We start from the raw sequence: 72,089 nt of genomic DNA on the forward strand, positions 1-72,089 counted from the left end.
TCATAAAAGAAAGAGGAGAACATAACTGGAATTGAGTTCAGGAGAACTTTTTGTTGCTACATTTTGTTTATTCTGATTGCTCAGAGGGCAAAGGTCTGACAACAGCTCTTTGATTAGGTTTTACACTTGGTAAATATTTTCAATATGTCCATTTCTGTTTCAAAACCCAGAAAACTTGCACATCATTTTTTTTTCACTCTAGTATGCAGAATTGGTGACTTGATTTGTACTTGCTTCAGGGGAGAGCTTATTTATAGGTATTTATTTGTAAGTGATTTCATCCATTAATTCTGACTTGTAGGAATATGGTTTTGAAAAGATTTCTTTTCAGTGTCATGTCCACTGACTTCCATTTCAGGGTTCCCTCTGGTGAGTCGAGTTTTCAAATGTCATGTGTTCTTTTCTTGCCCAAGTATCTAAATATACTCACAAGCTTTTAAATAGTGAATGAAAATAATAAAGTAATAAAAATCAAGTGCTTTGACATGTGACCTTATTGGATTTGTTCAGAGCCGTGTGGGAGACTTTAAGTGTTTAAAATGCTGCATTTGTGATACTTCTATGGGGCAAGAAAGTAGCTGTATCTAATTTAGTTAAATGTACTGAGAAGGCTTGAATGTAGCCGTGTTCCAGATGGGTAAGATTAAATCAGACCTTTACAGTTGAAATAATATGGTAAATACACTCCTTATTTTGCTGACTTGCAGAGCCACCTGTATCTATTAAAATACCAGGGCCCTCCTGAAGTCAGAGAGAAGGTTGCTGCTGGGTGGAACTGTGTCTCCTTGGTTTGCTCTGTCTCTCCCTGCAGCTGGAACAAAATAAAATGACTATGATAAATACCTATTAGTTATGGCTTTTTGATGCAGATGAGACTTGGAAGACACCTGGCCCATCTCTTACTGAAATGTTTGGGAGTGAGCCTGGTGCTATATTTGGAGCATAACTGTAACTGGACAGATTATTTTCTGACTCACCCTAAGCCATTTAAACAGCAAGGCTCTCATCCTGCTGGGTGAACGTGGGGTGAATTTGGCTGCTGCTGAGGAAAGTCTGTGGATTTGCTGTGCAGGAAAAGAGTGCCATTAATGCGTAATGCCATTAAGCAGTTGCTGTACTTGTGACTGTTTCAGCAGTTGTAATTTAATGAAGGAGGGGTCTGCTTATTTGCACATGTGATTTGTGTGTATAATTTGATACAGAGATCTGAATTAGTTTGCCTGCAGCTGAGTGAAGATCCTTTGGATGAAAGATGACCTGCTAATGTGCTGCTAAGTTTATTAATATCCAGCAGAGCAGCTATTATCCGTTTTATCAACAGATTACAGTGCTTGGTTAATGGCTCCTTTTTTACCTTCTCATGACTTGTCATATTGCTTCCAACTGAGTATCAATGTTTCAAAGCTACAATACCTGCAGAAAGCACTGCAAGTATATAAAATTAATCTTTCATGGTGCAACTAATTTTCTTTGACTGCAAAACACCAGTGCCTTCTTGGTGGGAGGCATTAATGTCTATCTGCATTTGTTTTTTAAGGAACTCTAGACTTTTACTGAAAACTTGATTGAGCATCACTCTGACATGTAGAACTTGATGTATTGCATGACCTAAGTGCTGTACTTGTCACCCAGCAATCTAGATACATAGAGCATACAGATCAAAACCAAGCACAGAGTTTTGGTGTGGAGTTTTCCTGCTGGAAAAAAAAAAGAATTTTTTTTCTTGATGTAGCTTCTGAATTCTGAATAATTGAATAGGAATGATTGAGCATATAAATTACCCATGTATTAATGATTTTGCAACTAATTTCAAAGCTTATTGAAGCTTGTCTAGTGATTAATTCAATGATCTGCATTATTCTAAGGTGATTGGTATTTCAAATATGTTATTTGAAATTTGACAACTTTTAGCAGAAAAGAGCTGTATATGTTGCTTATACTCTGCTTCTGTTCCTTGAGTAAAGGTATCTGAATTAATGATTTAATGAGTGAAGAGGAAAGGATATTGCTCACCATGGTTAATTACTACCATATGTCCTGTGCTTGCTTTGCTACCATTAATCTTCCTAAATCTTGGGAAATTTTTTGTTGGTTGATGTGTCTCAGGATTAGCTGGGAGAGCACATCCACTTGTGGTGTAGCGGCCAAACTGCGCCTACTGTGAGATCCCTTCCCAAGCAGGTTTCCTGCTGTCAGGATAACTGCTCTCCGTCTGCTCTTCCTTACTGCAGAAGAGTTTGTGCATTCGTTGCCATATCATATTCTTCTTGCTTTCTCTGGCATGATATGAAAAGGTATCTGTGTGGAAATAATACTGCTCCAAAACATAATGCACAATCAGAGCTGCTGCAATAGACTGCTGCAGTTCTGTAAAATGGGCCCTGGCATGAAATGTCCTGAGGACACTCCAAGAGCACTCTGAGCACTGTACTGGCTGCTAATGGCAGCAGTTTGTACTGTCATCCATGATGGATGCTGGTTAGTAGGTCATCTCCCTTCCAGAGCTGTATCTGGTTTTGGCACTGCTTTACTGCAAATAGAGCTGTCGACTGGTTTTACAAAGGCTTAACACTTGACTAGTGGTGCACAAGCAATAGCAATGTCCCAGAAATGTTTTTAAAAATTTTACTGTTTTAGTTTCCATGAACTGACACAGATTCAGGGTATTTTAAGCTGCTGAAGTACCCAGACAGGACAGTTACTTCCTGCAGACAGAGTACTTGAACCTCAAAGGAAAACCACTGTGCTAAATAAGCTTCTCAGCCTCTAATGTGAATTTTTGAGAGTCTTAAAACTACTATTAACTGCTGTTCCAGTCTGGTTTTGTAGGCTGGATATGGATCACTTTTATTACAACACTTGTGGATCATAACTCAAGTGAGTTACTACTTTATTCTTCTGGATTTAAAACAGGCTAAGATGGTAAAGAGCAAACAGGCTTCAGGATGGGAGGAGGACATAAGACTACATGTTAGAAGTGGCACAGCTTGCACTTCATGAGATTAATTCTATTTCTGCTGTAAAATCACTTAACAGGGCACAGGAGATTTTTTTTCTTTGGGGATTTTTGAGCTCAAGGCTTTTCACTGGTTATCACTGAAAACACATATCAGCTAAGGCTGTTTGAAATTTCTGTACAAACTGAGAATTGAAGAAACTGTTTCTGTAACATTCCCAGTGGAAAGTGCTTTTCTGCTAGTGTGTTTACAGAGCTGAAGAGGATGGTAGATGTGCATGGGCAGCCATGGATGTGGTAGAACAATGTCAAATTAGGTTGCTGACTTTGAAAACTTCTGTATAGAAGTAGTGTTTTTATAATTATATAATCCACTTGTTTAGAAACTCTAGCTGGTTGCTGGGATCTCTGTGAGTGGTAGGTGCTAGAAAACATTGAATCTTCTCTAGAGTGCTCACAAAAATTGGACTGTTCCACATCTTTGGGAAAATACACACATGTAAATATATACATATGTATTCAAAGAAAATTGGAGATGAATGCAAATAGCAATCTGAGAGAATTCCACTGCCCCACCCCTACTCCCCATCTAGTTTAGCCTTAAGTTAATTCTGTTGATTTACTTTAGTAGGGAGAGGAAAAACAGCCAAGGGGGGAGGTTTCAAAACTTATGTACTCCCTCAAAAAACTATAAAGTTAAGGACTTTATTAAGTTTTGTCCTTAAAGTTAAGGACTTTATTTTGTCCAATACAGGCTTCTGTATTGTCAAGTAGACCCTACAGTGCAGGAAATATCTAAAGTAAAGCTACCCTGCTGCCTTTAGTGCTTTCATATGCTCCACAATATATCTGTGCAACTCTTCCCACTTGGAACCTTGCCTCATTTTGATGGACTGGCAAGTGAAAGAGGCAGCTGTTAATGTTTATTGTCATCCTTCATAGAACCATAGAATGATTTGGGTTGGAAAGAACCTTAAAGATAATCTAGTTCCAATCCCCCTGCCATGGGTAGGGACACCTTCCAATAGGCAAGAATGCTTGCTGGGAATAGGAGCACATCCAGGATGGTTGTTGTGTTCTAATGAAACCATAATGGCAGGGACACTGGCAAAAGGCTTGTTATGCTGTTATAACCTGAATATCTATATAAAATAATGAGAGACTGGTAATGTTTTAATGTAACTTTAGTCTAGCTAGACCTACTATTTTTTCTTTTCTGTAAGTTTTCTTATTTCTTGATTTTTATGAGTGAGGAGGAAAATTGAGTATCTTCTTCCTGAGACCAGTGGAGGTTAGGTAAGACCATGTTGCTTGTACTTAGAGATGAACTTTACAAAATTGTTTTCTTCTTTCAAGACTGTAGGGAAAAATACATTCCTCCTGTTCCTAATTTCCAGATGTGTGCAGAGTTGCATTTGGAATTAATTAAAAAATTGGAAGATGTTCTCTTGTGTAGCAATACTGAGGCAAGGTGCATGGAGATAAGTTCTTTGTCTGCTCAAGCCTAGCAAGCAAAGCCTGTGAATTTCTAGTGAAATCTTCCTACTCTGTGGCATAATTGCATTGTGACAACGCTAGCTTTTTAAACTATTTAATGAAATACTTCTGCATCACAGAAACTACCACTAATATTTCCCTCTTCTTTTCTGCTGTTCCCTCTTTCATTCCATTTATCTTTTATTTTTGAATAATCTTTGATATTTATTTTCTGCATTTTTCTGGGTGGTATTTAGCAGTCTTACTGCAGTGCCAATGATTAACTTTTTTTTACAGTATTCAAGATGTAATATCAATAGAAAGAGGTAGAAAAGCTTTTTAAAATTTGTATTTATATGTTTTTAAAATCCTTCACAAGTCATCGAAAAGCAAGCAGATGAACTATTTTTAATGCTATTTTGCATTACTGTATTTGCCTGCCTTCCATATTGGATTATAGAGGGAGTAAACTTCCACTTTCTGTAATCCTCAACTTTTGATTTACCCTCTTATTTTGTCACTTTACAGCTAGCTATGATATACTCTAGGCAGGCCTATTTTGAAGGAAGAAAGAATACTGGCAACATAAAAGGCTGGAGAGGCAGGGAAGCAGTTGAAGACTCCAGGCAAAAAGAAACACCTGGAGAACGTGATGGTGAAGAAGCAGAGATGAAAACAGAGAGGCTCATACCTCAGCCTGTAAGAAGACCTGTGTGTCATTCTGCTCTGAAGGTTTGCTACTCCTTATAGCACGGGGAACATTTTCAGGACAGTAGGAGCTGCAGGGCTGTGACCATGGCAGAGTAGCCTCTTTGATTTTAGTAGGGATAACTTTGGAAAGTTTGGAAAAGGCGGCAGTGGGTAGAAGCTGTGAAGCCAAACAGTGAGCTGCACTCTAGGGGTACATCAACTAGTGGAAGTGTAGTTTGTCGTGTATTATTTTGAGAATCCTTAAGACAACATTACCTTTTGTAGGGGATCAAATTACTGGGCTGCACTGGGCTCCCATTTTGTGGGAGGGGCAGGAAGATGTATTCAGTCATTGAGTATTTCAAACTAGAGAAGAAACAGAAATAATCACTAATAATCAAAATGGAGAAGTATGTTGTACTTCTTTTCCTGCACCCCCGGAGCCTTTTACATCCATAAGGCAGCATCTTTATGACACTGATTCCTGCCTCTTTACAGATCAGCAGGATGTTCTTCAGGCATGATGGTAGGGTACAGGCTTTACCTATGATTATCTGTCTGCAGTTACCTGCCTTTTAAAACTGTTCCAAACAAGAGATCATCACTTCACCTAACAAATGGACAGGGAATGTTTGTGAGCTGCTAAATTTGAATAAAAGCCTTTTGGAGCAAGTAGTTAGCATGGCTGGCACCAGAAGGCCACTGCAGGTCTTGGGTTTTTGTATTCTCTGGTGTATTGCTGCAAACTACAAGAAAAACAGAGATAAAAGGGAGGAGATGATTCCCCTAGAACATAATAGAACAGCAAAATGTTCTAATATGGCTGGCAGGTTTGCTTATCTAGTGCTATTTTAAGCTAATGAAAGCAGTATTTCATCCTTGGATCAAGGTTTATACATATTCTTACAGTTGTGAGGGTTGTCAAAGTAATTGATGTACTGCCAAAACTGCAGTGAGGATACAAATAGATTTTTGTGTGGGTTGGAGTAGATCTCATGGTAATTTAGTGGCAATTGGTGTGTGTAGGAAGACTATTTAGTCCCTTATTCTGAGATAAAAACAGTCCATTTGTAATGTAGATCTTGAGGAACAGGGATGTTGCCTTCCTGAAGAGGGCCAGTAATTAATCTAACTTTGTATTTTGCTTGGATCAGTGGCCAAAACAACAGAGGAAGATGCAACCCTTTTGAAATTTGAGCTGTTATGGATGTCCTAAACTAGCTTCTCTTTACATCTGTATATGAGCATTATGTTTTGTCCCTTTAAGATGAGCAAAGTTCTCGTCCCTGTGATCAGCTGCTGGTATGGTTGGTTTGTGGGAAAGGGAGGAAAGTATTCACAAAGCTTTCCCTGGATACCTAGCAAGGAAGCAATACAGCACACTGACCTTCAGAATCTAGCATTTCCTGTGTGCCAGCAAAAAGCTGTGTGATCTTTCTGGGTGGTGTGACTGTTCTCCTCCCTGCATGCTGTTGTGCTACAGTGCAACTGTTCAGTGTCTTGTCTTGTGATGTGTTCTGACCCAGACTACTCCAGATCAAGGGCTGGGCCAGAGTATATGGGACCTCTTCTCTGTGCTTCTCATCATAAGAAAAATTAGGCTTAAAGGTGAGGGACAATTGAACTCTTTCCTCCCCAACCTGTTCTGTTACAGAACAGTACAGATCCAATGTGGATCACTACTCTTAAGTTCAAAACATTTCTAGGTCCCTCATTTTAGATACCAGAAAGTGTCTTTGTGCACTTGACAGAGCAATTTTGTGTTAATTTATTCTGCCTAAGGGTGCTTCTAGTTAGGAGTTAGAGAAGAATACCAAAGGTATTGAATGTGACCATGTGTTTCACTGAATTGACAGATCCTTATATTTCTTCCTAGTATCAAAAAATGTAATGGTTCTGTTGATGCGATCCAGCTGAACCGTGTCTTTTGCTATCTTGAAATTAGAAACCAAGGTCTTAGATACATGCAAGATGTATGATTGCTTTCTAAAAATGTATGTTAAATTCTATATGAGTTTCTTTATTTTGAGAAGCTTTACTTTGTTTCTGAAGCTGTCCCTTTTGAACTAATGTCCCTTCCAAACAGAAGTGATGAGATCTTGTGATGTGTCAGAGAGAAGCAGGCTGAGAACTGGTCTAGTGTTTTGGTTTCTTTCTTTCCAATAAAGAATGACAGGGACACTACAGACAAGAGTGTGGGAGGACTTTGAGCCCAGTAAAATATAGGCAAGGACAGATATGGGTGTAAATGACCTGATAAAGATGAAAGAAGCAGCTTACTGTGTTCAGCGACTTTCCCTGAAGATGAGCTGCATATTTTTTGCTGTTCTTGTTGCTATACACTTTAAGACAGATGGAGTTTAAACTCTTTCTTTCTTTTTTAAATCAGCAAGGTAGAGGGAAATATATAGTGTTTTGTTTGGGGAAAGCCTACCAGTTTCTGCTACGAACCTCCAGTCATTACTTACTGGTGCTGCTGATACCATGCATGTACAGGTTGATGTTTATCAGCTCGATGGTACAGTGAGGACTTACTTGCTTGCTTTTATTTTGTCTGATTTGGTATGAATATGAGTTATAAGCTTTAAATGCAAGAAAAATAAAAATAAGAGTGATATTTTCCACTAACCATGCACTAATCTTATTACTTTCCTTTTTTTCTTTGTTTGTTTGCTTGTTGGGGGTGAGGGCAGGGGCTAGGGTTAGGAAGCACTACTATTTCAGTAGTTGAACTACATGATTTCAATTTCCTTTCATTTAGGTACCCTTTTGCAGTTGAAGTGAGAGCACACTAACAGCTGATTTAAGCCTGAAAACAGATTTCCTTTTTCTTATTGCTTTTTATGATCTTCACAGAAACTGTGATCTTTCAAGGGTTCTTTCATGGCTAGAGAACCACTGAAGCATCAAAATCGGTGTTGCGGGGGAAATCCATTGGTAACAGTTATAGGATTCGGCCGGTAGATGGCGCAGTCAGAAAAACTATCCTGCCGAGACCTCGGCTTGAACGGGGAGATTTTGGGGTTTGTGACTTCTAGCAAGGTCTTTGGCTCCCTACCTCCTCGGTGTGATTTAATATTTTCTTCTGTGAGAGTGGATGTTGCAGCCTGCTAATCTCAGCCGTGGAATTTAGAGCCAGCTCTAACTGCTATAATGCTCAAAATGATGAGTTTGGGAGTAAATATGCAGCTATTCTGCTCAATGGTTGAATAGATTAAATCCTGTCTACCCCATAGAGTGCAGACTTATACTGTGACAAATCTACTCTTTCATGCCTGGTCAAAATATTTTGGAGCTTTTTAAGGTGACCTACAGCTGGACCTTTTGAGACATCAGTGTGCTCCAACTCAGTTGTCTTTTAAACCGGAGGTCTTCATACTTTAAGGACTAAGAGTCTCTGGTTAATCTGAATTTTGTCTGAGAAATGCTATTTTCCTTGGGGTACTGTGAATAATTGCTCTGAAAACATTCTTCAGCATGGCTAAATTGATAAGTTGCAGATTTTTGATGCAGCTTTTAGGTGCTGTGCTTGGAAACATTTGGTGTGAAGGATCAGCTACTGCAATATGTTTCAAAAATATTAGGGGGCACTATGAAGAGCAAAATCTTGGTTAGTTTTCCAGAATCTGAGAGAATATGATGGTAAAGAGCATTATTAATCTGAAGTTGTTGGAAGGATTTGGTTTGAAGTTTTAAGATGACATTCATAAAGGCAGAATGTATACCTCTGAGTTGGTATAAAACTGAAAGTATAATTCTTTGCTGTGAATTGACTATTTATTCAAATGGTTATGCACTCAAATGAGTGTTTTTATGATTACACAATGTAAAATTCCACAGTATTTAAGAAATTTAAGGAACTATTTTATGATGACCTGCATCAGTCCTTTGCCCAGTGAAATGTGCTATTGGCCATGGAACAATCAAAGGAAAACAATTTCTCGGTTCTTGAGCACAATCTAAAAATTATAAAGATGGGATCAATAGCTGTCCAAGTAATGTGATTTTTGTTTGTTTGAATAACTTTGTGGGTAATGTTGACTACATGCTTTGGAACGACTGTTGACGAGGCAAGAGAAGACTGGAAGTAGAAGGGAATGGTAGAGCATAAAGTGAGATGAATTTTTTTTAAGTTTGGCTAAAAGAATGTGTTCAACTGTCTTGATGATTGCTTAAATTTCTCAATACTAAGGCAAATATTTTCAAAAGCAATTATAACAGTTGCATACATCAATTTTATGCAGCAGGGCAGCTGTATTACACTCATTGCTCTCTATAGATGCTCAATTACTATTTTGCCTGTTATAAAAAAGATCTATTCTTTCAAGATAATGCTAATTGAGCATCTGAAAATTAAGCCACTCAGTATCACTAGTAGAATCTGGTGAATTAGGCCAAGCTTGAGGAATAAGCCAATATTGATCATTTTGGCACAAAGTGGATAGGAATAAAGTTATTGTAAAACTACTGATCCAGGGTTTGCTTTTTTTTTTTTTGTTGTTTGTTTGGTTTTTTAGAAAATTTAACTGCTTTAGAAGACTCAACCCACTTTTTGACCCAGTCACACTGCCAGAGATTTGGTCAAACTATAAAGCTTTTAATGCTTCCTCTGCATGGAATTGTCTTGCACAGATCTCCCGTTAATGAGTGTTGTGTTTAAAGTCCAAGCAGTGCACCAAATTCTGCTGCTGTTTTGCATCTGTAACACAACCTTGCTTCCAGGATTCTTGGTCCTCTGCTGCCAGCAGAGAACACTATATACTCCCCAAGACTTTCCTAACTGTGGTTTGCAAGTTGCTAACTAAAAACTTGCACTGGTGTGCTGACACTGTGAATCATGGTATGCAATACCCAAAATTACAGAGGAATTGCCTGTTTCCCCATGCCTCTTCTCTTCTTCTTACACTTTGTGTTTCATTATAAATGCCATTTGCTTGGTGTTGTGAGGCTGGGGGTGAATCACAGATGCTCTGTTTGTCAGCGGGTTATGAACTTGATGTTCTTGGAGAACTTAGGGACTTTTTAAACACAGAGCGTGTTATTTCTTTTGTCATTATTCCAAAGATGGCAAGAAACTGTGTTTTTAATCTTCTGCCTTATCAGCTCTTCACAAGAAGTAGATGTGCTGTTAATATCACACAGCTCCTTTAATTAGGTAATTAGCACTGGAATGACAATGCTAAGAAAACAGGAATGGGAAAAATAATAGACTTTCCAGGCCTTAACTGTCTATCTGTTACTACAGTAATCTTTTAGCCTCTTTCCCTTATGAACTAATATCCTCAGTGGCACTGTCATGTCTATAACTTTATTTCCATCAATGAAGCTGCACAGCCTAATAGATCTGTCCCAGGTAAGCAGTTTTCACTCTGCAGAGCATAGATGCTTTGCCTACTCAATGGTCCATATCAGCTATTAAGTACTGACAATGGGCTTCCCTGAACAGTCTTTCAGCAAACAGCCTATTTCAGTGAGCTTCCCTGGTGCAACAGGAATGATGAAGGGTGGGGTGCTGGTTGGAGTTCTTGATAATTTAATATTCAGTATCAACGTAAACAATAGTTGTATCTTTATGTAAGTGTACTGGGTCAAAAATACCTCCTTACTCAACATGGCTTTTTAAAAAATTGGTGCACAAAATGCAAGCTGCTTTTAACAGTTCATCCTTCTGGTCACTGAACACATTTATTAATCATTCAGTACATTTTTGCTGTTTTGATAGCTGAGAAAACCTTTGATGCATTGTTTGAATGCATTGGTTTGGCTTGGGTTTTGTTTTTTTTAGCTTTTTTTCCTTTGTTTTCCAAAGGGAAAAATGGTAAAATATAGGATTTTCCTTTATGCAATGTATTCTTTGACTTTCTCCAGCCTGCTGTTACTAAGATGATTAATTGCTCATGCTGGAAGATAGGACTCTTTTCAGAGTCTTCTTTATCTGATAGAGGCTAAATTCATTGGGGGTGGGGAAAGGAAAATATATTGATTTTGGCTTACAAAATAGTTTGTTCATTTTAGTAAAGTTTGAAGGAACCCCAGCATTTCTGAGAGAGGAATGAGAGAGAAAGAAAGGCAGCTCCATGAAGTAAATCGTCCTTGTTGTTTAGGAGCTATTGGACTACTTGGCAATGGAAAGAGTTAATTCTATATGGGCACAGGAGACTTAATTATGCATTTACAGTAGTGCATTCATCTGCAAACTAAGCCTCTGGACTGCTTGCATGACACCCTGTGCAAAGTCATTCACTGTAGTGTGAGGTCATGTCTTCAGAATCATCATCCCCAGGGAAAACTATCTCAGTTTGTCTCACTGGAGAAGTGTACTTGGTGTCAGATTTCTGGGATGGAGGATGGACTGTCATCCTATGGACCCAGCTGGCTCCTTGGAGTCTCCTGAGAATGGGGTCACTCTGTGTGGATGTTTACTGCATACCTCAGGAGATGCTGGATGGTGGCAGAGCCTCAAGGAGGAGCTGGGGAGATGCTGCTCAGGATCCAGAGCTCTGGGTGGATTTTCTCAAATAGTACTTACCCTGGATGAAGGTCCCTGCTGATCCTGGTGAGAGGTACAGATAGCCTTGGGAAGGTGACAGCAGAAAAACATGTTTTCACTTGCCATGCTCTCTCCTGAACTCAGATGCTATCTTGTATAGCAAGGGCTATTTGCTGAGGGTTTCCTTTAGTCCAGGGTTGCATGGACAGCAAAATCTCTGTAAGAACATAATGACTTGTATGGCAATAGTCACAAGTAAGGGATCCAAAGTGATTTCTGGCCTGCTTTGTGGCCTAGAGACAAGAATCTCTATTGTAACCTCTGTTGTGCAAGGGTGGCCTGTGTGGATCCCCTGCTTTACGTCTCTGTATTTCACAGTGTGTGTGCCCTTCTGCAGGGAGTGTTGAGCAGATGGGCTGGCCTGGCATAGGCTGACTTTCAACAGCTGCTTCTTCTGTGGCACAAAATGAAGAGAGATCCATTCTCTTTAGCAGCTGTGAGAGTGCCCCTTTGGTGGTGCTGACAAAAGTTCGTCTGCAGCCCCATCTGTGTAGGAAGGTTTCCATTGGTTTGGTTCTTCTCCAAAGTCAGTCCCACTTTCTGTTTTTGCTGCAATGATATCTAAATGCCACTGAGGAGAGTTACAGTGTCCTAAGTGTGTATCTCTAAGCTCTTGTGACAATCCAAGCCTCTTGCTTTGTTGCATGTAGTTGTGTTAGGTCTGATCTAAATCCGAGTGGCTTGGCTGGCTGTAGAATTTTTGACTGGGATGGGTAAAATGAGGGAAAATCTTGAGAGAAGGGAAAATTCACTTCCTTTTGTCTCTTTCTGTCTCTTTCCCTATCAGCTTTATGAAATAAATATTGTAGCTTTCAGATCTGTGTATTTTCAAATGATATTGCCTTCTGTGATTGTTTTCTGTAAATGAAAAGTAAACCCAAGAATTTCAAGTCCTTCTAGCATAAGTAGATTTTGTGTTTTTTCTTGAACAAAGTTTTGTGCATAGACTTTGATATTTTAGCAGAACATTTAGTTTTCTATACCTAATTTGCTACTCCTGCTTGTCTTCCTTATCACCACCCCAAGCTGCTCCTCCCACTCCAGATAAAACTTAAGAGGGGGCTGGAGTGCCAGAAGTATCAGACTGATCTCTTAGTCACCTCAGAATTTTTTCAGTGGCTAAGTTAGAGAATAAAGGAGCAGCACTGGAAGAGAAAAAAATTGGGCTGTTTTGGAATGGAAAATACCTGTCACCTCTATCAGCTCTTCTTTTCAGCCTCCAGAAATGCAAGCGTTAATCCTGTCCCAGAATATCACCTGATAGTCTAACTCTGAAGCCCCCATTTCTGTTACAGCTTTGCTGTCTTCCTCTCAGTATCATTCATACTGCATAATTATATTCTGAATTATGTGAAATGATTACTTTCTGTAAGTGGGTTGAACTAGCCATTTGGTACATACTGCTCTAGATATAAATAATCCATCTTTAAAACAGGCTAGATGGTCTCTGGAAACTTTTGTAGCACTTTTTTTCCTGTAGTGGTCATGAGAAAACACTGTCAGGTTTTTGTTTACACAATGTAGTTCATAGGTTTTTCTTTTGAAGAAAAAGACAGCTTGTTTTTGATGTCAGTTTCTTATGCCCAAAACTTGCTGACTGCTGCGACCTTTGTCCACGTAAGATGAAAGACTTTTGCTGCCTGCTGTAAATGACTGATGGATGATGTGCCAAAGAAGAGTAAAAATCTAGCTTGAAAGTTACATGAGGATAATGTATATCTTTATCTAAAGAGGTGTCAAATATATAGTTTATCCAGGGGAGTTTTGGATGGGATATTGGTCAGGCATTGGAATAGTGGAATCACCTGGAAGCGTTTCAATAACATCTAGGTGTGCTACTTGGGGACATAGTTTAGTGGTGGGCTTGGTAGTGCTGAGTTAACAGTTAGACTCAATGAGCCTAAAGGTCTTTTCCAGCTGTCATGATTCTATGATTTTATGAATGTTTTACATAGTGTGTTTACAGCAACTTCTGAGTAAGAGGCTGTGTTTTGCCCCCTACAGTAAGGTAACTGGGCCATTTGTTATAGTTACAGAACAGATTTATCAGAACAACAGTTACATCTGGGGATGAACAAGAAGCAGGAATAGCACAAATAACATACTGTTATTGAAGCATATTGCAATGCTTCAATAATAATCTGGATAACAAAAAAGCTGAAATACTCCATCAGCTTTTTCACTTAGGTTGAGTAATTTGATCAGAGAAGTCAATGGCACCTTGTACACAAAAGAAAATCTAGGAGCATCACTGTCTGAAGAGCCCAGCTGGAAAGTGACATGATGGCACATTTCATCCTGCCAGTGATGTCTCCTTGTCATCAGAATTGTCATCATTACTGCTGTTCTTTCAGGTTGTTGTACTTGGCTATTCATCAGATTTTGTCCTGCGTGCTTAAAAAATGTATCCACCACGGCTTTGGGTGGTGGCTCGAAGAGCTGCTGCTCTTTAGTATTGGGAGCAGTAATGTGGTGACATAAACAGCAGTGAATCCTTCTAGGATGACAGAAGATCTGCAATTAGCCCATAAGCAGTTTTTTTAGCAGTTTTAATTTCAATATTTACATAAATACCTTTTTCTTTAACATGTACAAAACTGAGTTGGGTGTTTCATGCAAACTACCTAACTCAAAATTCCTTTTTGTATTTCTTATTTACATTTGGGCCAGAAAAATAGAGCCTGTGTTATGTCTCTATAATATCAAAAATTTAGAAGGAATGTAAAATATTGAGTTCCTATCTATTTTTCTTTTTCCCTTGTGTGTTTTTTTTTTTTTTTTTTTTTTTCTGGTTGTTGGTTTTTTATTGTTTTGTCTATTTGTTTAGGTTCTTTAGCCCCTAAAGTACCTGGATTTTCTCTTTCCCTCTCAGTGGATAATGTTAATTATTAAAAAAAGAAGTATATTTTTAATCTCAAGTGCCCTCTAGATATTGTTTAAGGACCTTTAAGTCGACTCTGGAAAGAAGTTATTTCATGATGGTGAAGATGCAAGTTTTGAGATCCTATGCTTCTTGTCTAGAACTGTTTGTGGAAGTGCACCCTTCTTATTTGCTGGATTGGAAGGATTCTGAATATGTAGTGTGGCTGCACTTGGATTCATTGCAGTGTTGTAAAAATGAGTTAGATGGTGCCTAGAGTGTATTTAGGAGTTTAACTATGTAAAATTTTAACCTACAGTGACAGTAGGAAAATAAGAAAAGTTCGGCTATTAGGTTTATACTGAGTACAGAACATGTTAAGTTTTAATGAGTTATCTGGAGTATAAAAGGGAACAAGCACAGAATCAAAGAAGTAAGATTTTATCATTGTTGGAGAAAATAAGAGCAATATTATGTTATTTTATCTTAAGGATGGCAGGATGTTGTTTTAATTTTATTGGAAGGTGAAACAATGGAGTCCATGTTGGAAAATGTAGTAATGTTTGAGTTTTTTGTAGTAAATGCTGATCTCAAAAATACTTCTGTTGGGAAAGATGAGTGTGTGTGAGCAAATGTGATCAAAGATATGTGATCTTATACTTGCAAAATAAAACCACGATGAAAGCCCTGGCCTTGGCTATTTTGTGCTTACAGCATGTCATTAAGCATATCTTTGACATTTTATTTAAGATTTTTATCTTCGTTGTTGTGCAAGACATGTAGCAATTTATAATTAGCTAGTATTCATTATTATTTGGAAAAGGTGGGGCAGAAGAGAAGCTATGGATTCAGAATTGATAAAACTTGTCTAACCAGCAATGCAGTTACAATGACTGTTTTGAGATGACCTCAGTTTTGCAGCAATGCTTGCTTTGCAGATTACTCTTCTCTGCCTCATATCAACAGGTCAGGAGAGAGGACATAGTCAAGATACAACTTCAAGAATAAGAGTAGAGACATCTTGTCTATTTTTCTGTGATATCTCTTTCAGTGTGGCTTTTGCTTCCCATTTAAGTAAAACCTATACCAAACTGCAAATTTGCAGAGTGTGCAGCAGAGTCTCTCTTGACAGGAAACTTGAAGGAAGTGATAAACTGGCAGATAAAAAAATGTTAGTTTTGGTTGCAATGTACTTGGTAATTACTTCAACAAGAAGATCCTGACTTTTGTTTCTCTCCTAATTCCTATCTCCTACCTGCTCATATGTATATGTCATCTGTCAGAATTCTGCCAATCAGCTGACATGGTTAGACATTTTTCTGTCTCTGCTTGAGAAACGTCTTTTTCCCTCTGGCCCATGAAAGCCTGAAAAGGAAATGTCTGTTGACAAAAAGACAAAACTTGGTAACTCATTAATAGGCCATATAGGAAGAAATGGATTCCTTTTTACAGCATTTAAAGTTGTGATTTGATTCAGAAATACAGACTTCCCCTTAAGCTATTTTCCTTAATTTGTGTTTTTCTTTACACCCCCCCTTCTCTAGAGTTTTGAGAAGATTCTTTACCTCAGCTCATTGCAAACATTACACATCCAGTGAACACAAAGAGCACTACTTGACCAATTGCAAATAAACAATACAGTCCACTTGGTCATGGATAAATATTTCACAGAAAGATCTGTGTGAATAAAGATATGAAAAGGCCATTGTTTAATTAGTTTCCAATGAGATATGAAAAGACATTAAGACCATTGCTATCGCTGAAGAGACTGAGCTGTCTCTCTTCAGTCATTGGTTAAAGTCTGGTTTTGTTTGTGCCTTGATATTTGTTTTAGTAATGCTCTGTCTCAGCGAATACATATTTGGTATCCTGCAGAAAGCAGCTTAAATTGTGTGCAGAGAGGTGCAGTCCAAGACTCCTGATGGAGCACTTAAGGATTCAAGAGATTTGCATTCTGAATAAGATGATCCTCATTTCTGTGTATAAACTGATATCCTGGTACACTTGGCTACTACACAGATTACCAGTGTTGGTTGGCGTAGGTTGTTTCTTCTTTTTTCTTTGCCTTGATGGGTCCAGTGGTAGAATAAAATATTTTGGTAGCTGAATGGATAACTATATTTAAACTAGCAAATACTTAGCAATAGTGTTTTAAAAAGCAAAACACCAGCATTAGTGTCTTGACAATACACCCCTTGACAATAATGGACAAAACGCCACAATTCAGAAGTAAAACTCTGCCATTTATTAGAAAAAAAATGTAGTTAAGCAAATATTGTACTGTTTGATGCAAGAATAGAAATATGGTAGCTTTTTACTAACCCAGTGTGTAAGTGGGAGTATAGTTGCCTCACAGTCTCGTCATGGTATTCCCCAGTTAAGTGCTCCCATCACAACCACACTGCTGCTTATTTCCTCCACTTTTGCCCTCCCCTTCCCCACTTTGTGATGGAGAGCAGATTTGGAGGCCCAAAGGCAAAGATCATTGGTTGAGATAAGAACAATTTACTGGAAACAGCAATGGGACAAGAAAATAAACAGTAACAGCAACAATATTAATGACAAAGGGTGCAAGAAAAGAAACAATTCACATGGAAAGTGAATTCACATGGACAGTTCCCGTGCCAGGGAAGGAACCACTTCTCCCTGGAAGAGAGTCTTTTTCCTGTGCCCTGGCAGTGGTATGAGGTGGTACAGAATAACCTCCAGGTCCTGGCCATGCCCCCTCCTGGATACTGGAAAAAATTAACCCCATCCTGGCTGGAACCACAACATCTGCCCATAGAAACTATGGTATAATTAAGTTGTTCAGAAAACTGTGCAAGTCTTGCACCAGATTTAAGAGCAGCTATTTTCTGCCTTTCTTTTTCTGTGTTGTCTTTGATGCAGAGACTGCAGAAGCTGCTTTGGACCCTTTCCAGAAAATTATTGAAATCAGTCTTCAGTAACTGTATTGGTTTTTACTGTGCACCAAGGTCACTGAGCTGCATGAACAGACAGCTGTGTTAAAAGCAGGATTTGAGGATTTTAGAAGGTGTCTTCTTACAGTTTGAATAAATAAGGTGTATAAAAGCATGCATACATACAGTATTTACTACTTTTGTCCTGATCTTCTGCCTCTCTTTCTCTCCAGCTGTGGTCCTGCTGGTCAGTTTTGATATCAGTAGCAGCTCTCCAACATTTATCATGTCAAACCTCTGAAAAAAAGAGAGGTATTGGCTGCCCCACAGCTGCTGGCACTGATAATTAGAAATACAAGTACATGTCTTTTGAGCAGGCTGGTGTTTTGTACTTCTATACAAAGGAGGTGGTAATTTTTGATGAAGTTGCTTGGTATTTTCCTGGTGAAGTATTGTTCTCAGCAGAAACAAAATCTGTATGTCAAAAATTGACTTTTTTTCTGTCTAAAGCTTCAAGACAGTCATGTTTGAACTAAATTTTTTCAGTTTTTGTGTGAAGTAGAATTTTAAAAGGACATGCAGGTGCCAAGGCTGCTTTTACTATACCCACTGCAGTATTCCATCCACCATAGTGTGAGGCCTGGATTCAAGCCTATCCCCTACCTATGTTAGACTAGTCACCAGAACCTGAGTGTTAAGACACTAAGACATGATTTGCGTTGGGGTAGATCTCTTATTTCTTCTCTTGAAGCATGTTGTTTCATGTTCACACTGATATAGACATTCAGTAATTCAGCCTAGGTGGATGTGGGAAGGGAGAGGTAGAATTAATTTTGTCATGCCTGTCTTTGCTTTCTGTTTTAGGAGTGGATCTTGAATGTCTAGAACAATAGTGTCAGGATACTTTTATAAATCCCAGGTAGCTGTAGGAAAGGCACTTTTTGCAGAGTTCTTTAGACTCATTGAGATATGCTTTTAATTTACTTACATTCGAATATGTAATGGAGAAGGACAATATTTTAAAGAGCTTGTAACTAGGATGAGCTTTTTTAAAAAATGAAGTATCATAATAAATGCCTGGAGGAGGACTTGGGAACTTGCAGCCTATGGAGAATGTATGACCTACACTTTATTTGTTATGACAGAAAGTTAAATGTTTATTTTTTCACTTGGCTTTTTTTTTTATCATACTATTATTGACTATTGTTAAAGTCAGAATAGCTGGCCAAAGAAGCTTCAAAGCTGTAGTTCCTTCAGCAAGAGTAAAGATATAAAACCATTATTGTAGGATTTCTGTGAACTCCCTATGATTTTGTGTGGTCTGTTTTATTCCCAGAATTCCCCAGAGATGACCACTACCTTCCTCACAGTATCTTTTCATAAGGGGAACTTTTCTGAATGACTGTGAATAACTGGCTGAGTGCCTTCAGCATTAACAAGCTTAGTAACCACTAATCCAGCACAACAATTGTTAGTGCAGCTGCTGCAGAAATGCACAGTGAGGAAGCACAAAAACTGTGCCTGAAGACAGAAAAATAAATAACAGTGTAGTGATAATTGCCTCCTGTAGGTACTGCAATGTGGCAGTCATCAGAAACCTATTCACTGAATCTGCCTTTCCCTCTCTCCCTGATGAGTTTCCTTCATCCCCCCCCCCATGCTAGCCTGCCTGCAACCTTTTAGAGAAGTTCTCTGGATTCTGGCTGAAATGCTAGCAGTAATTAGATAAAACATTGCTGTCAATTTATGTGAAGAGAAATAAATTTATTACCTTAGTTGAATTCAGGCCAAACTTACCTTCTTCCATATATAAGTAGTTGGCTGAACAGATAAAGAGCTGGGTAAAGTAATTTTGCTTTATCTACCTTCAGACAGGACAAAAGGTAACAAACTGAAATGACTAAGGAATCGGAAATCTGTCACTTCAACACTGGCTTGTTTAATCATGGTCAGATACCTCACCCTCTGCATAAACTGCTGAGTACTCACTTCTCGTGTCTTACCTTGTCAGGCTGAGGAGCCCTCCAAGAGAAAGGTCACACTTTTAGCTGATGGTAGGTTGTTGCTGGCATGAGTCAGGACAGGATGAAATCCTGATGCATGTATCTTCCAGTGTCAGCTGGAATTCTCTGTAGGTGTGCAAGGAGTGGGAGATCAGCGCTTCCAAATTAATCCAATGTGCACTGGGGCATATTGGCTGCTTGGATTTGATAAGTGACACACCTTTTGTCTGAAGCCCATGATCTGACTGATGGTTAGTGATGGCTTGCAACAATTCTGCTTAAAGAGTTGTATAAGAGTTATACAATGGAATATATATTGCAAGGAAAAAACAAGAAATCAGAAATCAGAGTTTTGAAATTGAGTGAATCATAGGAATTAGGGCAAGCTCAAGTGACTAAGCAAAGCTATTGAATTTGATGCTCCATCAAGATGTAAGAGTGTATTTGGTGTGATTGTGACTCAGCACTTGCTGGTGAGTCATTCCTCATCACTGGGACCTCAGTGCTGTTGGTTTTTTGGCTGAAAAAGAAAAGTCAAGTGGGAAGAGATTTAAACCTACAGAGAAAGTTTAAACTTCATGAATACAAAGGAGAGGGGGAACTTGTACCACCAATTAGATTATTTTTCTTGGTAGACTTTATTTTTAACTTTTGAATCTGTTATTTTCAATGGAATGAGATGAATTTTCCCAGCATTACTTTAGTAGATTTTTTTTTCTTCAGATAATTCATTTGTGACTACATAAAACTATCAAACCTTTAAGGCAATGTATTCTGCTTTTCACACAGATGAGTTTAAAATACTTCATACCAATAACTCAGTTGTGAGAAGGCAATAATAGTAGAGAAGAATTGAAATCAATAAGTACAAACAGGAGAATAAAGGTCTGAGAATATACAAGTATTTAATGAACTTTGTATGTCTAGTAGAAACTGCAGAACAAAATCTTGTCAGCAGTTATAATGTCTTGAGAAGGTGAGGACTTGAGGGGAAATGAGAGGTGAAGAGCAGTGAAATTCTCACCTGAACTTTGATAGTCTGTGTTCATCACATCGCAAGTCAGTAATAGAATAAAAGTGTAAGGGTTCTATCATCTGTATCCAGCCAGAGCAAGGGTGTCCCCCTTCAGCCACAGTGGTGGTCAGGATGACAGTGTTAATCTTTTTGTGAAGCTTCAAACTTAGCTTTTAATAGAGATGGGTTTGTTTGTGGGGATGATTGGGTGTATTGGTGTGTTACTCGGTTTTACCAGATATGGAGATCAGGAGGGAAACCCCTTTTTGCTTACCTGTTCCATTTGGCAAGTCTGGCAGAGACCATGGGGGAGCTGTAGTTTATGTTGTAATGTACAGCATGGGCAGCTGCTTGGGAATACCTGGGGATCTCAGTTAACAAGTTCTTTGCACTCCTGCAGGGCCAAGGCTCTGGCAATGCTATGGATTTTTTCTTCTTCCTGTGTCAAATTGTAGTTGTTTTTTTGGTCTTTTTATTGCAGGTCTCAGCATATTATGATCCATGTCTATGGTACTAGCTGTATGTATAAGTTATGAAGAATTTCTAAATGCAGCATTAATTTAAAAAAGTCACAAAATCTGGGGTGTTTTTCTAAATGCAGCATTTAAAACCATTTTCTGCAGGTGATGTGCTGCAAAATACCTGCAGTGTCAGATGTCACTGTTCCTTTTTAATCAAAGGATGTGATAAGATCACTTAATGTGGCAAAGACACTGTCATCTGTGCTCTTTACTTGTTTTGATCTCCAGACTCTGAGTTTTGTTTTCAAAGGTAAGCGCTTCCGTGGGATTTATGAAATCTCTGATGGGCAGGTGGTTTGGTACATTAGGTACAAAAGCATGCCAGTGTTCCCACTAGAAACTTTGACTATCTAGCAATGTTATGTTAAGGAATATAAAAGAAGATTATTAGGGACAGACAAGGTCTGGGAAACACATCTGGAGGATTTAATAAATGAGGACAGTTATTTTTAAGGGATATATCATTCTTTCCTTACACATACTCTTTCAGCACTATGGGGAATTATCACTTATTTTATTATTTGATTTATGTTTAGAAGTAATATATCTTATGCTTGTGCTTTTATTGCATATAGTTGGTACTTTTCCAGATTGTTAAGCAATTATGTTTAAGTGGTGACTGAGCTAATGTGGAGCCTGGCTTAGAGTCTGAAGGAATGGATATATGGCAAAGCCCATAAGACTTGATTCAAAAAGATCTTTTACTTCAAAAAGCCCATAATTAGTTTTATGCAAATTATAGAGGAAGATATCTTGGTAAAGCAGGAAGAAACAAAGGAAAGTCCCAAGTTAATTCTTCTTTCATCCTTATTTTGTTACAGCACATGAGTCTGGTGATGTCTCTGGCATAAGAACATCTGTGTGCTGATGTGAGCCCATCTCAGCTACATTCTCACAACATGCTGGTGCCATGCTTTCAGATGAGATCAAGCAATGTAGTCCTGGGGGTTCTACTTCAAAATATTATCTAAGGATTTAGATTTTAAGAGCTGTTGAAAGTAACTTTCAATTTCTGTACTTTTTCTGCAGTGAAAAACAAGTGTCTTAAGTAACAATTTAGTGTGTTGCTTCATTTTTCCCCTCTCAAAATTATAATAACAAAGCAGTTTAATTTCATACACTACATGCACTTGGGTACTGAGTATCTTGAGTATTTTATGAAAAATGAACAGAGAGAACAGTTCTGATTCTCACCAATTTTTTGGGATTACAGATTTTGTCCCTTTTTTTCTCCACATTAGAAAAAGACTGGAGTGTTTTGATGATACTGCACAACAAAATTGCACAGAAGTTGCCCATTTTCTATTCTGAGGGCCAAGATTTTAATTTCAACTGCTTTAGCTAGAAACTAATCCCACTGTATCTTGAATATCTTCCAGGTGCAAACTTTAACCTGTTTCACTGGAAATGTTCTAATTAGTTCCAGCTTCAGAGTATTTTAAAACCAGAACAAAGCAGCAAACTGCTAGCAAATCTGAGCCCATAGAGATAAAGTGTGCAAAGGATTAGACCCAAGGACCCTGAGAAGCAGGGTTGTAGTCAGGGCTTAGGCCAGATCTGGCTCAACCTAGAAATCCTGTTGGTTTGAGCAAGGTATTTCTCTGTTCTTGGCAGTTGCTTGTCTTGGAACACCCAAAAATCAAAGCATTTGTTAGCAAAAATTGCTCGATAAATCACTATTCTGCATGGCTTCTTCACTTTTGATGTGTTTCTGTTGAGCTGAAGCCAATCTGAAAACACTTCAGCTGTGCTAGAAAACAAATATGAAGCTGGTTTGCTTCATATGGTTTTATTCAGATTTTAATGGGACGGAAGCTTTTTCACTATTAGATACAAAATATTAAGAAATGTGAATGAGACACTGAGTTTTCTGGTCAATTAATTGTTTTGTTCTTCCAAGAGGGTCCAGCCTCCAAAGTAACCTTTTCAATATCTGTTTGTCTCTGCTTGCAAAATGATGACTGTTCCTTAGTAAGGAATCCCTGTTCCTGTTTGGGAGGCAGACATTAAGAAAACAAGTGAAGCCATATTTGCCCCCTCCACCTCATACTTCCAAGCAAATACTTACAATTTAATTAGTATGGGCTTTTAACTATTCTCCAAATGAAAGACAAGGGAAGAATAGGGCTGATATTTTATAAATGCACAATTTGGGATTTTCTGTCTATGCTCTTCTGGTTTGTTGTCTTCATATCTCTGCTGCAGATTGTAGGAGTAGGATGGGAGATGTGAGATGTTATTCAGGCTGCAGAAATTTCAGTTTGAAACTCTTTTCTCTGTCTAGGCAGGAGTAGATATGCTGGAAGAGAATGGATTATTTTTAGGATTTTTTAAAGGATGAAGAATCTTTTTCACTGGGAAAAGGCCATATAGATGTTACTTCCCCCTTTCCACCATTCACCAGGTGAATCAGAGTCCAGTTATGCACTTCTGCATATACCTGAACTAGTGGTATTTGGGGACTCTAATAATAACTGCGATGTAAATAATTTACTGTGAATGAGTTTTCCTATAGCATTATGCATTCTTTCCTGGAGGAGATCTTGCAACTTTATGGCTTCTGTGGTGCTGTCTGTTACATTACTGCAGCGATAAATGGATGCAGACGACAATTGTCTGTTACGTATCTCTATTCTGTATTTAAGGTGTTAGGCCACCACTTCTCTCCTTGTCTCTGGGATGCATTGAAAATATGGTAAAAGTGGAAGCTATTAGGGTGTACACTATCAAGTGTAATACAGTTTGGTTATGTAAAGATCTTTTTAATTTTATTTTCCTGTATTTTTTGCTCGTAAAGAAACACTGAAAATCTTTTCTTTGCTCTTGAAATACTAGTGTTTCTAGTTGCTCTTTTATAATCTCCATGTAGCCAGACACTGTTGCTTTTATTCTTATTAGTCAGAATATTCTCATTTATTCTTATTCTTTCTAAAAGAAAGATTCAAAAGATTAATGAAAGCCTTTTGTACACCTGGTTTTGAAAAGTACATGTTTGTGTCAGCAGTTAAATCTCTGCATATTATCAAATAAACCTGCTTTTCATTGATTCTCACTCCCTTCCATCCCATACAGTTTGCAGTCAGTATAATGAATTGGGTTTTTTTGCATGGAAATTGAATCCACTCTATTGTTCACATGCATTGGATTTAGCGTGGCGTGCTGCATACCGATAGAGAACAGCAATGGGCAATGCTATTCACAGGTATTTCTGTAGCTCTTATACTGTCTTTCTCTGACAGGAACCCACCAAATAGGTCTTGTTATTCTTCATTTAGGCTTTGAGACCTGAAGTATAGAGAAAAAAAACTGAGCCACAATGGCAAAGACTGATCAAACCATTCGTTTTTTACAGCTCCTTTTCCTGTACCTCACTTCAATTTCAAAGAAACATCTCCTGTGCTCAATAATAGTTGCATGTTTGGTTAAATAGTTTCAGACCCACTTATTTGTTTTGCACATGGACTTTATAATAATACTACTTCTTTCTGTGAGTATTTGGCTGTTGAAACACATATATTGATTTTTCACTGATATTGGGTTTGTTGTGGAACTGGGAGAAAATGGCTTACTTGCAGCTGTTAAGAGGGAGGGCTTAGCATTTCAAAGCATTTGAAGATTTGCCTTCAATTAATGATGGCTCCATATTTGGCACATTCTGCTTAGTTATGAACATCCTGCTCTCTTCAGCCTGTTTTCTTGTGTACAAATGGAAATTAGTTGCTCCCTCCTTAGTCTGCATATCAAAATTCAAGACTGGGCACTGGGATTCAAGATCTTGCCTAGTTACTTGGGTACCTTGTCAATAAAGAAAGCTGTTGTTCCTGTGCCAGAGGGATGTAAGGCAGAAGCAGACTATTATCATGTGAGAAGCTTTGTTTCCAAATGTATTGTGCTCTGATGGAGCAGGGTCCTCACTTATGTAAATGTTTAAACAGAATTATCACTGCATGGGTATTTTTGGAATATTAAACAGTTGTACTGTGAAAGTACAACTTGCCTGTGTAGAAGAACATTCTCCAGTAGTCCTTCAAATTGTTTAGTACTACTGAAACTGTTCAATAATTCTTCATACTCTTCTAGTAAATATTGATCAACTGGTGATCAGTAGGAGAATTTGATCAGTTTGCACCAAAATTGCCAGGTGACATTGGTATCTTCAATAGAAACACATTAGTTTTTCATATAATTTTTGTTTAAAAATAAAAGCACTCAAAGCTCAATGTTTGAAAAACATTTTGTCTATATTTGTATAAATAAAGTCATCTACAGCTCCCTCATGGGGGGAAGCATAGGGGCCGGACTGACATCTTCTCTGTGGTGACCAGAGATAGGAACTGAGGGAATGGCCTGAAGCTGTGCCAGGGGAGGTTTAGGTTGGATATTAGGAATTTTTTTTTTTTTTACCCAGAGGGTGACTGGGCATTGGAACAGGCTCCCCAGGGAAGTGGTCACCAAGCCTGGCAGAGCTCAAAAAGAGTTTGGACAATACTCTCAGGCACATGGTGTGATTTTTGGGGCTGTCCTATGCAGGGCCAGGAGCTGGACTTTGATAATCCTTGTGGATAACCCTTCCAACACAGAATATGACTCTATATCAAATTAAATGTATTCCTTGTTCCAGATTATTTGCTTAGGTTTGAGATTTTGATGACTTTGCTTGATTACCAAGGTCAATTTGGAAGAAGAGGTAGCCTATTTTTTTACTGAAGAAGGTGTGCAGGGTATTGTTCTTGCTGGATCACTTAAGTTGTGATTTGAATGCAGTGAGTGAAATGCACAGGAGGCAAGATAGATAATAGCTACAGAAAATATTCAGAAAGAGTGATGTGGTGGGCTGACCCCAGCCCACAGCAAAACTCCTGCCCTAATCATCTCTCCCTCTCCTATCAAGTATGTGTAATGATTTCTTGGAAATGCCATCATGAATGTCCCCACACCCTATCCATTTCCTTGATATTTTATTGCTAAACATGGCATTGTATGGAATGGAATGTCTGTTTAGTCAGTGGAGGCAGCTGTCCCAGCTGTGTCCCCTTCTGGCCTTTTGCCTACCTCTGACCTGCTGGCCTCTGAGTGTATGGGAGGTTGTAGAGAAAACCTTGGTTCTTGCCTTGGCAAGAACTATTCAGCAATAGCCAAAAAGTTGGTGTGGTACAAACACTGTTTCACCTTCAAATGCAGAGAACAGATTACACAGGTTGCTATGAAGAAAGAGAACGTTGTCCCAAGAAAACTCAGTGAAAATAAATAGGTTTTAGGAAACTTTAATTGCATGAATCTGCATTTACATCTTAGTAGCATAAAAGATAACCATCAGAGATAAGTGAAGAGGAAGCAAAGAATCTACTAGGTGACCTCCCAATTCCATGCTGACTTTAATTAGTCTACTGCTGTCTGTAAAATGAAATTATACCGTAACGACTGAAATATTTCTTAGAATGCATAGATTTTTACATGACAGAAAGTGTCTGAACTTTAATTACAAGATTAAAAGATAGCTTGACAGGTTTCTCAGGACAATGTCTCTTGAGTTATTAATTTCTAATTATTAACTGTAGTTCTGACAAAAATATTACCCAAATTACAGTAGGATGCCATCTGGGATCTCAGTTCTCTGTAAGAAGTACTCAGTCAGGCTTCTTGCAAAGTGGAAGAAAGGCTTGAAGTACAGGCAGAAAAAAATCCATTCCTGACTCTGGGAAAGCTTTTCTCTGTTCTGGAAGCAGCTGATTCTTCTGAGGCAGTTGCAGAGTTAAACTTGGATGAAGAATACTGTACTTAGTTGTATATTTATTTATTTGGTTTATTGTGGCTGGTCAGTTTTACTTGTTACTTGTAATAGTATATGTTCTGCCGGTGGTCAAGTGCCCAAATTCTTAGTCTCTGAGAGAAGCAGAGGAAGATGGAAAGAACGAAAGAGATTCTGCATGTTCTCCTTGTATTTGTCCTGTTCGCAGTTATTTGTTGCTAAAAACATAAAGCTTTTGCTTGGCATGAAAAGTGTTAATCAGTACATGGGTGAGGAACTTGCCATTCTGCCCTTGCTGAAATGAATGATCCTTTGCAGACTCTGCTGCACTCAGAGTTGCTGCAATACCTCTTTATTTAATCCTGATCTGTTGCCCTTGTGAAAACAGTCCACAAATGTTTTTGTTTAAATCCACATTGATTGTGGGCACACACTATTGTTACTCTGAGGTTGGATGGTTAGTTAGATGTTTTAAACAGTTACAAGCAACCCAAATATCAGATGCAGTCTTTCTCTTAGTCTTGGGCAAAAAGATGGCTTTCTATTTATTTTGGTGTTTCCTGTCTAGAAATGTTCCTTTTGACTGGTCCTTATGCAGTGGTTTTCCTCAAGTTCTGTGTGACTCTGATAAAGACCTCTCCTTATCTGTCTTTTTGTTAAGACTTTTTTACAAATGGAAGCGCTTTGTTTACAGACAGGTATCTCTGTAGCAGAGTGAGGATTTCTTATTCTGCAGTGATGCCTAATTATCCAAGGGGCATAGGAAAGATGCAAGTAGCTCTGAGTGTTTGGGAAATTAAGGCTATTTGCCTTTTATTCCTGGTTAGCAGCTGATAAACGACCCTTTCTCCAGTTTGGGCTGTTGCAGCAGAAACTGCTACTGTGTTCATGTTAAAAATTGGACCAAATATTTATATGCACATTTTGATAAGCTCTTGACATCTTTTTGCATTGTCAATTCTCTACAGCACAGAGACACATAATGTAATATTAATGAAGATGGTGCAATTAGTAATGTGCCACTTTGCTTGGATACATCCTCCCTGTTTATGTATCAATCAATGTCAATGAAGGGAGAAGAGACAGAGGGGTGAAGTGGTTGAATGGATTTTGGCTCAGCCATCTCTGCATGAGGTCCAGACTAGTTCTTTTTAGGCTCTGGATTTTCATGGATATGGCTTAATAAATGTAAAGGAGCAGTAAAATATATTTATGTAATTTCTGTATAAGTGAACTGTGCACTGAGCTGACATTTACTGCATACATAATGTTCTGTGTGTACATGTACAAAACATGGGTTGCATGTGTATGATGTCTAAATGTGTAAACTTAATGTATGTTAAGTAGCAACTCCTTGTGATTCAAGTAGTAGGATATTGGGTAATTAAAGTGTCCAAGGATTTCTGTCTAGTTTCCTAGGCAGGAAACTAAAACATGTGTAGTGAGTTTAATTTTGAATCCGTAGAGTACAATCTACTAACTGGAGACTAGAAAATCTATTTTAATGTAAGTGCCCTTACTTATATTGATGCTTTGTGTAGAAGTTCAAGATTTCGGAAAATAAGGTTTTGCAAAATATGTTGAAACATGTGAAAAGCAGTCACCCAGAAGTTAGGAGCTGAAATACAGTCATAGATTTGGTGACGTTTTGCAAGTTAGCAAAAGCAATGTCCATTTGTGTTGCATCTCATGAATTAATTCACGCTTTATTTCAGATAGAAAATCTTTCTGGCAGTGGCAGTGCCTTCATCAAGTACCTCAGTGTTCCATAGGCATAATTGGTAATAGGCTAATGGATTTATCAGTGTTACTGTTATTGTTGTTTTGTTTCTTTATTTTTATGGAACCTGCTATGATAACTCTCCTGCTGTCAGCAGACTGGCAGCCTCTCTGTGATCAGCTCATGTAAACAACTGTCAAGAGATGTGACCCAGCATGGTTCTTCTCTGGGTTCTTACTGTGATTTTGTTTTACTTTCCCCAATCTAAAAGGGTCTCTGTGGCTGCATAGGTATTTCCTGCCTTTTGTATGGGGAAATCTGATGCTTGATATGGAATAAACAACATGCTGTTCAGTGCTGAAATTGCAGATGGATGCAACAATGCCTTGCAGTCCTTCTCTGTGCCAGAAATAGCAGAAGGCATTTAAATTTCCCTCAAATTGCTTTTTCTTGGCAGAGATTTAGATAGCACTAGAAGCACAGACAAAAAAGTGTGGGGTTCCCAGGCCCAGCTGTGCCTGGGTGGATCAGCAGAGGCAGAGTCACAGCACCTTTCTCATGCAGACCTCGTTAAATGTTAAGCGGACTTACAGAAGGCTGTGGATCAAAATGTCTTGGATAGCAGAAGGATTGGATGAAATGCTGTGAGAACACAGGGTGAAATGTGATAATAGCCTACTGATTATTTTTTTTTTTTTTTTCACAGCTCCTAATTTTCTGTAGTGAGGGCCAGGCTTGAAATGAGATACCAGTGTCTGGTGCCTGTTGAACAAAGCAAATCCTCCACTCTCCAAGTGAAGCTGTTCAGTAACGTTAATCTGTGTATGGGTGGTTTGGGTAAGACTAAACTTTTATAAAATGTACGACGTGTATATTGAACTCCAGAAAAGGGATGTACTCTACATTTACAAAGAGGAAAAAAATCAAATGAGCATTTAAATAGAAATTTTTTATTGTGGAACAACTTTTTTTAGATAGAAAAAGATCCTGTATTTCATCACTATAGAAATGTTCTTTTTCACTCAAGCAGACTAAAACTTACAGGATGAATGATTTCAATAAAAGTGAATGTTGGTTTTAAATGCAGTTCTGTAAAACATATCCTGGGGTAAACCCAAACCCTTCTGTGTGCTATATCTGAATTACAAAACAGCAGGACCTAAGTTGAACCATAAAACAGCAGGATCAAAGTGAGAACCTTTTAAAGAAAGCTAACAGGTGATGTACAGTGGGGCAATCAACACTAATTCCCACTGAGACAGCACTAGGCCGTGCCCCTGGAGTGGTGTAATTGATAAGTGATTGTAAGGCTGCCTGGAGAGAAAAAGAATATAAATATTCTTGTAATGGCATATTAATAAAGTAGGTCTACTCTTGGAATTGTCACCATAGGATTTTCAAGTACTCAAAAGTAAGCATTCAAAACATCAGTTGGTGAAATCATCTTCTGCAACCTGGGCTCCTAGTTACAAAGGAGCATGGGGCGTGCTGCAGTGTTGGTGCCCAGGTGCCACTGCTGATGCTGCCTGCCTGCCATTTATTGTGGTAGCATCGTTATGCTGGGGTAGGCTTTTATGTAAGTGCTCCTTCTGAAATGCCTCAGAGCAAAGAAGCTCAAAGAGTGAGATGGATGATAGATCCACAAGATGAAACACTGGCATGCTTCCAGGTAGAGTGGGGTTTTTTTTGTTGTTGTTGAAAAGGAGAGTGTTAATCAGCATTTTGAATAGAAGTGCTTTGTTTGGAAAGGAAAAAAAGAGGGATGTTGTGTGAAAATCTCAGCTTTACTCGCCATGGTGGAAGGAAGGTGGGATACATATATCTTCCCTTCCCCAAAGCTGGAGCCCACTGCATAGAGTGTCAGGCATATTGGCAATACTCTATGTTCTAAACTTTTTCATAGATTTCAATTTTTTTTCCATAGTGTAGTTAGAAAAGTTTGCAGAAGTTCTGAGAGTTGTCAGAAAGCTTTGTTTTTAAGGTGGTTTTCTTTCACATCAGCAGAGCCAGTGCACAGTGATTCTCTTCCCATAAACTGAAATTGGTGCACCCATGAATAAGTCCCAGCTCTGACAAGGATATCTTTCCTAGCATAAACAGTGGACTTCATCAGGTCATTGTTACTTTTTCAGAATTCCTAACAAGCCAAATTGTACTTAATTACAGTGAAGATAAATCTGAATCCCTTTGCCTTGTTGAAAATGACACTCCACAACCTGTTATCCTCTCAGTTCATAGGATTGCACCAGGAGTGAAAACAGATTGTCCTCTTTGCCCTGGAAAAATGTGAAGAGAAATAAGACTTCACCAACTCAGGTCATCTCTGTTTTTTCTTTTCCAGAGAGTGGGGTGTTTTTGAATCAAAAACCAGGCTGAGACTTTGCCACCAACTGTGCAGTTTCATTACAGCATCTATATCGCAGTCCTGCCTTGCTCTGATGGCATGCAGCTTCTGAGTCTCCCCATTAATGTTGAGGAAGTCAGGCTGGTTTTTATCCATCTTCCCTCTTTCATGTCTGACTAAAACATTTTGAGTTCAGTGATCATAGGAGATGGCTGCCTGTGGCATGCTAGCCCTGATCTCTCTTCGTGCTCAGAGGAGGGCAGTGGTTATTTTGATGAACCGGTCCCTGGGGTGGTGCTCAAAGGTGGGAGGTTACAGTGCAAGCTCAGACACAACTTGTTTGTAATCTTCCTGTATGAGAGAGACCAGAAGCTGTCTTATGTAACTTATTTCTTACATTTAATCAAAGTCTTTCTTTCATTTATGAAGCCAAATAGAGAGAAATGCATAAAGATTTTATATAGAGATTTAATATTTTTGTAAAACTCTGTCAACTGTAGTTGAATCTGTTAATGGAAGAATCACAAGGATAGCAGCCCAATTTGTTATAAGACCTGTATTTTCATCTGAGTTTCTTTAAAGAGTGTTGCTATATAATTCTGCCTTTAGCAAGGTCTGTGCATCACCATAATGTGCCTGTAAACAGGATGTGGTTGTGCTTCATTAGATGAAGACAGTAATTCACTGGGCGCTCAGACCTGCATTGAGTTCTCTTTTGGGATGCAGTCTGGGTGCTGCTGATGTTCCAGTCAGGGGAAGCAGAAAGCATTTGGCACCCAAACAAGTGTATCCAAGGAAAAAAAAAAAAATCTAGCATGAGTACATACTAATTTGTTTAAGTGGATGTGGCTTCCCTCCACATATTGCATTCGGGGCTATTTTTCTTTTCATCATGGTCTTTGTAAGCTACTTGTGTTCAGCAGATGCTCTGTCCTGGAAAGGATAAACTTCTGTGGTTAATTAGCTGTTAAAGGTTTATTTCTGAGAATTTCTGTAATATACTGGGGTCTTGCAAAATATATGTACACTTAAAAAAAAAAAAAGCTATTCACTTTTAACTTCTCAAGCTTTGTATCTTAGTCTAACTTTGCTTCAGGCTGGACATGGCTGATAGGGGCTACAACTTTGGCCAGGAGGGGTCTGAACACTCAGTTTTTATTGAAGTAACCTTTCTATCTTAGGCACATTTAAAAAAAGATGTTCTGATTATTTTATCCTGTTTCCATTAGTTGTCTTATTTCAACTTGCCATCTCTGCCCTTTGTGTCTCTCAGGGGAAGGAGAGGGGAGTTACTTGTGGTTTTCTTTCTAGTGGGGGTACTAAAGAGGGATACCATTCCTGAACCATGACAGGTGAGTGTAAAAAACCCACACAACGTTCTCTGTACTCTTATAACTTTAAAATCTTGTTTAATACACAGAAAAACTATGTACCAATACTTCATAAAGGCCTTATGTTTTGACACAGAAGGATTTCTTTTCAACATGAGAATGCTGTAGTACTTAAGTTAGTTTTAAAACTCTCCATGCTAGTGAAATAGTTATTTTTGGAAATTAAAGAGAGACTTTTAGTGTAGTTAGCACACATTCTAATTAGCATATTTCTATGCTTAAGAGAGTTATGATGCTATTGTAACAGGTTTTTTTTCCCTGAATAAAAACCCACCATGTTTTTCTTCTGGCAGGACTGATTCTCCTTTTGAGGAAGAACCTGAAATAATGACATAATGAAAAACACTCAGTGGTTGTTTTGTGGGTGGTTTAATTTCTTTTACAAAATGTTTTACTTCTTTGCTGTTTTAGGGTGAATCACACTATGTTTTTAATGTTACTCCTATGCTGTGTTGTTCAGTTAACTGAGCTCCTAGGTTGAGTTTGTGTGCCTGGCAATGCAACATGATCTATTGCATTTTAAGTCAAGAGGGAAAAAATAGTGTTAATTATCATCCTCTTTATTAAAGTTATAGGCATTTCCTATTTTGCATAAAAAAAGTTCTACAGTTTATTAACTTGTAATAAAAAGTTTATTAACTTTTTGATTGCATCAGTGTGAAAAAACTTGAAAACAACTTTAAGTGGAGGGAGAGGTTGCTGTCTTGCTTAGAGTGTATCTGTTATTTTTCTGTCCTTTATGTAACAGACATCAGCAGTGATTGTTTGGTGAGACTGTAAGTAAAGGTCACTGTATGGGTCAGTAGCCATCATTTTATTGGGTCCTACTCCCTGCTGTTAAACTGCAGTTCAATGCATGGCTTCTTCTGTTTCATGTGAATTTATGAATTTTTCTAAAAGAGAACATGCAAATTTGCACACAACGTGTAGTTTTACCTTCTGTAAGTTGTCAACACTCGATTAAAGATCTTTTTATTTTTGCCAGATGCAGAGGATTAATGATAGCCATTCAAAAAATGTTATTGATCAGAAATCTGCTGTTTTGCGTTGAATACTTGAATACTTGCATCTTCAAATGTAAAGAATATTGCTAACTTTATTTAAATACCATTCATCATTAGTGTGTACAGACTTTAACTTCTACCTGAAAAAAAGCTTTTCTCTTGAAAAGTCTCCAGAGCACGTTCTGAACAGTGCACAAATGTGACTAGACTCCCTTGAAGTCAAAAGCAATACTTTTAATTGACATAGATGGGACCAGATTGACAAATGTATGTACAAGGATTGTTTCTCCCGCCAGTGAACTGAAGCCCCTTCGGGGGGTGAGGACCAGTCTCTGTTTCACCAATTTTCTGGCTGTATAACTTCATTGATTTCCACTGCACAGCCATGACATGTGAAATGGAGTGGACAATCAGGCCCTAGGGATGGTGGTTGCACAGTCAGCTCTGCCTCGCGCTTTGGGGTGAGAAGCGTAAAAGGAAGTACGTGCTCTCCTCACAAACACCCTTGCAAGCTGGGCACCATGTCTGTGTCTCCTCCCGTGTGCTGTATACAGGCAGCTGGTATTCACTTTGTAAAGGGTTCAGCAGATACTTGGGCACCTGGTACAGAAATCCAAAAAAAGTGTGTGTGTGGGGTTAGATCTAGGCAGTCATATATTGCATTTATGTGCTCAAGAAACCCAGCTTCCTTCTGTAGTTGGAAAAATCTAATATTCTTTAATAAAACTTCACTCAGCTAGGAGTGTATCATCTCAACGAAGGTGTTTTGTGCATCCTACCTTAGGTTCATAGATGCATCCCATAAGTAATGATGAAAATATGTCTTTATTAACATAGCTTAGGTGGTACCAATCAAGTAAATTTGCAAATTTTTGTCATTGTAACTAAGTTAAATCAGCATAGAATAATGCCTTTTGAAAACATTTCATTCTAGAAAAGAGCCATCTATATTTTCACTGCCCATTTAATTTTCTACATGATATATTTAATCAATATGCTCTATAAGATAGAAAATTTCGACCAAGCAAAATTTGATTTTACTGATGGCAGCAACAAGGAATGATGGGAACATCCTCAATATATTTTGAAATACATGGTAGCATGTAGCAGGAAATCCTACTTGAAAAATTCAAATTTACTTGAATGCCACAGTAGCATCATGTGGGTTGCAGTTTATGTCATGTCTTCTATATAAAGATACTGAAATGCAGAAAAGATTTCTAGGTTGAAAGGAGAAGTTCCTTCTGCAGATGTTTGCCAGAATTAATGCTAACTGCAGTCTTCCTAGTCCTTCTCTTTGGCAAGAGGTGAAAGTGGGCTTATTATTCATGCAGTTGGAATGCTCTCATAGATCTAATCCAGACATAGCTAGTCAGGAATGACAAGCAAACAGCAGATCTGTGCGGTGCTTGTCTGTGGCAGCCTGCAGCCTTGGGAAGTTCCCATTGTAAATAACTCTGTGTCACAGGCTGGGGTGCCTTTCCCTCTGGTATTAAGGACCCCTTAGGGCTGGTGGAGCAAGCAGAAATCAGCTGAGACCCAGAAGTGTGACAATGCTCTCTCCTCCCTCCTTCAGGGAGGAGGGCTGTCCCTACTCCCATTGGGTTGTGCTGATCCCATGCAAGGCTTCCTTACGTGCTACAAAGCAGCAGCCAGAGCAGCTGTCAGCCTGGTGGCAGTGCCAAAATGCCACTGAAGGAACTGAGCTGGGGTGAGCATTTGTTCTGCAGCCTGTGCTGACAGATTTGAGTCACTGCTGTTAAGCTGCAACTGTTGTGGAACGTTTTGTAATGGTGTAAATGACTTGTAATATTTTGCAGCTGTAGGATCCACTTACCAAGGTCTTGGGGCTCCCTTCAAGTAAGTTGGATGTTGGAAGATGCAGTGTTTGTCTCCAACTGTAAATACACTCAAAGTTTTGAGATGAGTGATTTTTCTATAGGTATTCATTTAGATCAGAATGAAACCTTTTGTCATCCCTCCTATAAAGTATAACCTTCCTATAATATATTAATCTTCTGCTTAGAGCTAGTACATCTCGTCCCCCCACCCAGTGGACTATTTATACCCATACCAAATTGAAGAATTTAGTTCATTTGGTCTCCATGTGCTGCAGTGATAGCAGCAGATGTGCTAATGCACCTTCAACTTTTCCATGTTAGTATTTCTCATCTCATGGCATCCCTGTGCTCCCATGGGTACTGGCTGAATAACAGGGGAAATGACTAAAAGAAAATCTTGATTTATAGAAGCTGGATGCAGCATCTCAAGCCAGCTCCTAAACATCCAAGTCTTCATGAGTGGGAGAGAAAAATCTGTTTCCTGAGCTGAGGATGCTAAGGTGTTTCTGCATGTTTGCACATTTAGTTCTGTGAAAGAAGACAGATGTAGGGGCCTGGAAATTAGAAGGAGTGTGAAAACAGTCTGAGCTGATTCAGCATGTACTGGGTTCAGGTGAGGGTGAAAAATTTGGCTGATTTTCTTCATCAGACAAGAAAAATGAAGAAGAAAGACTGTTAACACAGTCCACACAGTGTTGTATTTTAGGCTAGTGACCAAACCAGTGTTTGTAACACACCAGTGTTTTTGCTATCGATGAACAGTCCTTGCACGGCATCAAGGCTTTCTCACTTTGCCACCACAGTGAGAACTCTGGGCAAGATGCTCGGAGGGGATGGAGCTGGGACAGCTGACCCCAATTGACCAAATGCATGTCTCATAGCATATGATGTTATGCTTAGCAATAAAATGTGTGTGTTTGAGTGGAGGGTGTGGGAAGAGGGAGAGTTTGTCTCAGGATAGCTGTTGCTGGGGCATCACTCTGGCTGGGCATGAGTCCATTGGTGATGAGAGGTTGTTTTTCTTCCTTTCTTTTTCATCACTTATTGAACTGTGTGTGTCTTGATCCTTTATGTACTTTTTGCCCTTCCAATTCTCTCCCCTGTTCTGCTTGGGGGTTAAGTGATTTGCCTGTCAGCTGTGGTCAATCTACCACAAGCGCTGTGATTTGAAATGAGACTAGTGAGGACTCTTTTACATTTAATGCTCAGTGGTCAGTATCACCTTATGAAACCTTCATTTTTCTTGTAACTGTATAATGAGCTGTGGTATCACAGACTCAGCTTATATTTTTGACTGGTAAGATCAAGCTTAGTTAGCTCTTGGCCACATGCAGATCTAAGTAAGATCAAGTATATGTTGACAGCAGACTATCATATGCTTGTTCAATTGAACGAGATTGTGCAGAAAGCCTGGGTGAAGAGGTTGAGGTATTCTCCCAAGAGAACATCTTTATCTCCAGGGGAGGGGGTCACGTCATGCAATGAATCAGTCCTCTTTCTGGTCCAGTAAATCACAAATCATGGTTTGCTCAGTGCTGTGGCTTTAGTGGAAAGGTGAATTATGTCATACCAGACACCCTGTGTACTTTCTGCAGGGAAATCTGTATATTTCAGCCTCTTTGGGCTGGAGAGACAACACTGGTCACTGTTTTTCTGAAAAAGTGATTTAGCCACTGGGCTATTGGATAAAAGAAGTACTCTAGCCACTGGGAAACCGAAGTATTTGTGTCTGTAATGTTTTAAAATGCTTAATTCTTGAAGTGTACATGAAACATCCATTGTACATGCTTCTCAGATTAAATCCTTCTAGAGAGCTGTGAAGAACATTTAGTCCTGCGTGACCAGTGGAACAATGTTGCTCCAAACTCCAGGATCCATATTCCTGTTTTTCAGCTGATAAGGATTAAGCCCAGGAGAATATGTATTAATTTGCATGGCAACATAATTTACAGGGTTCTTCTAACAGATTTCTATAAGGTGTGGGATTAACTCTCCTAATGAGTTACTATTACTTGATTCACCTATTAGTTAGGAAGTTTCTACAGAAGTAAGGATCCAGCTCCCCAGCTCCAGACCACTGGCTTAGAAAATTGGACAGGACCTAACCAGTAAGGCCAAGGATGTTGGCTTATATATGGGGGTGAAAAATGAAAGAATAAGCTGGTGGACAGAACTTTGTGCAAAAAGTTTGTCTTAAATTGAACTAGAAACTGGGAAACACGTTTCACAGATACATACTTGGATTTTGCTTGTAGTTCTCCACCTGGGAAATGTGAAACAGTCCTTATTTTGTCCTGAAAATTTATAACAAAATGAATTTTTATGTCTCTATATTAAAAAACCCCATATTTTTTAACATCTCAGGTTGTTTTATTGAAAGATGTACATCTTCAATAAAAGATTTTATTTTAAAATTGGGATTTTAAAATTTCTATTTTTATGAGATTTAGCTATAGTGGAACAATTTTCTATTAGACATAAATAATTTTGGGAACAGGCTTGTGTCCTGGACTTTGTGTAATATTAAGGGTTTGAAATTGTCATTGTCTAAGAAAAAGGAATGACTGCTGTTAGTGATGTTGTTCTTAAGTCAATACTCTTCCCCCCCCCCCCCAGTAAATAATTTATTTATTAGCAAATAAATCTGTTTGGGGCTTCCTTCACATAGCTGTAAAGAAAAAAAAAAAAGGCCAATTTTTGCTATGTCTTTTTCAACTTACCAAATTGCTATCTTGTGTTACTCATAACTTCAATGTGCAAGGTAAGTTCTACTGTAGTTCTTGTTCCCAAGTATGCCATGGTTGAAAACTGTGTGACATGTTTGAATTCATTGCAGAAAACTCTCAACAAACTTCCACATGCAAAGATAAATATATATATGCACAGTTAGCCAGTGCTCTAGTTTGTGCTTAAATATGGAAACCTAGCCATATTTTGCATTGATAGGTTTCTAAATGGCTTTTGCATATGATTCAGACAAGGCAATTTTGCATATTAGTCAGCTTTTAACTTTGCTTACTAAACAGTTTGGTTTTGCTTACGTAAGTATGCTCAAATGTTTGTTTTTGTATTGCTGTCATCAGGGATAAATGTGCAGGTATGGAAGAGAGGGAACATTTGTCCTCAAGATTGCATTTGTTAGGAGTGAGTTGGATGTATTCAATTTTATCTTTTTGTTGATGGTGGCTAAAAGCATGAGATATCTTTCTTCACTGACAAGTTTAAGAGAAACAAAGGGAGATTCAAATATCCATGGAGATTTTTCCTTTGAGACTCTGATAGTAAATATCAAATAGTGTTTACAAAACTGGCTATTCCATATCATTGCAGGGTCAACAACTGCAAAAGTTGGCTTGTTTTTTATGGCAGTTTAGGTAGCAATGCTCTTAATCTTTTTTTTCCCTCTCAAACCCTCCTTTTTGGCTTAAGTTTTTGGTTTTGGCTATTTTTTCTCCAGTGTTTACTCCATCCCACCACCCTGTTTCAGGAACTTAAGCCAAAATATTTACTTTTGCCTTGGAAGCATGTAATTAATACAAAATTTTCTCAATTAGAAATCTTGCTAGCCTGTTTATGTGATAACTGAAATACTGATGAATGAAAAATATAAAAGTTCAGAGAAATAGTTGCTTTTTCCGAATACTGAACAGGAATTCTATTATGCAAAAGAACATTATACCACTCCTAAATGTTTTTACAGATTGTACAGTGCTGCTTCTTTACCTTTTACAACTTTATTGCCTTTTGCAATAGGACTTTAAAGAATTGTATTTGTTTCCTCAATAAAACAGGAATTATCATATTAGTGATAGAAACAGATGTCACTGTTTTAGCCAGTTATCACACCAAGCAAGTTATCTGAATCCTTGAAGACAGTTTATATACCTATTGTGTTTTGACAAATGTGAAAAGTACAGACTTAATGGGCAAAAGATGAATTTCAAGTGCATCATGGGCCAGGCAGGGATTAGTCCATTCATACCTAATAAAAATAGTCTTTTTGCTTTAGAAAAAAATATTTAGGAATCTGGGTGTGAGTGCAAACGTATATGGATCGTTGAACCAGATACTTTCTCTGCAGCACATTGGTCTCCTTCATGTGGAAGCCCTGGGTAACAAAAGGAAGGATAAATGTTTTAAGAGCAATGGCTGAAAGACTTGGAACCAAGGTGATGGCGCAAAAAGCAAAATCTGTCTACAGCCCTCCCAAGGAGATTAGAAGAGGAGTGGTAGTGGAAGGTACAGGTGATGTATCTGGGGGAGAGGAGGTGATGCAGTGAAAGGATCAGCAAGCAGACCTGGAACATTATTGCATTGCTCAAGATATGGTGACATATTTAAGATGCATTTCTAGCAAAAAGAAAAGTGAGAAATTGTAGGCCACCTAGCTAAACATGGAATGGAAACAGTCTAGAAAAGAAAGAAGAAAATCAGATGGGATTGTGTGAAGTTTGGAGAAGCTTTCGACGCAAGGCATAACTGGTGGAAGTTGCTAAAGTCAATGGTGGCATGAGGATGGCTTGCAAACTGATGGGCAAATGGTTGAGGCAAGTTGTACCAACAGAACAGTTCCACTTGCCATCTCTAGAACACTTTTGTGTCAAACTCTGAATGGTGGTTACTGCAGTGAAGGCAAAGCAACCAGCTGGATGAACATTTGCTTCTCCAGAGGGAAAGACGCTGAAATTTTATGGGTTTAGTTATATTCTAGAAATTTATTCTTGTCGCTCTATTCTCTTGCCTTGTTTTCTCTTTTTTTTTCATTAAAAATTGTAATGTTTGGCTGTTTTACTTAAAGTTTTAGATGAGCAGAAGTGGTTGCTGTGAGTGCAATTAGTATAATTTCCCCCGCTCTCTGCATAGGTCTTCAAGAGTTTACCTAGGAAGTCCCTTAAATTTGAATGCATCTGTGTTCTTGTCAGCTGAATCATGGCAGGAAGGTGGCACTGGAAAGTGATTTGGATGTTTGGTTGGCTGAAGGGGTGATGTATTGATTCCCAGGAATAGCAAGTATAAATAATGCATATAAATGCATCAAATCCAATGCTGAATTAAGGATTGGTTTCTGCTTGTGTTGTTGAAGGAAGGAGAGGCAATCTGGATTTCCAAGGCATGCATATTTCCGTGCACATTTCTAAACACAAGATTAGCTGGGACTCTCACATATTTATATTCTGTTTTAGGGAAAGGTAACAGTAGTTAAACATGGAATGAAGGATTTTTTCCTTTTTTTCTTTTATTACCCTTGGCAAATATATTTTGTGAGCCTTTCTGCTTGAGACAACAAATGACTGCGACACTCTTTCAAAAGCAGGTATCTAAAGAACCACGTGCTTTCAGTATCTACAGCCCTTACCCAGTATATGCGAGCAAATACTGCCTGTGGTAACAAAGCTGTCATGCTAGCTCAGAATTTAGGAGATGTTTTATGCATTGCTGCACTCAGAGAAGTTCCTTTCAGTAGAGTGGATTATAAAACCAGTTGCTGAGGAACATTGTTTGTGACATATTTTAGGTGACGGCATTTTGACTGTTGTTTTAACATACATAACTTTGCCTTTAGCAATGAGTAACTGTTCCAGTTCTGCTGTCATCTCAGTTTTTTTAAGCCTAAACCCTAAGAGCCATAGGGATGGAGCTTTTTGATTTATGTTTCTCTGTTTATGTTTATTACTGCCCTCTGGTTATTGGCTAAGTGGATTTAAATCTGTCATGTTAAAAGTTTTACTTTTAAATTTGTTTTTTACCTTTCTAAACCTGAAGTGCTGCTTGTGTTGCTCTTACTATTGCTTGGTCTTGAGGAAGTCCACTCATTTTCTTTAGGAAGGCTTTAGAAATTCTTGACATTTGGCTGTCAAAAGTAGTATTTCTCAGAAAGACTGCTGAAGTTGTCAGTTTGGTTCTCTTAGGGTTGTGAATCATTTAGTACCAGTGTCTACAGATCTGTCAAATTTCATGCCTTATGCATAGCACTTATTCATTTGGTCCCTGTCTCTGGCTCATGTATTTTCAACAGTTCTACAGCTTCTCTTCTACTCTTTGAGCACTGACATTAAGGCAATCACTGACCATACAGACAGTCAGCAGAAAATTTGGATTCTGCAGAGGTAATGACAAAAATATTGCCTTCCTTCAAGCTGATGGTGCCATCTATACTGGGGAAAAGTGATTGTCTTTCCCTTATTGTTCGACTGATCTTCCCTAGGGCTGGTGGTGTTATTACTTTTTTCACAACAGAGAGGATCATACACCATGTATAGACAGACAAACACATACATATGGGCACAGACTACTCTTGAGCATTATTGAACTGACTTTATTAGGTACTTTCTTTCCACCCTGTCCGTTTCACTCACCTTGTTGTGCCTTGCTACTTGGAACCTTAGCAATCAGGGCAACCTATACTTGTGCTCCTCTCTGAAGGCTTTCTGGGTAGAGATTTACATGGTTGTCTTCACTCTTTCCAACTCTACTCAGCTGGAGAATTGCTTGGCACAAATGGCTCAGTTCTCTGGTGGTGTTATTTTGAGATAAAGTGTCCTATGTTGCTCTGTAAATATGGTGCTTTGTAGCAAGAAAAATATCAGTCCATTCCTAATTCCCTACGTTGGCATCTTGTTCTTTGGGATTTCTTGGCTGGAAATAGACATTCATATTTTTACAGTGAAGAGTGATAATGTCGTGTCTCAGATACACTAGATGTGTTGAACACATGTAATATATGGAATAGAAATATCCAAGTGGGAAGATAAAATACACCCAGGAAATTCCAAATATGTGTCAAACCCTTCTGAAGTGTGACAGAAAGCTTTAAGAATGCTGAATAAATCAGTAAAAGATAGGGGACAAAGGCAACTCAATCCATAACTTGTATTTTTTTATTGGATAGGTAGAAGATGAAAGAATAATTGTATCAGTTTCTGATAAACAGAACATGAACTAACCCAACAGAACATGAACTAACTTAACCCTGTGTGTTGATACTACAGAAAATTTTAGGTGGTTGTTGGAGTGTTATTTTGTGTTAGGGTTTGGGCTTGGTTGTTTGCTTTTTGGGGAAGAGAGGGTTTGTTTTTAGTGGTTTTAATTTTGTTTTCCCAGATCAATAGCTGAAAAACTTGAGGACTTCAGGATTTGATGTAGTGAATAAAAGCTAAAATACATGTTATCCTGTGACATCTTAGAACACTAATATAATTTCTGTTGCTTTTTCATTGCTAGTGACATCTGTATTCTTCCTGCAACACATTCCTTGAGCTACCTCCTTGCTGTCCTGAATAGCTCATTATTAGGTGGCATGCAAAAGTAAGAAGCTGTGTAAAAAGGAGTCAGAATGATATTTTGAGTAATCTGGGTCATTGCTGGATGGAAAGGTAGTCTGATATTTTACATCTGAGTCATGGGTATAGTAGAGTTTGTCAGGTGTTTCTTTTACTCTTACAGTAGCATTTTTAAATTGTTATTTGGATTAATATTGCATGCAGCAAAATTTGTCTTGATATCAGAATTCCATTACCATGTTAACAAAACAGCATAATCTCATTTGTTTTTTTGTTCTTGAAACTTCTTATTTGGTCACAGCTGTGATACAACTTCCCCAAAAATGAAAACAGGATTCAACTGCACTCTTAGAGCAGTGGTTATAAATCCAGCCAATGGCCAAACTATGCAGTGATTAACTACATCCTGCAACTGCATAGATCTCTACAGATAGCTGTAGCCTGCAAGGTGAAGTGATTGCTCATAACTACTGAGCATATATCCCCATACATCACTGCATGAAGACATCAATCCTTTTCAAGGTTAAAAGGATATTTCTCAAAAGCAGCCGTTGCTGCAATTCACAAAGGCAATAGTACAAGCAAGCTTTCATTCTTGAACTCCTTTGTTGCTGTTAGAACTTTAGGATTATAGACATTTTGAGCATGCAAGCCAACACAAAAAATATGGGGCATAGTTGCAGAGTACCTCACCTCCAGGGCTCTCTTCTCTCAGTTTCCCCAGTTTTCAACAGCAGAAATGTATCTTTTATAGAACATGCAGATATGTCTGCTACTTTCCTTTTTTTGGCCTAAGCCTCTATTACAAATAGCAATGCAATATTTTTTTGCTATATGTATCCCTTAGTTTTGTGTGGTTTTTTTTTTTTCCCTGATCAGAGAATACTAAAAAATGCATAGATGCAGTAATCTTGTAAATGCTTTTCCTTATCATAGATGCAAGTTCTCATGGAGTTTGTTTCCAGTTCTGGTGGTGATTTAAGTGCCTGGCTGGATATAGATTTGACCTTTTCTGAGGCCATTTCTTTCTTATTACTGAGACCTAATGCATGTAAAGTGTTGATTATTGCATCACTGCTGCCACATCCATTGTTACTATGAAGAAAAACTGACTTCATAAATGAGCTATTTACATATGAATGCGGGTTCAGTTTCCAGTGTTGTCCAAAGTGTTTTTGAGTGATTTTGGGTGAAGAAAGTATTATATTTATCCTCTGGTAAAGTGGCAGTTTCTATTTCTGTCTTGGAGCAATTTGGGGAGAACAAATCCATTATTATATGTAAGAAGTTCTGAAATGGCACTGACAAGGATCTCAAAAATCTGGACAAATAGCAGAAATCTTTCTGGATGAAAAAAACCTTCAAAGTTACATGATTTTGTTCCTTTTTTCCTATCTTGTGCTTTTGTTTCTGTAATTCTTTATTGTCTACATAAATTCTGTAATTTCAGAGCATAATCTGGCATAACCATAATATTGAGGAGAAAAGGATGTAAAAACAAAACAAAAAAATTTTGTTCAGATGCACTCTTAGATTCACTAGCTTTCCTAGAATATACAAGAAAAGTAATTTATTATTTTGACTTAAAATCAATTTAAACACAATCCCTTTTAGAACATTAGTATTTGTCAGACCATTGTTTATGTTCCTAGTGGTCTTAATGGAGCATCAGAAGCTCTTTAAACATGCTAGGTCTTTGTTCAGCTTCATTTGCAGATCATTATTTTTTATTTTGGAAAAATCCTGTCTTTATATTTAAATTATAGCTTATAAACAGGCCTTGATAGAGGAAAAAAGTACACTCATGGAAAATTTCAGTGGCAAGAAACACAACATTGTAGAGGCACAGTAGCAACACATTTTCCTGACTAGAGTATCTAAAATCCAGCAAACTTTTCTCTTATTTAGAGAGATGTAATTGATATGCTAAAAGTTATTAGTTTAATTATTTAGAAATTAAATATTTAATTATTTTAAAAGTTAATTAATTTTTTTTCTATTTAATGTGTCCATCAACTTTAATATGATTTTAATTTGGAGGTGTATTTAGTTGTGATAAAGTGTGTGAGTCTGTTCTGTCAATTTTTAGTAAATATGTAAAATGTGTGTGAAAAATGTCATGTCCACCATTTGGTAGTTATGTAAGGGTTTGATGTAAAGCCTTCCAAACTCCGAGGAAGCATTCTTTGGAGGACTGCAGGTCAAGTGCCGAATGACCAAGTGAAATCAGAGGTATCGAACTCTGTGTCTGTGTGGTTTTGTAGACACTGTACACCCTGAAGAACATTGGTGCCATTGTTTGCACACCACCAGTGAATCCACAAAAATGTTGAGCACAATCTGGCATGGTATCAGTGTTCCCAGGCTCCCCTACCCCCTCCATTAGGCTGTTTACAACATTTCATGTGATTCCCCTATTACCTGTTCTTTGATGTTGCCTTTAGGCATTTTGATATATTCTGTAATGAGGACATTTTCATCCTTTATGAGCATTGAGCATTAGGTACAAGTGTTATTCTGACTCTGTACATACAAAATATTTTGTGACATGCTAATGTTATAACTTTGTGGAGGCAAGAATACACTTGAGAATGCAGTCACAGTTTTTGACACTACTGATTTATTTTTAGTATTTTGTTCACATTATATCTTTTCCTATTAATCTGTCACCACACTTGATGGATAGAATAAGGCGCCCTTTTTGCTGTTTGCAGGTGTTAGGTGAATTTGAGACATAAATCTATAAATAAATATTTATTTTCTCTTGGACTTTGGGGTTAAAGGCCCAAGAATCGGTAACTACAGTCTTTCTTGACTTCCAACAATTAATTATAGGTTTTTATAGCTATAAATGAGAAAATTTGAATTGTTGTATAGCATGTTTCTGGAAGCCAGAAGACCAGATCATCTCTCTAAAAATTCTTTTCCCCTTAAGAACCAACTTTAAATATGAATGTAAATAACTATAGCCTAACATAACCTGTCTACATCTGTTAGTGCTAATGTTGAAGACATTTGCATTGTTTTCTTCTAACAAAAATGACTGTGAGAATTGTATGAAAATTACAAATGGAAGAGCTCGCTGCAGCATGAAAAGTAATTGATCTTAAGAGCAGGAAAATAGAATCTGTGTTCTTAATCTGGATGCAAGAAGAGATGCTCAATGCAAAATGCATTCTGTGTTAATTTTAAACTATAAACTTCTATGTCAGTATGGGAACACAGCAGAAGGGAAGAAATGTCCTGTAATGAAAGTTTCTCTTCAGGGTTAGGTCCCTGCTCTGTGCTCTCCTGAGAATTACACTGCACTTACACCTTCTCAGGTGTGCAGTGTCTAACCCCTGGCTAAATCCTTTGAAATATCTTCAAGTATCTCTTGGTCTTATCAAAATAGATAAGCCTGTATGAGCTGTATCAGCCTGTATGAGCTGGCTGATTTTGGGAGAAAGGTGAGTATTGCACAATGGATGTGAAAAAAACAGGCGACACTTGTCATGTCTTTCATCCCTTTGCTGGAATTAGTATTAGTAGAATAATAAGGTAGAGCTGGTGGAATAATAAATTAGAATGACAGCATCCATAAAGAGACTCCTTAAGGTCACAGGTGTTTCTTCATAATCTTGTTATTTTACAATTTATTGAAATATTAAATTGTTGCTTTGATTTAAATAAACTATTTTTTCTCATTGGTTTACATGTTCTTTATGCTATGGTGACTTACATAGCTTTGTGCAAATGGAAATATTTATTAATTAATGAAATTGTTTGAAATCAAAAGCTCCGGGTCATTTAAATTATCATTGGATAAATAATTTGCTTTCATTTAAAGCAAGTCTGCGTCTCTGATCTAGAATTTTTCCTAGCTTTCAATAATGCAGTAAGATACCAGAGAGCCCGTGTAGCTGCTGCTGTCACTCAATAAGCTGATTTAGAAGTGCCTGAAGAGACACAATTTTGCTTGCACTGGAATTTCACTGACTCTTGGAACACAAACTCTACAACTCTGTTTCCAGTGCTACCAATGAGCAACTGTTCAGTAACATCTGAAATATTAGACCTGAAGTTGTTCTTTCTGCTCTCCTTTCTCTTTTCAACGTAATAGTCTCATTTTCTCCTCTTTATTTTCCTGCATTTTTCAAACTGTATTAAAAATAGCCCTGAACTACCATCAGTGGAAAAAATAGTTTGCTGAGTAATTTGGTGCACCTTCAGTGACTTTATCACATTCTCCTCTTGTCCAGCAGAGCCAGCTGTACAGCTCTGCTTTGGCTGTTTCAGGAAATGTAGTGGTAAGATTCTGACTGCTTTAGGCAGAAACACACTGAGGATCTCAAGTGGGATAGCAGATTAAGTAACACCCGGTGCATTATAAGGCTGGTTTATAATTTACATCACTAAATGAACATAATTGGTAGGTTAACTTTGCCATTCATACTGTACTAATTAGTTTTAGGACTCAATCAGTGGAACAGGAGGCGATGGACTGATACAGTACATATTTGTATATGCCAAACTTTACTTAAAAAAGATTTGGCACAATCTTAAAGTCTTTTATTTGTAAGCAAAACAATACAGATTTTCATGAACACTTGCTAGCAAAGTTAATACTAATATATTGATGGAAACAAAATACAAAAATTACAAGCAGTATAATTATGAGTTATTCAGGAAATATTTTTCTTCTCAATGTGGAGTCCTTAATTTGAATACTACTGCAGAAACTAAATCAAGTATACCCAAAGTCCTTGGCATGTGGTCACATTGTAACTTAAGGAGAAACTGTGAATTATGACCAAAGTAAAAGTTTTCAATCACACTTTTTGTTATGCCATGGGAAGCCTGCTTTGAAGAGAGGGAGATAGATGGAAAATTAGGAATGAAAAATTCCTGTGCAGTATTCTGTGCCAGCTTCCACCTAATAAGATATGCAGGAACATCTATAGCCTTAATTTTGCTTTTCTTACTGATTATAGCCTGGCATGGGATTTTATGCTGCAGGCATATGGCAGAATGGCTAAGATGAAGACACCTTTCAATATTTTGACAGAAGAAATTATTTTGGGGCTTCATGATTATGTTAAGGAAATCAATTACAAGTGCAGAAAATGTAGCATTAACTTCAAAAAGGGCAAAAGTTTGTGTTAAAGTTCTGAGTTTTGGCTGAATAAAACAATCATAACATATGCTTAATTTTGCTATATAAATAACATTATGGTTTCAATTAAAGCACTTTGATAAAGGCAATGTGAGATAAGATTAAGATGGATTTGAAAATGAATTGCCTTCATCTTTTAAGGATGTGATTTGAGGTGGATGGAGAAGTATTTTTTTCTTGCTTGTTAACTCTACTTGGCACATACTCTGGTGAGGAAGTGACTGAGATTGAGAATGTCTTCTGAGAAAAACCAGAAAGCAGTCAAACCTGGTCCATATCTGTCTTTCACACTTTGATTTTCTAGAAGTGTGATGTTATTTTGTTGCCAATGGCTGAATGTGGAATGTGGATTGGCCCTCTGATTCATTGTGATGGTCCAGAGCCTCTTTTCAGTTGGTAGTATAGCCTGCTGTTTGGAATTTTGGAGGTTCCAGCTCTGCACTCTGTCACTGCTCATCATTATTATTTTCAGCAAGATGATTAATCCGTTCTTCTCAAGAAAATCACCGAGATGAAAGTTTTGCTTATTTCTTTTATTAATTCACCTTGATAATAGCCTGTATAACCATATGCAAAATTATTCATCACTAATATAATAATTGTTTAATTTATCACTAGTATAATAATTGTAGAGACTTACATCAGGGAACTAATACACTATAGGTGGGAAGCAAGCCAAATTAACTGCATGTCACCTGAATAATTTCCACAATAATTATTGTTATTGTTGAGTCAACAAAGTAACTCCTCAAATGCTACTGTGGTTTCTCATCTAACACTTTGAATTTTGGAGGTTTCAAGCTTATAATTTGGCATTTGCCCCTTCAGTTGCTTTTTCCTCACTTTTGTTCCTATTGCAAACCCATTAGGCATTCTTGTTTCAATGCACTGTGAAAAATTGTTTTAACTTCTGATTTACATATATGGTTATAGGCTCATTGGGTACCCTGTTGGTTATTAGGTGTGTTGGGATGCTAATAGGTTAAACCATAATTTACTATTGACCTGATTTTGCATTCTGAGGTTAAGGCATGTTTGTGCATCAGGTGCCCTCTATAAAGATTATTCTAGAGATTGAGGCTTGCTTATTTTTTAATCTGTTCTGTGCATTGGTAGCTAAAATCCAAAAGATTGAACCAGGTTATCAAGAGATGTACCAGAATATATAATATATTTTCAGTGAAACTTACAAGGGAGTGTTGATTAAAAAAATCCCAAAACCTTGTAGCATAGAAAGTTCATTATGAGGATTTTGTGGGAGGGGTATGGCAGGGGGCTTAAAACACTGGATTTTTGTCATTATCTCTGTCTCCTTGTAAGCTCTCTAATACTTCCCAATCCCTGCCACTGATGACCTTTGCTTAGAGAGTTGGATAGCAGCCCTTGACAGAGCCTTACAGCCAGAACACAGTAGTGACAGATGAAAAATCACCCATATATCAGAAAGAATAAAAAGGGGAAGGATGAGGCACAAGAAACCTGATATTTCCCTATTTCTGGTCCCTCTTGTCTGCTTTCAGGTGTCAACTTGAAATACAGTTTTTAGCTTTGTTAAAATATAGAGTTAGAGAATATGTACCTAATTTATAAAAGTTAAATCTGATCTTCACATGATTTCAAATAATCTTTCTCATTATTCTGTAAATCTGTTCCAAATACACATGGAGAGCATGGAAGTAGGGGCATTTGGGTTCCTCATAAAATGAGAAAGAATCCTCATTTAGGCCTTTACTTAGCCAACTTTTTGAACTTGAGAAAGTACTTTAGAAGTAGACAGCAGCTGTTTTCATTTCATGAAAGCTGTTCATTTTTTCTGAAAGCTGATGCCTTTGTAGGGGACCACACATTTGACTTTTTCAATGGGTGGGAAAGAGGTTCCCAAATTCAGTGAACTTCAGTGATAGGTAGACATGTCATTTACTTCAATAATTTTTAAAAGTCTTTTGTAGGACTTCAAGCATTTTAACTTTGCTTTTTCATCTTAACTTTTTGAGGTCTTTAGAAATAAATTTTCATACTTTTTTTTTGTACTTATTCGAGTAAAATTATTCCCAACTAATTGAATAGTCCCAGAGTAGGTATCTAATAGAGATTAGATTTTGCTGCATAGAACTAGAAAAATAGGAGCAATAGCAAGTATTTGCTGGATGTTGTTGATGGTATATCACACCTTCTGTTGATTTTTTGTAAATTTTAGTTTTCACAGCTGCAAAACTGAACAGCAAAGGAAAAGAACTTTTGACACTGCTCTTACTTATCAGGGTCAGTTGTAGCTACTCAGCCTAGTATCTCATGCATGTAAAATTTGCAGAGCCATAGATAAACTTCTGGGAGAATTGGACTAAAGAACACATACAAAAATTATCTATTTTATATAGGCATATGTATTAATCTGAATACTAAGAACCTAGATGTATTTGTTAAATTAATATACAGCTCCTGGCTTTACACCTTTATGTTGTTAGGTAGGGTGGGTATAGGTGGATGTTGAAATACTCTGTGGTTAAGGCTGTGGTTTATAAGTGAAAACATTTTTCGAAAGAAAAAAAAAAGGACAGTTTAAAGATTTTTAGCTCTTGCTTCTATTTACTAACAGTAACTCGAAGAGTAGCATGATGCTATCATGGCATTGAAAAATAGTATGAAATGATTTAGATGAAAATCAGATATTTCCAGTAGGATTTAACTCCTTCAGATATAAGGGAAAACGAAACTACATTAAAACCCTCATGGAACATTCTCATTAATGGGTTTGACTGAGATTGTGGTATGGTATCGGAGTGTTTGTTTTTAGTGGGAGGGATGGTATCCAATTTCTGCCCCAACACTTATTCAGGCAAGTATTACCTTGCATGTTCTCCCTCCAGGGAGGCCCCGAGAATGTGTGATCATTTAATGTTATCTCTCTGAGAAGTTTTAGTCATCTAGGAGCAATGTCTGGCAGCTCTTGAATAAGTATCTCTTTATAAGATGAGGAATCATTGTTTGGGGTGATAATCTTCTACCACTGACCAGGAAAAGATACTAAGTGTCTGATTTACACCCTTGATTTGGTTGTTTAAAAGCAAGAGAAAACAGTTTACCATTAAAATTGCTATGAGTTGTGTAAATTAAAATAGCCCCTGAAGGTACTCTATCTTAAACTAGAGTTCAGGGTATTAAAAATTCAAAACAAAGTAGAGAAATCAGGGTTGGTTGTTTCCTAATGCTGTCTGAAAAAACCAAGATTATTAGAGTTAGAAATCTATTGCCTATGAGTAACTGTTGCCCTGCTGGGAAAATTTACGATTCCAGATTCTTGTAATGAGAACTTTTGCCATTTTAGCCAAATAGGCAACCAGAAAATATCAATACCAATAAGACAATGTTTAGAAGCCAGATTTGAGACTATAGCAGTAGGATAAAAAATTCTGTACTTCCCCCTCCTGGAACCTGTCACAGGTGCACAGGGACACTCATATACATTCCTGGAATTAAAAAATACATGTAGTTGGAAAACTATGAAGTTGTTTAATTTTTCGCCCCTGGACCTTCAATGTAACTTTGAAGTTTTCATTAAATGAGACTTTTTTCCCCCTCTAACTGTTTCATTAAAAGGAAAACACCTTGTAGGTCTGCGAAAGAAGATAGAAACTAAAATGCAGACTTTGGAAAATATCTGGAAAATTGCTAAATGGCGTCAAAAGTAGGATGGTCATGCATCCAGATGTTCGACACAAATTGGGTAACCTGATTATTTTTTTCCTACTACAATATAATTACTGGTTTTAACCAAAGGTTTCTACCGGTATTCTTATGTTAGATTTCATTCATATGAATAAGACTACAGAGAGTGATTTGATTTTAGAGATGTCCTTAGTATTCATAGGATAATTTAAGTTGGAAAGCACCAAACGGGGTCAAATTTTATTGGGTCGTTTGATGCTCTCTCCAGTTGAATGCTGAACATCTCCAAGGATGGAAATAATGCTGCTGCTCTGGATTCTTCTTCAATTTTTGAGTAGTCTTATGGTTAAAAAGTTTTTACCTGAATCCTGATTGGAATTTTCTACGTCACAGTTTGTGTTCTGCTTCTCATTCTGTCACTATGCACTTCTGAGATGAGGCTGACTTCATGCATCTTCACAGATGTTTTCCACTAGGGTGTGCCCTGGACCTGCTACAAAACACCAATGATTTCCTTGACTAAAACACCATGTGTGGGCACACCCCAAATGCAGGCTGAATGGGGAGGAATTCCATTGACTGGATATGTTCTTCCTAAGGCAGTTGAGTATATCTGTCCTTGCTGCAAAGCCACATAGAGACCCATGCTCAACTTTTTGTCCACCAAGTCTCCAGGGTCCTTTTCTACAATGCTGCTCTTCAGCCTGTTCTGTTGCTTCTAAATACTCTATTTGTCAAACTTCATGACATTTCTGTAGGGTCATTTTTTTAGCATCTGGGTATTTTCAGGGTCTCTGAAAAATATCTCTGCCTTCTTGTATGCCAACTACTGCCCTTCATTTATTATCATTTACAAAGTTGATCTTGAATGAGGTTATTTTGTTAAAAACTACAGTTAGATTTAGTACCACTCTGAGGAAGTGAAAGTCTCTAGGTAGCTCATGGCGTACTTTATTTTTTCCTTCGAGGCTTTAGTCTGGAAAGAATGACATTGCTTCTCAGTAGAGTTGTATGGTTGAAGCAGAAATTACATTAGACTAAGTTTCAGGTGAAAGGACAATACAAATATGCAATAGAAATGTTACTGGTGGTATAAAGAAAGAACAAATATAAATTTGTTTCAGTATGAAAACATCAGTGAAAATGGTGAAAGAAAAGATAAGAGATGTGTTGGTAGCATCTAGATCATGAAATTTACATACGATGTATAAAATGATTACATATGATTTACAGTGATGTATAAAAAGGATTGCAGTAACAACTGTACATAGGAACTTAAAAGTGGCAGTTGTAAGCCTTTTGTTTATTTTTAAACCCCTCAACTTTGACATAAAGTCCAAAGAGAATTATAAAAATATACCACACGCACCTACCGGTTTTGAAAATTTTTTGACAATATCAGAAAGTCAGACTGTATTGTTACAGCTGAATGAGGGAAGACACCCATCTGCTATTAAAATTACTTCATATATATAATAAAGTCTTCATTGCAAGTGAATTGGCTACCTCATTTGTTGCAAGCTATTTTTTTTGGCTTTGTTGTTTGTCAGGTTTTGTACCTTGAAACAGTCATTAACTCCCATCTTGAGAAAAGAGAAACAGGAGCGATTTTACATATTTGGATAGAGACTCTGTGAAACAACAGTGTGGATGATTATTTTTTTCCCCGATTCCAGATCATCCCAAGTACATTTTAATTTAGTTAGAATTTATTGATGCCCTTAGTCTAGACTATCTTTGCCAAATCTTAAGACACTGCTCTCTCACAGCGGCACCTACATCCAGTATGCCATGTGGGTTGTAATAAAAAAGTACTTTTGTGGTTACCTTCATGTAGTTCAGTGCTAAGGAGAGGAAGAAGTGTTTCACGAGGCTTTTTTGCCCTCATCTTTTTGTTCTTTGTTGGCTGTGGCTCCATTTACCTTCCTGCTGCTCCATTTACCTTCCTTCTATTTAGCGTGTCGTTAATGTCCTAGCTGCTCTGCTTCTGTTGTCCTTAAGATATGAGACAGGAAAAAAGGGGAATGCATGAAATCCACAGAATGAACTTCCTGTCAATGGAAAGGGGCAGAGAGCTTCCAATTCTGTGCCACTTCTGTGGCAACCAGAAGTGAAGGCCTGGTGGAAACAATTAGCAGATTGGTAAAACCTGTCTGATCTCTGCAGAAACAGGCATGGTACTTCAGAGAGTGTTTGTTTCTTTTAGTCACCAACAAACATGTTTTGCCTTTCTTGCCAGATGTTTTGCCAAAGTACTAGACAAGAACTTCAGACAAAAAAATAGGACAGCAAAATTTGCATCTATGTAGTTTGGACTCCTGGTGGCTCCCAAAATAATGAAAACCAGTTGTGGAGGAGCTCACAAGTGGGCTGATGTTTTTTGTTTGTTTGTTTTTATGTTTTTTGTAATAACCGTATTAGAAGCTAGCAAAACCCAAAGTTTGCACTTGTTCATCCAAGGGATGCATATTCTAATTTGTTTGGCAGCTCTGTTAATTGCTGTCTAATATAAGCAATATGACAGAAAAATTTTCTGAAATCTGTGTTTTTGAACAGCTATGGCCTTAACACTTCTGCTGTGATTCCAAGACATGAGGATGTAACAATTTGCAATCAGGTTTTTTGCACATGGTTAGCTGTCACTGTGTTGGCAAAAGAACAGGAGTGAAGGCTGCTCCTGTGCATTTCTGTATCTGCTTATTTTTTCTGGTTTCATAACATAAGGGCTAACAGCAAAAATGCCATGGTAAATATTATTTTTAAGTAGTGTAGATAAACATTAATGATGGTGATTGTGGCAGACAGCATATCTGTGGAAAATTTGCCTCATAACTTAATTAGGAAGATTCTTCTCTTTTTCTAACATGCCATACTGAATTCTGCTGTGTTACAAGGAGCAATGCCTTTATATTAAAATATCCCTGCGCCCCTTGTTGTCTGCTTTGAAGATCCATTCAAAAATTTATGCATATTATAACACTTGATTTTTATTTATGTGTAAAAAGTGTAAACTTGCAAAGCACTGTATGTCTATGCTCTAATTAAAAAACTCCTTGACCAGTTTCCTTTAACCTTTCCAAAAGCATGCTTTGATTGTTGAAAGACTAAATCTGGCAGTTTGAGCCAAAGTTGTAAATGTGTTCCAGCAAAAGGTTCTGTAAAAGAAAGCAGTTGTAAAGTACAGCATTGCATCTGCTCCCACACTGTAAAATTATAGTGAAACAACAATGGATCCTTGCCCACTCTTCTGCTCAGTTTGGTAAAAATCATGGCCAAATAGAGAGTTCTCAGACAGAAACTGGAAAGCTTTCATTAAATTATGTGTGACTGACACAATAGGTAATAGGTGATAAAAATTTCTGTTATGATGCTATTAGAGCTTTTCCCAAGAATAAGGAAACCTTGCCTAATAACTGTGTCTTTGCTTTTACAAGAAAAGTGACCTTACTGCATTAAGTACAGGACCTAATGATTCTGATATTTCTTTAACAGGAGTTTTCCTCCAAGCTATTTGGTAAACAAAGTTAGTGAGTTCAAGTTTTAGCTCATCTAAATCAAACATCAAGTTAAAGCATATGAATCTTATGCTTATGTTTTTTAATTTGTTTTTTTTTTTTTTTTCTGACTGAGAATCCATGTTTACGCTTTGAAGTGAGGTGGATTTATTTTTCCTTACAGTGAGGATTCCCAAAACACATCAGTGGCCCTTCCAGCCTGGATTGTATGACTCTATAAATTTTAGGAAAGGTTTTACTAGGAGGAAAAATTTGATAGTTAATTTTAAAATAGAAGCTTAGGAAAAAAACCAAAAAGTTTTATAAATAACTTTGTCTGTCCTGTCTCCCGTGTCTGGACTTGCTTGCAAGATTTAATGTCTTCTGTATTCCAGCAAAGCCTGTGTGTTCCTATGGGGTGTAGTCCACCAGGAAGGACTGGGTTGAGTTTCCTTCCTGTTCCACTCAGAAATGCCTTAGTTTCTTTACAGCACTGGAGACTTTTTCCATCCTTAGTCTCTTACTCTGCCATTCCATCTCAAACTCAGTGTGCCTCATCTCGATCTAAAAGCTTTTATCTCTTAGCATCCTCTATAGAGCAGAAGTAATTTATTACTCCATCGTGAGGGCTTTCTGTGATTCTGTCTGTTCCATTTTGTGTGGATAATAGTTTCAAGCTAAGAAACAAAACAGATGATGTCCATTGTATTGACTCCTCATGCAATTTTTATACTCTAAAGACAGATGTCTTAATTAAATTTTACACTTTTTCCATATGTAGGAAGCCTTAATTGGTCTTAGTAACATATTTTAGAATGCATGAGATGCAGCTCATTATATATCATAAATGTATTAAAAGATCTTCAAATGTCACAAGAGATGCAGAGGAAAGACTTGATATTAAGGGAAGTATTGCAATACAGATGATCTCACTCCTAAAAGTAATATCACATGTATTAGGCTGTTTCATCCATGTCTTTTTTCTTTTGCCTTATATACATTAAGGTTTCTTTTTCAAGTCACTTCAGAATATTCTGTCTATCTGAGCTGGTGAGTGAACATGGTTTTTATTGCGAGAGATGGGGCAGTAGGGAAAAGCATATATTTGCAAAACATCCTTTCATTTTAATGAACTGTGATGTCTGCTCCTGACTGGACAAAAGTATCCAAATAATCCCAGTATGATCCAGATGATCCCACTTTTGGACTCAGATTACATTTCTGCACCTGATATTTGCTGTAAAGTCAAAATTTACTTTCAACTATAGTTGCACAGTTGAGTGTCTGTAATAGCGATGCATGTATAATAATGATGAGGTTGTTTGAAATTAAATTTAATGCAGTTGAGATATTTAACCTTGCATCACAGACAAATTTTAAAGGATGTAGGGTAATGGTGCTTGCAAAATCTTCTGGACAATAATGGACATACTGGGCAAGAACATAACTAACTATAGGAAAGTAATGTAATTGCATCTCCTGCCTTGCTCTTGTATTTGTTTAAATGGGTAATTTTTGCCAAAGGCTTTAACTGCTGGCAGCTGAAATCAAGTAGATTGTGGGGAATCCTGCACCACTTCATAAATGAATATTTGAAGTCAGTGACAAGTTAGCCTGCAAGGTTAAAAGAAGCAGAGATTGCTACAGAGCCAGCCTAAGATTAAATATTCTCTAGGTTTCATATTTTGATTGCTACTGAATAATCAGCTCGTAAGTAACCACATCATGGTGCTCTGTTAGGAGTCCTTTTAGTTGGCACTGGTCTTCATATCATAATATAATTGATAGCTTCTTTTGTCAGAAATCACTAGGCAGCCAAATAAACAATATGTCCTTCTGTCTGTTCAGGAGTAGTGTAATGTTCAGAAATATTGATCCCTCATGCCAGATAAAGCTATAATGAGGATAATAGCAAATGAACCAAAAGCTGCTTCAACATGTCTCATCTCTTACACAAAGAATTATAAAGTTAGTACCATATTGACCTTATTGTGACATGCTGAAAGTTACTGCTGCCAGTGCTGTTTAGTATTTTCAAATGGTTGCTCTTCATGGGGAGACAAAAAGGAAAATATTTAGCTTCTCCGTGACTGCTTTACTTTTTACTGATCTCCCCACTACTGATTTAAATGTGAATACTCAGTGATAAGTCAAAGTCATCTTTAACAGAGGATAGCAAAAGCAACTTGTTGGCCAAAATTTTCTGATTATGGAGTGCGGCGTTGCATTGTTTTCCCTGGTCCCGGGCAGCTCTGGAGAGCCCAGCTAAGGCGCTGCTTCTTGGCGGGACTGGGGCTGCCACATGGCCCAGGCGCTGTTGTGTTCTGCGCACTGGGGTGGGGCTGGCCGTGCTCTGTGGCTGGCGCTGGGGTGAGACAAAGAGGTGAAGGAATGTCCAGTCTGTCCGTGTGGTTGGCTGGAGAGCTTTTATTGTCGCGTGGAGCTGCAATGGAGAACAGCGCCGTGTGGACAAAATGGCGATGGGACCGAGGGCACGTGGGATTTTATAGGGGCGGGCTGACAGGGGCAGAAGCCCTCCCGCCCAACGGGGGAATGATGTGGACTGCGGCAACCAATGGGAATGCAACAGGGGTGGATACAGGGCTCCAGGACGAACAGGGACGCAAGGATGGGGTGACTGACAAGGAAGTTTCAGGAATGAACAGGGGGTGGTTACTGGAGTGACGTGGGGAAGCTCCAATGGCAGGCAGCCTGGAGCGAACCACCACGGGGAGAAACACGGGGATACACAGAACTGGCTAACTAACATCATAAAACTCCAATCTGAACGCAACCCGGGATGCAACAATAGAAATTTTGGCAGCTTTTGGTTTGTCACCTGCCTTCTTGCCCCCTTTCTCTCCTTTGTTTAATTCCTAATTAAGTGAATGCTTGACCTATAGCAGCGTTCTAGACTTAGTGTAGGAGACTGTGAGAAATAATGCAATGCCAGTCCTCTAAATTCACTGCTCATTTCCACTGAACGTCAATTTACACTTAAATTCTATTCAGTTATGGAGAGCTTATTTCATGCTAATTATGAATTTTAAAAATTCCATCTGGAGCAAATAATATAGAATGACTGATTAAAAGTGAAAATATTAAAAGACTCTCCATCAAATAAGTGCATTTAAAAATTAAAATATATCATCATCTGGGTTTTGACTGTGCCAAAAGAACATCTAATAAAAACTAGTAAAATGTAATTTGGTACATTTTTTTAAACATCAAGTAGCTTTGAGACAGTAAGTAGATGAATAAGCTGCTAATGGACATTATTCTCAACTCATTGCATGGATTGTATTAGTGTTATCTAGAGTCTTGCACTAACACTGAATGCTGCAAAGAATCTTTAATTATGCCTTTGCTGCTAAAGAAAGGAATAGCCTTGGAGGATCAGTGCTTACACTGCTCATCAGCATGTTTGGTTCCTGCCAACTAGCACTCTTCCAGCTGCTGCCTGGGCACAGTTCTTGTGAGTTGCTTCCAGCATAAAGCTGGGCTGTGGCTGTTTTGGGATATTTTGAGCAGAGGACAGTGAGCCATGTAGGTATATACTAAGTTGTGCTCTGCTGCTTGGTTCCTAAGGGGAGTCCCATGTCTCGTATATTTAGCAGTGTGGCAGTAACCTTTGTGTTACAAGGTTTTCTTTACAGGCCTTTAAAAAACTTACTGGGATTAATTGATAAAGTAAAAACATTTGTGTGCACAACTCTTTTTTTTTTTTTTTTTTTTTAATTTGAACTCTTAATAAGTCACATGAAGGAAGCTAATGTAACACCACTAAGTTTTCACATTTTAAAAACTTTACATTGAACTATATATTTTTATGTTTTTAAAATTTGGCTTGGATTGAATCTGGTTTTATCAAAAAATCCAAATTCAATTCAATAAGACTCTTGATTCTTTGCTGTCATTAATGCTTTTCTCCTCATATATCCACATCTCTACCAAAATCTGCCTACAGTGCCAGTCTACATTAACTTACGTGTGCAGAGCCCTACAAACTGGATTCTGAAAAGACTAAAGCCAGTGAGATGGACAACATAAATTAAAGTTTGGGCTCAGATTACAAAGCTGGTTAGGAAATTCTTTTCTTTTTGACTTAGTATTTACTCTGAGATGTGAGTCATTACTACTTTTAGAAGTGTCTGATTTCTCCCATAGACTGAGTCCTTTGTGCTGGCCAAGGCCATGGGCTGTTACTAAAATGAGAGTTCAGAAAAATGCTTCTGAAGTTTCACAGATAAGGACAGTTTTTCTTTTCAATACCATTAATAGAAACCCATGGAGCCAAGCTTGCACAGAGCATTACCTTCGAACTTGAAACAGCTAATTGGTAAAGTCTGAGAATAAACCTTGTCTTCTCTGCAGTTCACTTGACTTGCAAGTAAAAAGATCGTTCTACTGCAAATGCTGAACTAGCATCTAGGAAATGGAATGTGTTAAAATCTTCCTACCTCTTTGGATCTGTGTTTGGGTTCACTTATTTATTTATTTATTTATAATTCTGTTTAGCACCTTACTCCTTGCAGTTTCTGGCATATTTTCAATGGTAGCTTTTCAGCTGGATGTGTTTGTATGGGAATTTTACTAGAACTAGTTCTTAATGATATAGACATACTGTCTGGAATACAGTTTCAAGTAGATCTGAAACAATAGCATGGATTTGGACATTATTGACATCAGAATTTTGACTGGGATGTTTAAGCATACTCACAAGCACATAGTTACCACTGAGATTTATATTTAAAATTTTTGTTCTTTTTTTTAAACAACACTGAAACTCTTTGTATTTAAGTTGCATGTGTTATTTTGTTTTTGTAGTGGTATCTCTAAAGAATCCAACTGTATGATACCAAAAGTAGTAAACCAGAGAATGATTGTGTGATTGTAGCCAGTTTTGCTCTCCAGTTTGAGAAAAGCCAATCTATACTGTCCTTTGTAGATAAATCTTGGAATAAAAGTTCTTACAATACATTCTTGATTAAATTCTCATTGGTGTATGTATGCATTATTCTGGTTGTCTTTTTTTTTTTCAGAAGGAGAAAATGCATCAAGCTGAGCTTTGCACATTAAGCTTTTGAACAGTCTTCTGTACAGTTTGTATCTTAATGTAAAAATCTGAATCAAATAACATACTTGTGTAGACTGAAAAGATGTCAAAACACAACTATTCCATTAATACTTGAAATGAAACATAAACCTCTCAGCTACTGTGATGTAGGCTCTAATCCTGCATAGATACTATGTGCATGCTTAGTTTTATTAAAATCTACCAGTAAGGCTTTCTGTTGCACATTTTTTTTTTTGGTGAATATACCGTTGGGTAAACCGTTATCCAAAAATAAAGTCCATTACTTTTAAACAGGAGCTTTATTTGTGGCTTTGGGTTGGAATTAATGGGTTGTTCTAGCTAGATACTTTTCTGAAGTAATGCCCCTCTAAAAATCAGTAGTATTTACTTCATTTGAACCAACAAGACCCTTCTAGACAACTCCCTACTAAGTTAAGCTTCTTTATAATAACTTTCCTATGTTAATCTCGGACATCCCATGTGGATTTTCTAGTTATGATTTAGCAAAGAAACATGTAATATCAGTAGCAAGTGACAGCCTCTGCAGCACTGATGGAGAAACATGTCTTGATATACCCAAGGCAATCCCCATGGAAATTTGAGATTGTAATAAAACAGAAGAGACCAACAAAAAATGTATTACATTAAATGAAATTATTTAGAATATCCTTAAGGCCATTAACAGCATTTGATAGAGAGAAATCTCAAAGGTAACAAGCTCTGAAGAGTCAGACTAATTTTTTCTGTATTGAAGTTTCATATTAATATCACATTTTTCACATGTAATCCAAGTGTGTGGAGAAAAGCCATGGTGTTTTGAGAAATCTTCAGGAATGTAGAAAATGTTAAATTAAACCATTTTTTTTCTTGTGTTGATATTACCCAATGGGAACTGAGTACTTATGGTACTATACGGTTGAAGTAATTTTTAGAAAATAATATAATCTCTTCTGAAACCAAAACACTCTTTCAAGTGATGCCATGAGAAAAGAACTGTGAAACTTGAAGGTTGCTTTTTTTTCCCCTCTGATTTTATGAACTTTATTTTAAAGATGAAGGATGTATTTAGTACACTCTGAAGTTTGATAACATATTGTAAAGGGACATCACCCCTCCTGCTCCATGACCCTTTAAACTGGGCTTTTCTTCAGTGACAGCTGAATATTTTGAATAATTCTCAGAACCAGACCATAACATTTTGAGTTCTAAATTGAAAGATGCTTTTGTCCCAATTGCCAGATTACTAGATAAAAACCCAAGTAAGCCACACTTCATAGCATTTAGACCATTTGATCTTCACAGTTATCTAAATATAGGCACAGGCAATCTTTCAGCAATCACATCTGAGACACCCAGAAGTGATGAGAGGTTAAAGGATGAGACTTCCTTTTCAGCTGAGAAAATCATATCTGTAATACTTCAAAACATTTTGGAGTCTATTGAAAAGCTGGTGAAAATTAGGTCCTTGCATTCTACTTAATTTCCTGTGTGAGGAGTTACGTTGCTGTTTTGCAAGGTTCTTCTTTACTGTGTTGTACTTTGTGTAAAGCACAGAAATAAGGTTTACATGTATTGTTAAATACTTGATCATCTTTGTTTCCACAGAGCAGCATCCATAGTATTATAGTCTTGTCATTATATTTTAATTTCTGCCGATGTTACCAAAGAGATGGCATTTTTTCCAGATGAAAAGTCTCAAGTAGGTGGTATTTCTTTAACCATTGTCCCAGCAGGGTGTTTGCAGTTTATCTTAATTCTAATGATATTTAAATAGCAAAATTTATGTTGCCATAAGGAGTGTCTACATTTCTTTTGTTAATTGCAGAGATTTTGATTTTTATTGGTCTAGGTACATATCAACCTTTTTTGTAGTTGGAGTCAGTAGATATATTCTCCCATCACCCACAGATGCCTATTTCAAAAACTCTTATTTCAGCCTGTGAAAGAAGGCAATAATGTGTGTATGAAGGGAAAGAATCTTGCTTCAAAACCAGGAGACATTTGTCAGTCCTTGAATTTTGGGCTTTGACATTGTCAGTGTCACTAAAACTAGAAGAAATGTTGTTATTAAATATTGACCTCGCTCATAGTGAAGCCTACACTCAAACTCATTTTTCACTATCAGCAGTTGTACTAGTACAAGAGAACTTCTGGAGAAACATTCCCATCAGCCAGGCATGAGATAAAAGGAGAAAGTGCCATAGAGGGACTGGAGATAAGAATATTCCACTGTCTCCTCACATCCTTACAAGTCACCTGTAAAACTGGGATCTTGGCACTTCCGAGTTGTGATGATAAAGAAGGGAAAAAGAGGCAGTGGCACCTTAGAAGCAGTGGAAACAAGTAGGAACAGGGACAACACGTGAGGACATGAGCAGCATGGGGTCTCTAGGAGAGCAGATGTTGCTGGGGGCAGGAGAGCTTCAGAAGTTGGCTGGGATCCCTGAACCCTGCCTCAGTGGTCAGCTGCTGGTGCAGTCATTGCCATGGACACCACTTCTCTTCAGGCATAGGAAAGGGTAGGGGGAAAATTGGCTACCTGGGAAAGGTAGTAAACATCTTCCTAGCTCTGAGATCAAAGGATTTCAAACTTTTGGAGGAGAGGAGGAAGGGAAAATTGGCTTTGCTGCTAGGAGGTTTGATAGATCAGACTACCTCTTATCAGCAATAGCAGCTTTGTGACTTGTTTACTGAGAAAAGAGCCTTTCCAGAGAAACTGGCTGCCACTGGAGTGTTTCTCTGCAGGTCCCTAGCAGTTCCGAAAATTCATGGATTATGAAAACTGGTAAGGTCTGAACACACAATACAAAACATAAATTTAACATATTTTAAAAGGCTGTCATGATTTATTTTCTTTTGTGTTTTTTTACAGTGAAGTGACACTGCATTAAATCTTATTTTAATGTTCTGGAATGCAAAAAGTACTTGTCAGCATTATTTGTTTCTTTTTACTGTGTGCACATTATGTTTTAGAAATACATTGTTTGGAAATATAAGGGATTTGCAAATATTAAAATCTTAAGATTTTATTTATTTATTTTATTTTAAGAAAAGGTTGTTAGGACCTGATAGCAATGTCTGAGCATAAGTGTATCAGGGCAGGAAAGGGAAAGTACCTGCTACAGTAAATTAGTAGAAAAGGAAAGTCTCTGCTTATCCATTTGCCAGTTCAAAGGTTGTAAAAGAGGAACTAGAGTAACACTGTGGCTGGGCCAAGTTCATGTGGTGTGACCTCTAACTATGCAAATGGCTCTGAATATAAAATTCATATGCATTAATATTCATATATATTAATATGTATATGCCATTACCATAGACATTAATTTGTGTGCAAAGACACAAAAATTTTATAGAAAGTTGTGTGTGCAGTTGGCAAAAACCAGATGAATATATAGCTGTATTCTCATGTCCTATGACCAGCTGATATTTCTTTTCTACCAAATGTTTTTCTTCTACTGTTTTTATAGAGGTTTGTTTATTCAACCTATTTGCATATGAACATATTTTTGTAGGATTCCTGCTCTTATGAAATCAATATCTAAAACTTCAGAAGTTTTTGTTCTACTTTTCTGGAAAAGTAAAAAAAAAAAATAGGTACTAATTATGTGGATGAAATTATGTGTAATAGTTAACCCTGACTGTGCAATGTGTTCAGGTCCTTTTCTAATCACCAAAAGGCAGTTTCCTGCAGTTTTTTGTGGCAGGAGCAATTTTAAAACTGTCTGTGCTCTCCCAGCATGAAGTGGTGGTACCTGCTAAGGGGATGGGGGTCTAACATATAGAGGTTTTTTTTTCCTATGAAACTAAAAACAGAAACAAAATGCATTTCTTTGTCTTTAGAGGAGATTAAGTATCAGAATAATCAACAGGTAACATAGTGAAAATGTTTAAGATGACATGCAGTTAGTTAGCAGCAAGGATTCAGTTCTTGATATTGGCAAAAGTGTGAAGCATTTGGTAGAAATATTAACTTATGTAAACTTGCTCCCTTACATGTGTTTCATATGTAAATATGGGGTTGGGTTTGGTTTGGGTTTTTTGCTATTGGACTACTAAGGGACAGCAGGAGTGAGCAATAACTGGGACAATGTATGGGACCATGACCAGTACAGGGTATCTAGTAGAGCAGGTGCAGTTGGAAGCAGGAGAAATTCAGTTTCTATCATGGAGTAATTTAAGGAATTCTTAAAAGCAAGTGAGAATTGCAAGATGGGATCCATCTTGTAATGTGGTAGAGCTGCTTAAAAGATAGCCAGACAGATTCACAAGAAAGCATTAAGAAAAAAAATATTTTGACATGTTTTTGAAAAATTTCTAACACTCCAATTTGGGAGCTATGGAAATATGACCACCGTGTTGCAGAATCTAATGATTTACAGCTGCAAGAATGCAAGAGCAAACTTTTAATTTTTTGGAAGTTTTCTGCAAAAATAGATTGTCTTATTCTGTTGTATGCTTGGTAATGACAAGAACAGCCCCTTGTTAGTAAGTCAGACTCTTGTCAGAATAACTTTTTTCAGAAGCAAAATGAAATCCCTAAAGTAGAAACTCAAGCCTCATCTATATAGTCAAGGATTTGCTGATGATTCTGGTGAATCGTGCTTTCCTGCAGCCTGCATGCCTTTATCTGTCTTCTGAAGTGGGGAACCTGGTGTGCCACTAGTTCTTGTGGATACATTCAGAAGGTCTCACTTTTATATGCTGCAACCTGGCCAAATGCTCTGGGCTGCTTTACATAATAAGAAGAGAGAAACAGATTTGCAAAAGGCATTGTGCTTGGTTACAGAGTAAGCAATAAAAATAGTTTTATCCTAAATTCAAACCCTTTTAGTGATCCAGTTATACAGTGTGCATTTTCCTGAGGAAAAGGTTAATGAGAGAAAGATACAACTTGCATGCCTGATTTTGAAGGAGTCCTTTGTATCAAAGGAACATTTCGTTACCATATTAAATTTGCTACCTTACTGCTGCTGAGGCCAACAGTAGCACACAGAAAACATTAACAGAATGGCAAAGTTTAAAAGTTTTTGTTGTCTGTTTTTATCTGTATTATACAATTGAATTCTGACATGCAGGCACAGTGCATTGTTTCTGTAGAAAGCATGGATAACGCCTGGTAGAGAAAGAAAAAAGTTTCTTTGTGTTTGCTCCAAGTGGCCATGATAAGGACACCTCCGAAGATTTGCCTAATTGTGCTCCTGCTCTTCCTTGGCAGAAAAAATGCAGAAGAGTGAGTGTAACAGATCCTTGAATGATTGCTGTTGTGTTGCTGTCTTGGAGCCCTTCAGCTTCTCACAGACATTCTCTTGCATTTTCTGCACCTAGGCTGTTTCTTCAGCTGTCATGCTTGTCAGTAATAATATAGGGCAAAGATATATGTGAGGGAAAACATGGGCAAATGACACTGCTGGAGAGTTGCTGAACAAATTGTCTTGTCATTCACTTGGATGTGTGAACATACATATGCACTGCCTTTCCATTTACTTTAAGGGATGATGCCCTTATTGTAGAGCTTAAGTCTTTCTGCATACATCAGACTATTATGCTTGTAGTATATCTGCACACTAGTATAATTCTGACTTTGCAGATGGATGTAATCTGAATTTCCAGAATGTGTGTTGTCCTAGGATATGTATAAAGTCTGTAGCTGAAAGGGGAGATTAAAAAAGTAGCTCCCTGCATCATACTTTTGGACTTCAGCCATTTAGTATGAATAGCTGGATTTTCCTCACTAATCTTAGTGTATGCACGATGCTACTGTTTGCCATCTAAGAATTTTGCAGACAGGAAAGAATAGGTCAATAAAAAAAATAGTAACAAAAAATAATATTGTACAGATAACTCACTCTGCCAACTGCTTTACGTGTAGTCAGACCCAGTTCCCACACTGGAGCAGGGGATGGACTCCTCCCTCTGAGGAGGAAGCAGTGACAGAAACAAAAGGTGATGAACTGACCATAACCCCCATTCCGTGTCTCCTTAAGCAGCTGAGGGGAAGGAGCTAGAGAATCAGGAATACAGGTAAACCTGGGAAGGGAGACGGTGTTTTTTAAGATTTGTTTACCTCATATTATCCTACTCTGAGCTTGGTTACTAATAAATTCAGGTAGTTTCCCCAAGTTGGGTCTGTTTTGCCTGCGGTGGTTCCTGGTGAGTGATCTCTCCCTGCCCTTATCTCAACACTTGAGATTCCTTTATAGTCTCTCTCTCCTATCCAGTAATAGGGAGGGGAGTGATAGAGTGACTTTAGTGGGCACCTCACAACCAGATAGGGTCAAAGCACCATGCAGGTCCTTTAAACACTTGTCCTACTTCTGAGTTTGGTACCATGGGTATGCTATGACCTATCTACCACTGCTTATTGATGTGGGGTTTCTGTTATTTTATACCAGCACAATCTTAGCAGAAAATTGTCCCTGAAACAGTCCAAAGATGTCAGCTGGCAACCTTCTGCATGCTTCCCTAGAGAATATATTTGCTGTCAAATGTGACAACTCAAATAGACCATGCTGGTTAGCCCTTTTTCCTCACTCCCTGGTTCAGCTGAAAGCTTTCACAGAGCAGAATGCCCTGTTCCCAACACTTAGGACTAAGGCATAATATTATCTCTGCCTCTTTGTCCCTGTCCCAGAACTTCTTTGTGTTGACAGTCTACATTGCTGCTTTATGAAGAGAGCTTCAAGACTTCCTGGCAAAGATCACTAGTTTCTAATTAAATGAAGCACCTGGAAGAGAGTATGGATCCACCTAAAGGTGGTAGATATATCTGGAAGTGTGTGAGGTTAGGCTTCTTCTCAGGGCACAGTGTGGCACGCGGGTCAAAGAGTACAATCAGCGGTGCTTACTTGCCTCTTCAACAGGTTGCCTCTGTTTGAACTGAGAGATTTAGGCAGAAGGATGAGGTCAGCTTGGTTCAGACCCCAAAGAAAAAAGACAGGCAGATCTCTCCATCTAGAGGGGCTGTTAAATAAGGAGAGAGATGTTACAGCTGACTTGGAAGAAAAGACTATGTGGAGCACCAGAAGGGAAGCCTCAAAGGAACAGAACTGTATCCAGACTCTCCTTATGGATTCATGATCCTGGTAATTGTTTTCAGGTCTGGGGCTCTTAGATCCTCTCTGTGGATGAAGTTGTCTTGGAAAGTGGTCCCAGGCAGCTGTGTCCATGCATTGGCTCTGATGTATGTCTGTACTCAGTACAACAGTCACTTTAGTCATGTCCAAACCTTCCAGCAAACTTTGTCCAGTATCAGATTCAGCTGCTGAGTGACAAGTAGGTGAGATGCTGGTGAAGTAGCAGCTGTTTATATGCAGGGTGGCAGCTGATGCTGTCTTTGTATGGGAGTCACATATAAAACAGATTTGGATCCATTGTTGATATTATTCTCTGTCACTTACAATGCCAGATGAGAGTTGAAAAGAAATATTTTTATATGAAAACCAGAGGAAATGTTGGTGCAGGAACAGACTGCATCTATCCTTTCCAAATTCTGTTTTCTTTGTTTAGTGTGGGGTGATATTTTTTTAAGGTATTCTGGCCAGGACTCTGTGAGGGTAATTCAGAGAGCTCCTAAAGATTAGGCACTGCATGGATGGACAGAGACCTTAGCTTGAAAGAAACTGGTGGGAACACTGGATCAAGGTATAATAGTTACAGGTCAGAGAGTTGTTGATCTGCTTTCAAGATGGATTTTTAGAAGTTTCTTGCTTCTGCTACAGTGGTATACACCCATCTGTCCACGTGTTGTCTCTATTTTCTTTCCTCAAGTCCTGCAAATCTGGTCACTTTCTTTGTGCCTTGAAATTGTTTTGAATCTTTCCACCAAAACTCCTTTGTAAGAATGCTACACTGAAGTATCTGAAGAGAAGCTTGATTCTAAGAGTAATTTGTTATTTTCTATGTCTCATTCTTACTATTGCTATTCTAGCAAATTGTAGTAAATTCTTCCCCTCCCATGTTAAGAATATACAACATTAAATGGAAATTAATTCAATTATTTTCCTTAGTTGTTTGAGATGACATGTTTGGGGATTTCTTAGTGCTGATATATTCTCCACTGGTGTTTTTTTCAGAAGCTGGAGTAGCATGAAAAGTATATTGAAAAGAAAATTTGCTTGTAGGGGTGTGCCGTTTAGGGACAAAATGAGAGAAGCTGCCATGGGTGAATGCAAAAAAACCTCCTGACTATCCTCTGACAGTGGAATTTCTTAATTTGGCTGGTTGAACACCCCTTGCATAGGGTTCTGCCTTTAAGCAGTGTGTCATTTCTCCCAATACCAATCGCTATAGTTTGGTAACTGTAGCCTCAATAAATATAGGTAATAATTTTGTGCGTACGTAATAATGAGCATTCCATAGGAAGAATAGAAACAATGTTAATGCAACAAACGTGGGTAACTTCATGATAAATTGAAAATCAAGAGCTATAATAGCATGCATCTGTGAACAAGAGTTTGATCAAAAAGGCAAGTAAAGGTGTATCAAAATAATTCAGATAGCTCAGTGCCATATGATTTTGAAAGAGGAGGAGAAGATGCTCATGCTCACATCTTGAAACTATACATAGGGGATTTAAAAAAAAAATCAGTCGTGGCACAGATGTGGAAAGGAGAAAGCGAGATGTCCAGTGGGAGGCAGATGTACAAAAATGCATTGAAGTGATATAGGCTAAGATAGCTGATCCTTTGTAATAGAAAGTCAGAGAAGTAAAAAATATCACCTCCCAGACATTATATGACAAATGTATTTTCTGACTAGGGCAGTTACCTGTTAATCTTAACCTGACACAGCTGAGCCCAAACTTGACTTCTTACATAACCATACAGACAGGTTTATGTGACTTATTCTATTTTCTGTCATTACTTTTCCTATCTGGATTCCTGCTAAGCTTAAAAGCATGCACAATAAGGACTGAACAATTGCTTCAGATTTACCCACTGACTTTGGGTTTATAAAGCCCTGTTCCTGAGCATACCAAGAAGCAACTATCTTAAAATCTACCAATTTCATTCCTAAACTTCCTCGGAAACAAGAAAATAGGATCCAATATTTATCTGTCTAATGAAAATTTACAGAGATGTGTCAGAGCTCCAAGCTGCCTCATCTCTTTGATTTTAATGTAACTATAGGAATAAAGCAGTTGGAGTTTGTCCTTAAATTAATTTTGAGGTAATGAAAACTAGTAGCAGTATGAAGGTGACAGATGCAGGTACTAACACTGGAAGTCACTCATATCCCACAGTTTGCATATGCATTCACACTCATGATCGGTGTACTTGTGGACCTCCCTTCTGAGCACTGTGAAAATGACAACATACATATGGAGCATTCCTTGATTTGTTTTCCATTTTACATTCCATACTGCTGTGGATAGTAAGATGGAAAACATACTCCAAACATGGAATTTAAAATTGAGAAACGGTTGCATGCACTTATATTAATTAACCATGGCTTTGGCAGAAAATCACACATCCTAGATACAGAGGAACCATAGTGATAGATGGTGAGAGAAGGCAACAGCATAATATGTTTAATATTTCAGCACAGAGTATTTTGATTGTTAGCTTCTTGGGGGATTGGTTAATTGCGTGTTTATCTTCTGTATAATTTGTTACTAAATAAGCTTTTAAAAGCATAATTCTGGGAAGGAGCCAGTCTGAATCTGATCCATGTTGACAGCATAAAGCCTACTGCAGTTACGCATTAATGCCTAGCCTTGCTTGCTGTGCTTTAATGGAATTGTGTAAAATGGCTTGGATGGAGTCCAAAGAGGAACAAATTTTACCAAGAGTTGTTAAATCTTTTTCTGGGGTTTCAAACAGCTTATAGTGGTGAAAGGGATGGGAAGCAGTCTTACCCATACTGACTAATTAGTAAAATAAATATAATTACTCTGCATGCACGTAATGACACTAAAAGGAACTTTGTGGATCAGAGGGCAGGTTTCTGAAGTTAGGTAAACTCCTTCCAGTTCCAAGACTATTGATTAATAGGTGTTAAATGGTGATGGTGAGACTGTAGCTTGACCATAAAGTGACTTAGTTGGGCTTTAAAGCTTCTCTGATCTGGTCAAACCCCCGTGACTGTGTGATATTGAGGTTTGGAAAACTGATAAGCTTACTGTGATAGCTCACATTTGTTGCAAACACTTAGATAAGCTAATTATGCATTGAAGGTGTTACAATAGATCTGCTATCATTTCTCAGTGTGTCTCTGCCTTTATGACACATCAAATATAATCATATTTTCTGCAGACAACATAAGAAAGCATGAAAATTCCATGGACCATAACATGGGATATAGTAACCTAATCAGATAAGATGCAGGAATACTGTATTTAATTTTTAGTACGTTGTCTGAACTCTTGTTTTACAGTATATTCCTACCTGAGTACATGGAATAGAGGCTGCTGTGTAATCAAAGTAGTGTGTTTTCCTTAACTAGGTCTCAATCATTCCAAACTCCAAAAGCTCAATTATTTTTGCAATTAATTTTTCTATTTTGTAGCTGATAGCCCAATAAGAATGTTTTTTTTCCATCTAGCACTTGCACAATTCCAAACAAAAAAAAAAAATATAATTAGAATGATGCTTTAAAGTACAATGTATAAAAGTATGCAGCTGAATGTTTCCCATTTTTACTTCGAAATATATAATTTTCTGCATTTTGTTACATAGATTTTTCTTTGTTTCTGGAATCACTTTTAAAACTGTGTCTTAGAGAGACAAAGTGAAAATATTTCTTTTATGGGGCATTCATGTACTTTAGAAGAGAAAAACAAGAACAAATATAATAGATTCCTTGCAGTGTCTCTGAGTGCATACCATCTCCCAAGTGGTAAAGTTTGCCAGGCAGGGGAATGGTGAAGACAGCAATAATAATCTTGAAATATTCTGAGTAACATTTTTTATATGGTGTTTAAAAAAAGATGTCCTAGCCAGCTGACAACGTTTACAGTTTGGTGAATTTTCTAGAGCGTGCATCTTGGTGTAAAATGTTAAATTGCGTATATTTTATTTCCATGAAATCTTGTCTACTGCACTTGGTCTCCTTCCTCCTCCCTCTGCCCTCATATTGTGGGTGGTGTGAGGGAAAGGGACACTTGCTGAGGCAGAGGATGGTGTTGGCATGTTCTTCCCAGAGCCAGTATTGGCTGGATGAAACTCTTGGAGCTCTGTAGCTAGCTGCTGTTGTTTTCTGCCTTCTCATCTTTCCTCTAAAGCTGGTGAGCATAAAGACATCTGCAAAAGTGTATAAGCAGCTTTACTTTTCAAACTATATTAGTTTATCCCAGCTTTTGCCTTATCAAGTTTCTCTCGATTTGAATCTCTTTATACTGAAAATGGAGACTGTTTCTTTAGGCTGAAAATGGAGACTGTTGTCAAGTACCTTCCATGAAAGGATGCTATTAGTGGGATAACTAAGGAAATGTGATGACCAGAACATTCTTTAGTTGAAGTTTGCATTGGTCTCATTTGGTCTGTTTCTGTTTTTTTTACTGTAGTCGGTACAGTGGCCACAGAGGGAACTATACAGAGAATTTGAGCGATCTGTTCATTGCAGGAAGGGGATATTTACAGGACACAGTTATGGGCTGTGATACACTGGTACAGTCATCAGAATGCAGCTCTTACAGCCACTTGTTAATGCTATTTATTACTGTGTGGCAATACTGACCTGGGATCTTAGTTGGCTATTTCTAGAAAGGATGGGCACAAACGGTACAGATATTTTTTGGCTCGTTAAATTGGCACTGTCCAATTTAGAACTGCCATTTTTGAACTGTAATAAGATAATGAAAATAATATTTCCTTTTTCCAGGATCTGTAATTCATGGCTGGGATGAAGAAACTGGGAGACGGGCAAAAACATTCCCAGATGTTTCAGGTTTGCAGGTGTTTCACAATTATCTGTTTCAGTGGAGATTCAAGTTACCAGTCTGGTTACTAGTGATCTGTGAAATTGAGTGGCATTTAGTACTTGTGAGTTGGACAGGCTGTCAAGCACCTCATCTCAAAGTCATTACCACTATTTTGTTCCTTTATGGCATTTTCCAATGTTCTGTTCTAGTCTCTAATATTAGTTCTGGTAGGTTTTCTTGTTTGTTTATTTTTTTAGAGTTTTTTTTTGAACTGCAGGCATAGCATATTTGTCTAATCTCCAGAATTTCATAAACAGGCCTTACAAGTCAATGCTAATCTTTACTGAAAATAATTGGTTGACTGTTTCAAGAATATTCCTTTTTCACAAGAACAGTTTAGGTTTAGTAGTATAACAAGTCAAAAAAAAAAAAGTTTAAGGGGTAGATGATTTTTAAAATTCCTGTATTTTACATCTGTTGCCAAAATCTTGTTTTCTGTCTAAGTGTTTCTTTTGTTAAACCTCTGGTGTGGTAGAG

Source organism: Vidua chalybeata, chromosome 1 (assembly GCF_026979565.1).
Source record: "Vidua chalybeata isolate OUT-0048 chromosome 1, bVidCha1 merged haplotype, whole genome shotgun sequence".
Classification (NCBI taxonomy): Eukaryota; Metazoa; Chordata; class Aves; order Passeriformes; family Viduidae; genus Vidua; species Vidua chalybeata.